This window comes from Rhinoderma darwinii, chromosome 1, assembly GCF_050947455.1.
Source record: "Rhinoderma darwinii isolate aRhiDar2 chromosome 1, aRhiDar2.hap1, whole genome shotgun sequence".
NCBI classification, from domain to species: Eukaryota; Metazoa; Chordata; class Amphibia; order Anura; family Rhinodermatidae; genus Rhinoderma; species Rhinoderma darwinii.
The window spans coordinates 453,868,135-453,940,223 of record NC_134687.1 but is presented as its reverse complement, the minus strand read 5'-3'; the positions used below and the strand labels follow the sequence as shown (position 1 = coordinate 453,940,223).

Sequence of the window (72,089 nt, the reverse complement as noted above, 5' to 3'; positions counted from 1 at the left end):
TGTTATTTATCCCGCACGGTGAATGCCGTAAAAAAAAATATTAATAAACCGTACCACAATAACAATTGTTTGGTCACTTCACCTCCCAAAAAATGGAATAAAAAGAGATCAAAAAGTCGCATGTACCGAAAAATGGTATTGATTGAAACTACAGTTCGTTACGCAAAAAATAAGTCCTCGCACGGCTTTATTGATTGAAAAATAAAAACGTTCTGGCTCTTAGAATAAGGTAACACAAAAAGTGAATGATTGTTTACAAAACGTATTTTATTGTGCAAACGCCATAAGACATAAAAAAAAACTATAAACATCTGGTATCGACGTGATCGTATCGCCCCGCAGAATAAAGTGAATATGTCATTTATAGCGCATGGTGCACGCTGTAAAAAAAAAAGTATACAAAAACAATAGTAGAATTGCTGTTTATTAGTCACCACGCCACCTAAAAATGGAATAAAAACTGATCAAAAAGCCGCATGCACCCCAAGAAAACTACAATGGATTCCTCAAGGGGTCTAGTTTCCAAATTGGGGTCACTTTTGGGGGGTTTCCAATGTTTTGGCACCACAAGACCTCTTCAAACCGGACATGGTGCCTAATAAAAAAGAGGGCTCAAAATCCGCTAGGAGCTCCTTTGCTTCGGAGGCCGGTGCTTCAGTCCATTATCGCCCGAGGGCCACATGTGGGATATTTCTCTAAACTGCAGAATCTGGGCAATACGTATTAAGTTGCGTTTCTCTGATAAATCCTTTTGTGTTATAAAAAAAATGGTATAAAAAGAATAAATTTCACCTCTACTTTGCTCTAAATTTCTGTGAAACACCTAAAGGGTTCATAAACTTTCTAAATGCTGTTGTGAATACTTTGAGGGGTCTAGTTTCTAAAATGGGGTGTTTGATAGGGGTTTCTAATATATGGGCCCCTCAAAGCAACTTCAGAAATGAACTGGAACCTAAAAAAATAAATAAATGAGGCAATACTTCGCTTCTTACATTATACTGATAATGAGCCGTGCCCACCCCGAGATTACCCCAGTTTTGACCGTTTGTATAAACGGAGACCCCTATTAGACCGTTTCAGTGCCCGGTTTTCCCAAGCATACACCCCCGAGAATTGTTTTTCTATTGATGAGTCCCTGGTACATTTTAAAGGGAGGGTTCAATTCCGCCAGTACCTGCCAAGTAAGAGGGCAAGGTATGGCGTGAAGATGTATAAGCTGTGCGAGAGTGCATCAGGGTATACCTATAAATTTAGGATATATGAAGGAAAGGCCACCCCCAAACCAGACTGCATCCTGGACTACAATAGGTACATGGGAGGGATGGACTTGTCAAATCAAGTCCTGAAGCCCTACAGCGCCATGCGGTGTGGTATAAGAAGCTGGCCGGGCACATCATACAGATGGCTTTGTACAATGCGTACGTGCTACGTCGATGTGCAGGCCAGAGGGGAACTTTCCTGGAATTTCAAGATCTAATCTTTAGGGACCAGGAAGGGGTGGCACCCAGTACTTCTGGAAGCGGGGCCACACGCAGCATCGTACCAGGGCAACACTTTCCAGGAGAAGTTCCCCAAACCGGTGGAAAGGGAAAGAGTCAAAAGAGGTGCAGAGTCTGCTATAAGAGGGGGATAAGGAAGAACACAATATACCAATGTGACACGTGTCCCGAAAAACCAGGGCTCTGTATAAAAGATTGTTTTAAAATGTATCATACATCCCTTGATTTTTAATTTACCCTGATGCACTCCGCACAGCTTACCCCCCTCATCTTTCCCTTCTGAGCCCTGCCGTATGCCCAGGCAGCTGATAACAGCCACATGTAGGGTATTGCCGTACCCAGGAGAACCCACATTACAATTTAAGGGGTGTATATCTCCGGTGGCGCATGCTGGGCACAATATATTGGACACTGAAATGGCATATATATATATTAAATTGCAAATCTCACTCTGCACCATCTGCTGCGCATTATCTTTTACACAGTACCTGTGGGGTCAAAATGCTCACTACACCTCTAGATGAATGTCTTAAGGGGTGTAGTTTTTAAAATGGGGTCACTTCTCGGGGGTTTCAACTGTACTGGTACCTCAGGGGCTTCTGCATACATGACTTAGCACCATAAAAGCTCCAGTAGGCCAAATGGTGGTCCTTTTCTTCTGAGCCCTCCCATGGGCCCAAACAGCAGTTTATCACCACAAATGGGGTATTGCCGCACTAAGGACAAATTGGGCAACAAAATGGGGTATGTTGTTCCTTGTGAAAATAAGAAATTTTGATCAAAAATGACATCTTATTGGAAAAAATATCATTTTTTTCATTTCACAGCCCAATTCAAATAGGTGCTGTGAAAAAACTGTGCGGTCAAAATGATAACAAAAACCATAAATGAATTCCTTGAGGGGTGTAGTTTCCAAAATGGGGTCACTTCTGGTGGGTTTCCATTGTTTTGATACCTCTGGGCCTCTGCAAATGCGACATGGCACCCGAAAACCAATCCAGCAAAATCTGGACTCCAACAAACACATAGCGCTCCTTTCCTTCTGAGCCCTCCCATGGGCCCAAACGGCAGTTTATCACCACAAATGGGGTATTGCCGCACTAAGGACAAATTGGGCAACAAAATGGGGTATGTTGTTCCCTGTGAAAATAAGAAATTTTGATCAAAAATGACATCTTATTGGAAAAAATATCATTTTTTTCATTTCACAGCCCAATTCAAATAGGTGCTGTGAAAAAACTGTGCGGTCAAAATGATAACAAAAAACATAAATGAATTCCTTGAGGGGTGTAATTTCCAAAATGGGGTCACTTCTGGTGGGTTTCCATTGTTTTGATACCTCAACACCTCTTCAAACCTGGCATGCTGCCTAAAATATATTCTAATAAAAAAGAGGCCTCAAAATGCACTAGGTGCTTCTTTGCTTCTAGGGCTTGTGTTTTAGTCCACGAGCGCAGTAGACACACATGTGGGACATTTCTAAAAACTGCAGAATCTGGACAATACATATTTTGTAGTATTTCTCTGGTAAAACCTTCTCTGTTACTAAAAAAAAATTGAATAAAATTGAAATTCAGCAGAAAAAAATGAAATTTGCAAATTTCATTTCCACTTTGCTTTAATTCCTGTGAAATGCCTGAAGGGTTAAAAAACTTTCTATATGCTGTTTTGAATACTTTGAGGGGTCTAGTTTTTAAAATGGGGTGTTTTATGGGGGTTTATAATACATAGGCCCCTCAAATCCACTTCAGAACTGAACTGGCACCTTCAAAAAAAGGCTTTTGAAATTTTCTAAAGAATATGCGAAATTGCTGTTTATGTTCTAAGCCTTGTAACGTCCAAGAAAAATAAAATAATGTTCAAAAAACGATGCCAATCTAAAGTAGACATATGGGAAATGTGAACTAGTAACTATTTTGGGTGGTATAACCGTCTGTTTTTCAAGCAGATGCATTTAAATTCTGAAAAATGCGATTTTTTGTAAATTTTCTCTAAATTTTGCAATTTTTCACAAATAAAGACTGAATATATCGACCAAATTTTACCACGAACATGAAGCCCAAAGTGTCACGAGAAAACAATCTCAGAATCGCTTGGATAGGTTTAAGCATTCCGACGTTATTACCACATAAAGTGAAATATGTCAGATTTGAAAAATGGGCTCTGAGCCTTAAGGCCCAAACTAGGCTGCGTCCTTAAGGGGTTAAAGAACCATCAAACACATCGCCAGGAGAAGCACAAACATCAGTGCTCACTAGTGGGTCTGTTTCGTGTGCCTTAACCTCAGTTGGGCTTTCAGAACTGGCACTGGTGATCTCAGTGCTAAAGGTTTCGGGAGGTCCAGTGCTAGTTATACCTCCTGTGTCTTCATTATCCACACCAGTGCTAGTTATTGCTCCTGTATCTTCATCATCCACAGGATTTGCTTCTGTAGATATATAGACATCCGCTGTATGCATTCTTTCCGGTCCTGAATTAAGTTCAGAATCTTTTCCCTCTTCCTGGTGCTCCCACGTCTTATGGGATAAGCTGCCCACACACTCCACATCACTCAACTCAGGACACTCTGGAGCTTTCTCTGGAGATCTGTAGCGATCAGAGCCTGGAGCAGCAGCATAATCCTTATAACACTGTGCTGGCCGAACACACCATGTTTGCGGCACCTCTTGCTCCGCTGTTGCCAGACACCAATACCAGTCCCAGTCCCAGAACTTATCATCCTTGGAGGCCAAACATCCCAGAACATCCATGGTCTCCTGGTGCAAGTCCCTAGCTCGCACAAGAACTTGTTCCTTCCTTGCCATAGTCAGAGCCCAATCCCAAGCCCAGCATTCAATATCTTCTGTAGACTTTGGTCCGAGACAGTCCATTGCCTCCTGGTAAACCACAATTGCTCTCCTCATTATAGACATCCTGGTGTGCAGACCTCTGTCCATCTCTCCTGCACTCTGTTGATCCCTCTTCTGACACCAGTTGTCATGGGGTTCGTTAAAAAAAAAAAAAAAAAAGCCGAACAGAAATGAAGCAGCTGAACGCTCACACGAGTGCTTCAGCTGCTTCGTTCTAGCGACTGGTGGGGATCTCCGTGCTCTGACGACCACCAATCCAAACTTCTGACATGTCATAGTGACATGTCAGAAGTTTGTAGAACGTTTAGCTACGCTTTAAAGAACCATCAAACCCAGGTGTCATGGGGTTCGTTAGGTTAATACACGATCAACAGAGCCAGTGAAGACAGGGCAACTCCAACAGGGTTTATTGTATCCAATGCTTACAGAACAAGTAGCCTTCAATGCAGGAACAGCACACAGTCCACAAAATCAGGCAATCACAGGAAACTCCTCAGAGCGCTGGCCTCAGCTTCAGCTCTCATTAAAGTCTACATCCAGGAGATCTCTGTAACGTCCGTGGTCGCTGACCACGAACTCCTTCCATCCAGTCGACGCCCTTCTCTCCAGAGATGTCTGCACATGCGGCTGTCCTGTTCCACAGTGACCAGCAGGGTGCGCTTGCGAGCTCAGTCCAGACTTGAGAAGCCAAAGTGCACGCATGTGGGAAATTTAGCTGATTGCTCCCAGAGCACCCTGGGCTATAAGAAGGTCCCAGCCCCATGCTTCCATGCCTGAGCGTTGTTTGTCATATCCTAGTTTGTCTTGCAAATGGTCTCCTAGTGTTTTCCAGTTCCAGTGTTCCTATTCCTGTATCCTGTATCCCACGCTATCCTGTTCCAGTGCCGTGTTGGGCTGTAGCCGTGCTGTGCTGTACCTATGCCTGTCCTGCTGCTCCACGCCTGATGTCTACCTGCTGCCTAGTCCCAGCCGAGCCTGCCTTGCCACTGTCCGAGCTGCCACAGGTACCTTATATGAACAGTGAACTGTGACCTGCACCCTGTTGGCCAGCTGCCATACAGCCAAGGCGGTACGGTCCAGTGGGTCCACGAACCCAACGTGACAGTACGCTCAGGCCATGGACCCCGCTGGTCGATCCAAGACCATGATGACGTTTCAAGAGATGCCGGCAGATATGCTAGACCTCCGGTCTCACCAGGACCAACTCCTCCAGGCCTTGAACATTCTTGCACGATGGCAGGGGGCACGAGCTGCCGTTCCTACTACTACACCTCCTGGCAGTACTGTTCCTCAGACTACACCTCCTGGCAGTGTTGATCCTCGTTTTTCTTTGCCACTTCCTGACCGCTATGATGGAGACGCAAGTACCTGACGTGGTTTTTTTTAACCAGTGCCAGATCCACTTCAGCCTTTATTCTAGGGCATTTTCGTCTGATGGAGCAAGGGTCGCTTTCATCATCTCCCTTCTTACTGGCAATGCCCTTGCATGGGCGAATCCTACCTGGGAGAGACAAGGACCTGAGACCCGTGACTTTCAGGAGTTCCTCTGGACTTTTCGCACAGTGTTTGAGGAGCCTGGACGAGTCTTGTCTACTGAGGCTTCATTGCTGAACCTACGCCAATGTGACATATCTCCGAGCGATTACGCCATCCACTTCCGCACCCTGGCGGGAGAACTGTTGTGGAACAATGAGGCTCTGGTGGCTGCATTCTGGCATGGACTGTCTCCTAAAATTAAAGACGAACTTGCCGCTCGGGACCTGCCGTCTACCCTGGATGACCTCATCCTCCTTGCTGCCCGGATTGATAGAAGGCTCCGAGAACGGCTCCAACAGGTTCGTCGGGAGGGAGGCCTTCCTAATCTGGCCCTTACCTTGCAGCATCCCCTGCCGCCCTCACATGCCGATCCTTCTCAGGAGTCTCTGAGGATGGACCAATGTAAGCTATCTACCCAGGAGAGACAACACAGATGCACTTCGGGACTCTGTCTTTATTGTGGCCTCGGAGGCCATCTGGTGCGTCTGTGTCCCCAAAAGCCCCAAAGCCTAGGGTTGGTAGGAGAGACAACCTTGGGTAAAAAGGGACTCCCGTCTAAATTGTCCATACCCGTGACCATAGTATCCGGTGATAAAACGCATCAGGTTTCTGCGTATCTGCACTCTGGATCTGCTGCTAATTTCATTTGTAGAGACCTGGTGGAACTGCTCCAATTGCCCACTACTCCTCTGGAGAGACCGTTGATGGTTGCATCAGTAAATGGACTACCTCTGCCATATCCAGTTATAGCTGTGACCAAGCCGCTGAGGCTCCAAGCAGGGGCTCTCCACTCCGAACTTGTAACGTTCTATGTCCTGTCCAAGGCTGTTAACCCAATGCTGCTGGGCCTGCATTGGCTCCGTCTACATGCCCCAGTCCTGGACTGGAACTCTGGAGAGGTTCTCCAGTGGGGGCCCGAGTGTCACAGCCGATGCCTGGTGCAGATTTGTTTGGTCCAGCCTCCTCTGCCTCAGTCATTGGCAGGATTGCCAGGTCATTATGCTGCATTTTCGGACGTCTTCAGCAAAAGGGAGGCGGAGACACTGCCCCCACACCAGGCATATGACTGTCCTATCGAACTGATCCCTGGTGCATCCCTTCCCCGTAGTACGATATATCCTCTCTCCTTGCCAGAGACTCTGTCCTTGTCCACCTATGTTAAGGAGAACTTGGAGAGGGGCTTCATACAGAAGTCTTCCTCCCCGGGAGGAGCCGAGCTCTTATTCGTCAAAAAAAAGGATGGCTCCCTGCGTCCTTGTATTGACTACCGGGGTCTCAACCAAATCACGGTGAAGAATAAATATCCGTTGCTGCTGATCTCTGAATTATTTGATCCTATACGTGGCGCCCAAATTTTTTCCAAACTAGACCTCCGTGGGGCTTACAACCTAATCCGGATTCGCCAGGGTGAGGAATGGAAGACTGCATTTAACACTTGTGATGGACACTATGAGTATCTAGTAATGCCCTTCGGCCTGTGTAATGCTCCCGCGGTCTTCCAGGAGTTTGTTAATGATATTTTCCGTGACCTCCTCTATGTTTGTGTTGTGGTCTGCCTTGATGACATCTTGATTTTTTCTCCAGATCCTGTGACTCATCAGAGACATGTCCATTATGTTTTGCTGCGGTTAAGAGAGAATCGTCTGTACGCTAAGTTGGAGAAGTGCGTGTTTGAAAAGGATGCTCTACCCATCCTCGGCTACATTGTTTTGAATAGAGGCCTCATAATGGATTCTGAAAAGGTAAAGTCCGTTCTGGAATGGCCACGCCCTCAAGGCTTGAGGGCCATACAACGCTTCCTGGGATTCGCCAATTTCTACAGACAGTTAATTCCAAACTTCTCCTCACTGACTTCTCCCATCTCTAACCTCACTAAGAAGGGCATGAACGCCAAGGCGTGGACTCCTGAGGCAGAGTCCGCATTCAATAGCCTGAAGAGTGCTTTCACATCAGCTTCTATCCTCCATCATCCAGATGTTTCTCTACAGTTCTCGCTGGAGGTGGACGCATCTTCTGTCGGTTGCTGGTGCACTCCTGTTCCAGAGAGGTTCCAAGGGCAAGTCAATGGTATGCGGATATTTCTCTAAGCTCTTCTCTTACGCAGAACGCAACTACTCGATTGGGGATCAGGAGTTACTGACAATCAAGTTGGCCCTGGAGGAGTGGAGACATCTACTAGAGGGCGCAGCTCATCCCATCCTGATTTTTACGGACCATAAGAACCTCACCTATCTCCAGACGGCCCAATGGCTGAATCCTCGTCAGGCCAGGTGGTCGCTGTTCTTTACCAGGTTCCAGATTGAGCTCCATTATCACCCGGACGACAAGAATGTGAGGGCCTATGCCTTGTCCAGGTCTTTCAAGACAGAGGACACCAGGGAGATGCCACAGAACATTATTGATCCGTCTTGCTTTGTCTCGGTCAATCCCCTGCAAGTTGGGGACATTCCTCCAGGGAGGACTTTTGTGCGCCTGGCTGACCGAGGGAGAATCCTCCGCTGGGGATACTCCTCTAGACTGGCAGGCTATGCGGGGACCCGTAAGACCCAAGATCTGATTGCCCGTCATTTCTGGTGACCCACGCTGCCCAAGGACATTTTGTACTTCGTTTCATCCTGCTCAGTGTGTGTAGCTAACAAGGTCGCTCACTCCAGACCTGCTGGCCTGCTCCAGCCTGTGCCCGATGCCCCCTGGCAGCATATAGCTATGGACTTTATTACTGACCTGCCTCTCTCTGCTGGATGCAGTGCTGTCTGGGTGGTGGTGGACCGGTTTTCGAAGATGGTCCACTTCGTTCCTCTGACCGGTCTTCCTTCTGCCCCTCTACTGGCGAAGCTGTTCATCCAACACATCTTCCGCCTGCACGGCTTACCGCAGTATATTGTGTCTGATAGGGGGGGTTCAGTTCACCTAGAAGTTCTGGAGAGCCCTCTGCGGACTCCTAGGTGTAAAGTTGGACTTTTCCTCGGCCTACCATCCTCAGTCCAATGGTCAGATCTCGGAGAACTACTTACGCCACTTCATCTACAAGCAGCATGATGACTGGGTGCAGTTGCTTCCGTGGGGTGAATTCTCGTACAACAATCACACCAGCGAGTCCACACAGAAGACACCGTTCTTCATTGTCTACGGCCAACACCCTCTCCCGATGCCTGATATGTCCGAGGTACCAGATGCTGACATAGCTTTTAGGGACTTTCTGAAGATCTGGCAGCAGACTCGATCCTCCATCCTGCTGGCGGTCGACCGCATGAAACGGAAGGCGGACACTAGGAGAAGAGAACCTCCTCAGTTTCTTCCTGGCACGAAGGTCTGGCTGTCCTCCAGGAATATTCGACTGAGGGTGCCGTCGTACAAATTTGCCCCCAGGTTCCTCGGACCCTTCGAGATCCTACAGCAGATCAACCCTGTCGCCTACAAGCTACGGCTGCCTCCTACCCTCAGGATCCCCAACTCCTTCCATGTCTCCCTCCTGGTTCTGAACTGCTTTACCAAGACTCCTAGCCCTGCGGTTGGTCCAGAAGGGAGGTCCTGGGAGCCAGAAGAGAATCTCAACGCTCCTACCCTCATTAAGATGTTTCTCTCTCGTTCTGGTCCCAAGAGGAGGGGGTGTAAGAGGGTGGATACTGTAACGTCCGTGGTCGCTGACCACGAACTCCTTCCATCCAGTTGACGCCCTTCTCTCCAGAGATGTCTGCACATGCGGCCGTCCTGTTCCGCAGTGAGCACCAGGTTGCGCTCGCGAGCTCAGTAATGTGGGAAATTGAGCTGATGTTCTCAGAGCACCCTGGGCTATAAGAAGGTCCCAGCCCCATGCTTCCATGCCTGAGCGTTGTTTGTCGTATCCTAGTTTGTCTTGCAAATGGTCTCCTAGTGTTTTCCAGTTCCAGTATTTCTGTATCCTGTATCCCGCGCTATCCTGTTCCAGTGCCGTGTTGTGCTGTAGCCATGCTGTGCTGTACCTATTCCTGTCCTGCTGCTCCATGATTGACATCTACCTGCTGCCTAGTCCCAGCCGAGCCTGCCTTGCTACTGTCCGAGCTGCCACAGGTACCTTATACGAACTGTGAACTGTGACCTGCACCCTGTTGGCCAGCTGCCATACAGCCAAGGCGATACGGCCCAGTGGGTCCACGAACCCAACGTGACAATCTCCATCCTCCCCAGGACAAGCCCTTATATACCCCTCAGGGGGAGGAACATCTTGGCAGTTTCTAGTCACCATGATTTGTCATAATGACTTTAGTTTGTATTTATACTTTCTGTATGCGAGTTGTGTCTTTTGTACTATTATGTGTATTGCCCAACTATTGTCTGCCACAGCCAGGATGAGGACACAGTGGGGGAGATAATTGGATCTGCTGGGTTTGCTGGTCTGCACTCTAGTTGAGTGATGGTTGTGTCTCCTGATGATCCCCTGTGGAGACTGGACAATGAGGACACTTTATGTCTTGTGGACTGCACCTCTGTCTCATCTGATTGTCCATAGGCTGGAGACAGGACCTGTGGTACCTGATTACAGAATCATTCCTCTCTGCTGAGGGCTCACAATAAACCACACACAATGCACCATCACACCAGGCCCTTACCCTGTTGCAAGATTTGGGTTGGATAATAAAGTTCAAAAAAATCAAATCCCCCCCCCCAATCAAAAAATGTTCCAAGGAGTACTCTTTCCTTCAATATTCCTTCTTACCGACGAAAAAGCAACTTCAGCACTTGGTGATACCCTTTCAGCAGGATTTGTACCTTGATCTCAGCTGATTGCCTAGAACATCTCCACCTCACAGAAACATACACAGATTCCACATGTTTATCTGACAAGTGTCTTAAACCTATTTTTCTTACTCTAATCTGGTTCGTTCTACCTGGGAAGGCCTCTCAAGGTCGTTTCTCTTCGGGGGAGGCGGGTATGATAAGATTGGCACCGGTCTGCCAGGACTGTTCTGTAGGCAAATCAAACAGCTCTAACAGAATTTAGCAGCATCAGCTGTAAAGCCTGGGACATACCAATTAGATCTTACCACGTCGATCCTTGCAGTCTTGGGGCATATGTGAGGTCATACACCATCAATGCAAGTGCCATCAAGAGTGCCTTGGGTGTTACCGGTTCATCTTCCCTTATCAGTCCACATTCTGTTAGAATCTGGTTCTCACGCCTTCCGCTCCCAGTTGGACTCTTCCTGTGAAGAACAAGCTTTTCATAGCCTAATCAGTAATTGATCTTAATCAGATAATTAACTTGAAGGAGAACATTAACAATGACAGATTTATGTTAAACGTTCACACTGGTCAGTAACTAAAACTTACAAACTGATTCTTCTTCTTTATATACATATCTATACATACACATATACACTGCACAGAATTCTCTGCTCTAAAATTTCCCTTTCACAACAAAAATAAACAAATACAAATGTTTTCGAATGGGAATATTCCGCTTCTGTACCTTTTATCTGACGCAGGACTCTAATAGTCCAATGCTAAGGCTGGTCTAGAACTTTACATAAAACTTAACTTCAGAATTTAATATTCCCACAACACTTCTTAAATACAGTTATTAAACAAACTAACTTTGGGACAACGTCTAGAGAACTGCTAACATCTTATCATTGTACAAACATCAGGTCAATACTTGGGATAACACTGTTCCCCTGTCACTTACACACAACGTCTGCAGTGGGGAAGATACCGGCCGGGCTTCAGGCCCCCCTGAGAACAGATCTACACACACGAGCACATTGTCATACACTTCTACCTCGGGTAGTTGTATGTTCTGCAGTCGCTGGGACTGTTAATCTGGCCGGGCTGCACTTTTTACAGGTACCTTTGCAGTTTTACCTATGTCACGCCGTGCGCACATCACGCCGGCTGCTACAAACCTAGTGGTGGCATTATTGTATTCAGAGACAAGCCAATTTACTGACACCTGACTGCATATACCCTTGTTGTCAGGTCTGTCTTCTCTCGCTCTCTCAATTGGCTTACCCGATGATCCAATAAAGTTCCTACTACCAATGGGCCCATAATTGTGGGCGATGCCAAAAGCGTACCTAGAGTCAGTGTAAATGTCGGCCGTCTTACCTTCTGCCAGGTTACAGCCTCAGCGAGCACCTCCAGCTCCGCTCCTTGAGATGAACAAGAAGGTGAGAGTGGTTTCTGGATGATTTACCTGGTGCCTCGTATCCTGTCATGTACATACTGTATAATAAAATATCTCTTTATTACAAATTTACATTAGAAACCCATGTCACATATATATATATATATATATATATATATATATATATAACATCTCAAAGGGGTGGCGTCTTCATCCTCTAAAATAAAACCAAATGTTATACACTTCTCCACACTCATCTGATAATCCAGAATACTTTGAGAATCTCACTTTTATCAGGTTCTGCAAATACTTGATAAATACAAAAACAAATAAAAATAAAACATTCCTAAAAACTTTACATCAAATTAACAATGTCCAGACAAGTTTTTTATTTTTTCTCTTCTCCCCCATCTAAATCTGTAAAGACTCATCTGTGAGTGACATCACCTCTGCCTCCTGTGTAACTTTGCTGGAGGGGGATGGTCTCTTACACAATACCTCATATTGGGTGGAGACTACAGCACAGCTTACCCAGTGCCATGTTTACTGTTCTAGAAAGATCTGGAACCATCTACACAGAAAAACCTCAAAATGTAGGTTACTCTCATACACATTTAATCTGGATTACTCATTGGGGTCTCTTACACATTTTTAGATCTCCTGAAACCAAATGAATTAACTCAAAACAAACCAAAATTGTACCTGATCAGTTCCTTCACCATTCCCCCCTTTGTGGACTCTGCGAAAGTAATGTAGCAGAGTTCAAAACTACATCTCAACATAACAAAGTCGGGCACTAGTTTAACCCCCTGTAATGTACAACAGCCTGAAACAAAAATGACTTTTTCCTGACAAATACATTTGATCTTTACAATGACATAACTCATGTGTGAAATCAAAAACAAAACAATTGTAGTTAGTTATTCAATAAAACAGAAAATATTATATCTGATAACATTAATTACTGCAAACCAATAAACTGTATATAAAAATAGGGAACGGTGGGGGCACATACATTTTCAAAACCCAGTGTCTCACAGTATCTGTAGTTTAATACATCTAAATGATCAAAACACATGAAATCTGATCACATCATAACACATAAATATCGTAACTTTTATAAACAACAGCGCATGCGCAAAGAGAAGAAATTTATTTAGGTTTGTAGACATTACTGATATATATATATCTAGCAGTGCATATTGTAATCCCTTTGTCCCATCAGCCCTGCAGACTGCACCCAGTCAGCCCCCCTCCTCCACCCAAACACAGCATAGTACACTACAGGGGGGAGGGAGGGGGGTGACACACTCACAGCTTCTAACAGCGTCTAGTCTCACAATCTTAACACTTTCAATGCCGGCAAAACAACATACGTATCTGCAATCATTCATCACACTATTGTATAGGAATTATCTACGTTCAAAACATCAACCACATAATTTGTAACAGTATCCAATCTGTCGGCCACCATCTCTATATTATGATGACGTGTTGTTTCATCAGTGAACTAGACTGGAACTTCTGTAACTAGAAAAAACACTACAAATGACAAAATTAACAAGGCGATTATTTCATACTGATTTGGTTGGGCCGGGCATGGCCACATCAGGGGTGGGTGGTGGGGGGCAGCATCTCCCATTGGAAACACAGTGCGCAGCTGTGAGGGGGGGGGGGGTTTCCCACCAACAATGAGGACACACTCAACATGAGGTACGGAAACCATTACCGGGCGTCGGCTGGTCCTGTTTTCTAATACATACAATACCTTTCTTATTCCTAACTTCCTCTTCTGCAAATCCCTCTAAAGCACTTTCCATCAATTTCTTCATTTTACTCACATACTGCTTCCCTTCTCTTCACTTCATTAAATCATATGCCTAACAGTCTATATTATACACGTAATTTATATAACAATTTTCGGTCAACGACTCCCAGGCCTCGCCGGAAATATTAAAATTCCTCAGTCTACAGCCTCCGATCCACCGAAATATAATTCTTATTTAGACTCTCCGGCTTCGCTGGAAATATTAAAATTTCACAGTCTAGCTCTCCGGTCATGTTATATAATTTCATTTAGACTCTCCGGCTTCGCTGGAAATATTAAAATCCCAGTCGATAACTCTCCGGTCTCTTATATAATTTCATTTAGACTCTCCGGCTTCGCTGGAAATATTAAAATCCCAGTCGATAACTCTCCGGTCTCTTATATAATCTTTTATTTAGACTCTAATTACCCAGAGGATGGTTAGTCGGGCGCGACTAAGGTCTCACAGGTTTTTTTACCCTCACAGCGGAAAATATCACCTCTGTCGCCTGAGATAATCCAGGAAATCAACAAAAGGGTTCTACAGATCGCCACAAGACTGTCCACTAACACAGATAAGACGAAGATTTATAAAATCAATTCGCTTACCGTGTTATTGCGGAGGTGATAAAATTCCTTCAGTGGGCAACTTTGAGTCCTCTGTTTCACCCTGTGATTGTCGGTTGTCCGGATTTTGATATTTCCTCGAGTGAGGCCCCACGTTGGGCGCCAAATGTCAGGTCCGTATTTCACACCGAATAACCACCTCTGTAAATTGAAAGCTGAAGGCATGCCTGGAGAGAAGTACACCACACAGATGTTTTGTACAGCTTCCCTCTCTGTCAGGAGGAAGACTGAAAAAAAACTTTTTATTCAGAACAAAGAAACACAGAAAGAGACACATGCCTCCTCCCCAGAGATGTGGGAGTGCCCACGCCCCCACCAGTTTCTCAGACTCACTCTTCTTGCATTCCAGGGGGCGGTGTCTTCCATAGGTGTGTCCGACATGAACAAAGAACTTGTTATATATATATCAGTATATTACACAAAGAACTGAAATGTATATACATATGTGTGAGGATAATATTTTTCAAACAATATACATGGTAATGATCCCTGACACTATCTACAAGAGAGGGGCTGTGTGGCACTATCTACAAGAGAGGGGCTGTGTGGCACTATCTACAAGAGAGGGGCTGTGTGTGGCGCTATCTACAGGGGGCTGTGTGGCCTCTTTAATTTATTTTCTGTTCATTTATTTTTATGTTAATTACATTATAGAACTATATTGCTTGTAAAATGTAGAAATGCTTTTATACTCGAGTTACATTAAAAAATTGTGAAAAAAAATTACACCTCATTGATTGGTAGGGAAAGAAAACATGGTGAGGGGGAAGGAGATGTCTGGAAATAAGTTGGGGGGGGGGTGGAGCCAATCTGAATCTTTGCCCCGGGTGCAGGAGAACCTAGCTACGCCTCTGCCTATCGCACACCTTATATACCCACCAAGCCAGCCCATGACACTTCACTTCTTTCATGGGCTACGTGCTGCCGATGTCGAAAGTAGGAGGTAGCCATAATAATGTGACTCGACTATATATATATATATATATATATATATATATATATATATATATATATATATATATATAAATAAAGCAAAAAAATAGAGGCAGCACTCTAAGTTTGTGAATAAAAAAGGTGTGTGTTTTATTCACCACAGCAATGTTTCGATCAACCTCAATGGGATCTTGCTCAAGAAATGTGTGACATATAGGGATGGGTATATATACCCTTGTAATACAGTGAATTACTCAATAATTAACAAATTTAAAATTAATGGAAATCACGTACAGAACATTTACCTAAAAAATTTACAATATATGCAGATAACATTTCAAACGTCAATTTCATTTGTGAGTGAGCGATTCCTGTGCAGTGTTATACAGTGTAAAAATACAGTGGCAATAAGTGAGATAAAACTGAGAAGAGACCTCATCTATGCATAATTAGCAGTGATGAATATTGATATTTAGAATGTAACTCACCACTTCGTGGACACACAATAAGCTCATGATTCCAACGCCATGATGATGTCTCCACAGCAATACTGCGTATGCGTGCGTGTAATGAGTGTTAAATGCCAGACGCTTGCATTGTGTATGCGTACAAGCAACTGGGGATTGTGTGTAAAACAGTCCGGCTTGAGGGAGGGTTTAGCAAGAGGTTATAGTGAGTTTACCAGATAAAATAGATAGGTATAAATAGCCAACCCAAGGGCCCACTATCTCAGATTAAGATAAATATTTTTAGACACTTCCTGCTGCCCGTACTGTAATCCCCAAACCTGTAGATTCCCCTTTGGTCAGCAAATGGATTTCTGGAATGAACAACTTATCCAGAATAGAATCACTAATGGCTGAAGATCATGATAGATCAGATCAGGTTTTGCATATATTGTTGCATTGGATATCCTTTAAAGCGGGTCCGCTATACCTGGCCAAGTTAATTTAATTTGCCTGGCTACAGGTGTTCGCTGACTCTTTCTTCTTCTATTTCAGTAGAGTTCCCCTTCTGACTCCCTCCCCCTTTTTTTCCTCTTATCTTCTCTTTTTCTTTTTATCTCTCTATTTTCTCCTTGATGGTATTTAGAATCTTTTATTGTTAAAGGAGTTGTCCGACTTCAGCAAATTAATGTTAGTGTTTGTATAATCAAAAGTTATGCAAACTTTCCTTTATACTTTTTGTATTAATTATTCATGGTTTTCAAGATCGCTGCTTGTTTTTATTCAGTAGGAACATTCATTGTTAATTTCCTGTGGATAAAATTCTGCCTATGGTCATGTGACGCACACATAGGTGCTGGAATAGTTTTAACTCCTTCAGGACACAGCCTGTTTTGTCCTTGTGGACACAGCCGATTTTTCAAAGCTGAGGTAATAACTTTAGGATGCTTTTACCTATCCAAGCGATTCTGCGATTGTTTTCTTGTGACATATTGTACTTTATGTACGTGAAAAAATTTGGTTGATAAATTCAGTATTTATTTGTGAGAAACACCAAAATCTAGAGAAAATTTGCAAAACTTAGAATTTTTCTAAATTTAAATGTATCTGCTTGTGAAATAGATAGTAATACCACAAAAAATAGTTACTAGTTAACATTTCCCATAGGTCTACTTTATGTTAGCATTGTTTTTTGCACATCCTTTTATTTTTGTAGGACGCTACAAGGCTTAGAACTTTAGCAGCAATATCACACATTTTCAAGAAAATTTCAAAAGCTACCTGTAAAGGATCTGCAAGACACAGCTTCTGTGTCGACGCCCGTGGTTAATCAGTCTGCATCTGCTCCTAGGTCTGATAGAGTGACTCGATCTGCTACCACTCAGGCTGGTAGGCTGAGGAGTGGGAGAACCTATCACAGCCTGGCCAGACGGCGCTAGCTCCCGCCCTCGGTCTATTTATATCTTCATTTCCTGCTCTTCCTTTGCCTGTGATTCTGTCTGGTTTCCTGGCTCTGCTGTTCCTGCTAGTACTATTGACCTCTGCTTCAAATTGACCCTGGCTTTACTGACTACTCTCCTGCTCTGCGTTTGGTACCTCGTACACTCCTGGTTTGACTCGGCTCGTTCACTACTCTTGTTGCTCACGGTGTTGCCGTGGGCAACTGTCCCACTTCCCTTAGCTTCTGTGTACCCTTGTCTGTTTGTCTGTCGTTCACTTATTGAGCGTAGGGACAGTCGCCCATTTGTACGCCGTCGCCTAGGACAGGCCGTGCAAGTAGGCAGGGACTGAGTGGCGGGTAGATTAGGGCTCCCCTGTCTGTCTCCCTACCCCGACATTACACTACCGTATTTTTTTATGGACCAGTTCTGAAGTGGCTTTGAGGGCCTTATATATTAGAAACCCCCATACATCACCCCATTTTAAAAACTACACCCCTCAAAGCATTCAAAGCAGTATTCAGACAGTTTCTTAACCCTTTAGGAGTTTCACAGGAATTAAAGCAAAGTAAAGGTAAAATTTACAAATTTCATTTTTTTTCTGAAATTCATTGGTAATAAAAAAAAATTGTACCACAGAAGGTTTTACCAGAGAAATGCAACTCAATAATTATTGCCCAGATTCTGCAGTTTTTAGAAATATCCCACATGTCGGCCTAGTGTGGTAATGGACTGAAGCACAGGCCTCAGAAGCAAAGGATCACCTAGTGGATCGTGAGGGCTCCTTTTTATTAGAATGTATTTTAGGCACCATGTCTGGTTTGAAGAGGTCTTGTGGTGCCAAAACAGCGGAAACCCCCAAAAGTGACCCTATTTGGGAAACTACACCCCTCAAGGAATTTATATAGATGTATCGTTAGCATTGTGACCCCACAGGTTTTCGGCTAAATTTAATGGAATTAGTCTGTGAAAATGCAAATCTACTTTTTTTTCTGAAAAAAATTAGAAATGTGTAATTTAAAAAAAAATTGTAATGCAATTTCTCCCGATTACGACAATACCCTATATGTGGTAATAAACTGCTGTTTAGACCCACAGCAGGTCTCAGAAGGGAAGGAGCACCATTTGGATTTTGGAGCGCAGATTTTGCTGGGTTGGTTTTTTATGCCATTTCACGTTTGCAACATCCTGGAGGGACCAAAACAATGGCAACCATGTCCATTTGCAAAACCCCTGAGGTACCAGAGTACAGTTGAAGCCCCCAAAAAGTGACCCCATTTTGGAAACTACACCTCTTGAGGCGGCTTAAGGGGTGTAGTGAGAATTTTGACCCCCACAGGTGTTTTTTCAATAGAAATGAAGATATAAATTAGATATAAATAATTAATATAATTTGTAATAGTTCAGACTTTTACGGACGCAGCGATACCAATTTTTTTAAATTAGTTTAGAGAAAAAAAAAATCGGAAAAGGTTCTGTTTGATTTTTTTTTATTATATTTTTTACCTTTTTTGCGGCATTTTTTTTTTCTTCCACATGCTGGGAAGTATTAAAAATTAAATAATAATTTTACATGTTTTCCTGTGTTGGCCACCAGAGAGAGCACTTCCCAGAATTACAGCAAGGTGAATAAGGGAAAGCAAGCTGACTCACAGCTGCTGTAAATGTGGGAGGGAATCTCACCACCCCTCCCTACAAGCCAGTATAAGGCCTTATTTACACGAACGTGTGAGTTTTGCGCGCGAAAAAAACGCTGCGTTTTTTGCGCGTTGCAGTTCCGTGTGTTATAAGTGTTTGGTGCGTGGCTGCGTGATTTTCACGCATATGCCATCCTTATGACACGCGGTTTTGAGGTTTAGAAAAAGAAATGGAGGTGGTTTTATTTTTCCCTTCATTTCTTGATCTACTGTTGCGCGAATAGCGCACAGCATACCAAAGTGCGTCTGTGTGCTGCGCGTAATTTTCACGAACCCATTGACTTGGGTAATTTACTTCAATGGGTGCGTGATGCGCAAAAAATGCTCAAGTATAGGACATGTCGTGAGTTTCACGCAGCGGACACACGCTGCGTGAAAAACACGGAATGTCTGAAGGGCTCCATTGACTTACATGCGCGTATCACGGACGTGAAACACGTTAGTGTAAATAAGGCCTAAGGTGTCTTCAAATTGCTAAGCAGTGTCCGGCTACCATTTTGGGAGTGAGTGTACAAATGGCAGTTGGCAGAAGCTATAGGACAAACCAAATGTCTAAGAATGATGAAAGTCAAGAGGGAAGCCCCTGTGGTTAATGACTTTTCAGTTGACCGGTTCACACGACGTGTATTTGCCAATTTTTTTTTGCGCATTTTACGTGCCAAAAACCGCATCAAAAAACGCTTGATTACACTTTTCATTTACATAATTGGTAAAGCACGCTGTTAGTACATACAACATGCTTTTTTACACACGTGTTTTCAAAAAACACTTTGTGTAAATAAAGAAGAGTCGAGTCAATTCCTTTGCACATAAAATGTGCCAAATGTTCCCATAGTCAATGGGAGTCCTAATTATGCGCCAAAATGCGCACAAAATGCGTAAAAAAACTTGCGAAAATAGCGTCAAATGCTTGATTAAGCTTCCCATTTACATCAATGGGAAAGCAAGCATTTTTAAAAAAAACATGTTGCGTAAAAAAGAAGCGTTGGATCAATTTTTTGGTGCATCTACAACGTAGTCCAATAGGTCCAGCAAAACAAAAAAAATAAAATGTTAGCAATATGAAAAATATAAATACTTATACTCACCTACAGCGACTTCGGTCTTCTCCCCACAATAAATACTAGAGGTCCCCACAAGCGCGTGCGCGCACGCACCATGCACACAACCCCCTCACAGCCCTACCATGCACGCACGCACGCACGCGCACACAAGCACACACACACACGCACATAGAGCGGGTGTGGGGTCGCAGGTGAGACAGACACACACCTTACCTGCAGTGTGACCGGTCTTCAAAACTGCACTGGCTTTTCCCCTACAAACCAGCTTCTATGCTGGGTCGATCTGAACTGTGCCTGTGCAGTACAGAGTGAGAAAGCAGAGGCAAAGGACATAATGGACGGGAGCCGTTCATTGTGTCCTATGCACTGTGGCTGCAATATTCCATCTGTGTATGTGTTGTTAAGAGACACATACACAGATGAAATAAAACATGGCAGCCCCCAGTAAAGTAAGAAAGTGTTAATACAAAAAAACATTGTGTGTGAAAAAATAAAATAGTCAATATATTTTATTAAATAAAAACTCATATTTACAAAAAAAAAATAATAATTCATGACACTTTTCCTTTAATGCCTCATGCACACGAACGTGTTTTTGCAGCCGCAATTCACCCGCAAATCTGCGGGTGAACTGCGGACCCATTCATTTCTATGGGCCCATGCACACGACCGTGGTGGACACAGACCACGCAGGGGCCGCAATTGCGGACTGAAAAAACTCAGTACATGTCTTATTACGGCCTGCAATTGCGGTCAGGTCCCATTGAAATAAATGCACGCCTTCTGTGTGCACTGTCCATGATTGCAGATGGCCCGCGGATGATACCTTGTGGCCGTCCGTGCACGTAACCACAGACTGGTGGTTCTGCAGAGAGCGCTCTCTCAGTCTGTGTGTGTTCTCACGGGAGGGAACACAGCGCAAGCCGTCCTGACACTATCCGTAGATGATTGGACAGTGTCAGAATGAAGACATCACGCCTCCTTGCCATTTAGTTAGAAACGCCCCATTGATCGTTCAGGGCTTATTTACATATCGGGCGCCAAATATAATGGCACAGATATGTAAATAACAGAGGAAGATAGGAACAAAATGTAAAGTGCCCCAGGGTTTGTGCAGCCCTGCCTATTACATGCTGCACTCAGCTGCACATGTATGGGGAGGTGAAAGGTTCTCTTTAACACACAAGCAGCACACCTTTGTCTCCTGGTCTAAATGTGTGCTACAATGTACGGCCTTATTCACACAGCCGTGTTCGGCCCGTGAGATACAGACCATACGTCAGCCGCATTTTCCTGACCGAACACAGTTCAGGGAGCCGGACTACTAGCATCATAGTTATGTATGATGCTGGGAGTCCCTGCCTCCCCACGGGAATACTGTCCTATACTGTAATCATGTTATCAATGCTGGACGGTAGTCCCTTGGGAAGGCAGTGACTTACAGCATCATGGTTGACTTTGATGCTAGGAGTACGTCTTCTTGAGCGGTCTTCAGTATGGAAAATGCGAACATACGGTCCGTCTCTCACAAACCAAACACGGCTGTGTGAATAAAGCCGATCAGTGTGGATAAGAGCCAACAGCCTGAAGTACATGCTGTACAACTCACAGAGGATTAGATAGACTGTCTACATTGTAGCAAAACCTCGCATATGATTATTATGGAAGAATATTTCCATTAATTAACAGCAAGCAATGGGGGCAATGTACTATGCATGGGCACCACTGGCCTAATTCAAGTATACTTGTGCTTTTAGGTTAGATCGCAGCATAAACTATGTGACAATGGCAGGAATTTCTAGGGCATAATGTAATTATATGAGGGTGAAGCTTACAAATTTATTCTGGTTTCTGGGGCCACAACACGCATTAAATAAAACATAGCCATAACCATTTTACAAAGCTGGCCTGATATAGGGTGAATCAGTGTATTGATCATCATGTCGCACTATGGACAGGAAGTCATTATGGGATGTGAAAGCTGGTTGCTATGCAACGCAGACAAAGTATCATGGAGGAGCAGCTGCTGAATGCAATTGGTTCTTGAGACTGCTCCATTCTTTCTAAGGCTTCAATGTATCCTCATATTCTCTACTGTTTTTCAATAAGATATAAAACACAGACCATTTTTCACATTTTAAGTAACCAAAGAGTTAATGGAGCAGCTATAACCAGACATTCACGGGATACTGGCCTTGTGAACAGCTGCAATTATGGTTACAGATTTCTGATTGTTCCCCTTTCACAAGACATCAGTCCTTAATATTGTCCCACAGAAGCTTTGCTAGTCCTCCACTGGGTGAGGTAACACTGCTTACTGTGTATCCTAAGTGTATGATGTTTCTGTGTGTCTGGCCAGGAGTCAGATCTCGGTCATATTTACCGGAAAAGGTGCCGGTTGTCCAAAGATACATGAAACCGCTATAGATTTTTTTTCCTCGACACCTGTCGCTGCAGAATTGTTTTGTTGCTGCTATAGTAGTATCTTGGGATGTAATGCTGTGTATTAGAATTGCTCCCTTAAAGCCTGCAATGTAAGACTTCATCCACTTTTCAATAGGACTCCCCCTCCCCATGCGATTTTATCCGCCAGACATATAAAATATTAATAAACAGCTACACGTAGTCTATTTTAATTTCTCTGCTGCTACACTGTATTATTGGTGCTACAAGTACAGTATCTTAGGTAATTGTTTCTTCTGCATTTCCCCAATATACAAGTAAGTTACAATATGTAAGAACTGCCTAAGCATTGATTTTGCCAGTGGTAAAAGCAATAATAAAAATGCGGGCTTAGGACGGAGTTTAGAGGCGCTGTAAGACACTTACTCAGTCCTCCGAATAGGACGTGCAATGGTGTCACCATAGCGGTCAACTGCTCTCCAATTCTAACTCCCCTTAGATACTTGTATATAAAGTGACACTGGCACAATAATAATTTATATAGCGCCTACAATTCAGAGGAAACATGCACCAACAAAATCAGACATTACAGAGTAACAAACAAAATAGGGTAGTACACATAAAGCTGCATGAGCCGGTCACCAGCCAGTATCCGTGGATGACAGACATGAATGTAGAGCACGGGTAGGGTGGTGGACATATATGAGGGAGTAGATGTAAGGAGGTGCAGCACTGTGGAGAGTAAGAAGGGTAAGAATTTGAAATAGTATTCTAAAGGGAATGGGTAACCAGTGCAGTGACTGGCAGAGGGTAGAGGCATTAGTGTAGCGGATGATCAGAAAGATGAGCCGGACTGCTGAATTAAGGATAGATTGGACAGGGGAGAGTCTAGTGAGTGGAAGACCGATCAGTAATGAGTTACAGTAGTCAAGACGAGAGAGAATCAGAGCGACAGTGGGAGTATTGGCTGTTTCCAGAGTAAGAAACGGGCGGATTCTAGAGAGGTTTTTGAGGTGAAAGTGACAGGAGAGTGAAAGTGATTGAATATAAGGTTTAACACAAAGCTCTTTAAAGCATCTAAACAGTTGAGACATCAGGGATCACTTTTAAAATATTTTGGTCTTCTATACATTGTAGTAGAGGCATATTTTTAACATATTGTATAGGGTCTATATACACTGTAAAAAGACGGTTGTAAGCGGACATAGTTCCATCAAGAAAGATTACTTCATTGTGCAGCTGGCATGATGTGTCACCAAAATGCTTTCCCACCTAACTTATGGCTTCATGGTAATCGTATGGCCTAGGAATAGGGGCCTGGTTGTAATCTCTGCAACCACTATAGCTATGACACTGAAACAAAGTTTTATTATTTTTTTTAAATCTACTCATGCAAATGGTAATTTCATACATGACCCGCATTATGGAAGCGCAGTAAGCTGGTGCTAATGGTGCCTAGTCCCTGCTGGATGCACTGCAGTATAGAGCAGACCAGGATGCATCTCCAAGTTGCTATGGTGATAGATTTGTTCAGACCTCTTTGTATGTGGCAACACACTCTCACTTCCGAGAAATACATACAGATGGAGAGGTTCCTTGCTGTCACTCTACATTGTCCTTCCTACAACCTGGTTTCATTGAGAAGATAAGTGTTAACCATTTGGAGCTGTATTCGTTTCTACATCTCTCTCCGAGAACACGAGTAGTGCTGATCGTGTAACCCTTTCACAGTTGGAGATTTGGGAGGGTAGATAAATGTTCCTATGCATCAGTTTAGTACATAGCATATCAGGGTATATGTAAGATGCGCGGAGTACATCAGGGTATATGTAAGCTGGGCGGAGTACATCAGGGTATATGTAAGCTGGGCGGAGTTCATCAGGGTATATGTTTGCTGGGCGGAGTACATCAGGGTATATGTAATGTGGGTGGAGTACATCAGGATATATGTAAGCTGGGCGGAGTACATCAGGGTATATGTAAGCTGGGCGGAGTACATCAGGGTATATGTAAGCTGGGCGGAGTACATCAGGGTATATGTAAACTGGGCGGAGTACATCAGGGTATATGTAAGCTGGGCGGAGTGCATCAGGGTATAGGTAAGCTGGGCGGAGTGCATCAGGATATATGTAAGCTGGGCGGAGTACATCAGGGTATATGTAAGCTGGGCGGAGTACATCAGGGTATATGTAAGCTGGGCGGAGTACATCAGGGTATATGTAAACTGGGCGGAGTACATCAGGGTATATGTAAGCTGGGCGGAGTACATCAGGGTATAGGTAAGCTGGGCGGAGTGCAACAGGTCATAATAGGATGCTGTAATAATGGGGTAAATTAATAATAAAATGTATTATCCATGGATAGTGACGTACGCTTTCAACCAATCCTTCATGCACAGGCTGGATATTTGGGTGCAGGAGTTGCACTTCCAAAGGGTGTCCGTGGTATTGTACAAAATATCCTCACTCCAGCATTGCCTAATCTTTGACTTCTTCACTAGCCCCATATGTAGCACAGACCCCAAAATGTCATAGTCTCCGCTGCATTTACAGGGTCTACCAGTGGGGGCTACAAATGAGGACGTGGTGTTTTAGGTGAAGAACTGCTGCACATATGAATTAGTCTGGGCCGTCGTTTTGCATTATTGCGTTCCAAGAGTCATAACTTTGTATTTTTCCGTTGACGAGCTGTGTGAGCGCTTGATTTTCATGGGACAAGCTGTAGTTTTTATTAGTATCATTTTGGGGTACATGTGATAATTTGATCAGTTTTTATTCCATTTTTTGTGAGGTGAAGAGACAAAAAAACAGAAATTATTAATTTTTAACGGAGTTCTCTGCAGTATGAACAACATGTTTACTTTATTCTGCGGTTCGATACGATTATGGCAATACCAAATTTATATGTTTTACTACTTTTACACAATAAAAACACTTTTTTCTAAATAAAATAATGTTTTAGTGTCGCCATGTCCTGAGAGCCATAATGGTTTTATTTTTTTGTCGATGGAGCCGTTTGAGGGCTTGTTTTTTGCGTGACACACTAGTTTTTATTGGTACCATGTTTGGGCACGTGCGACTTTTTGATCACTTTTTATTCAATTGTTTTGGAAACAACGTGACCAAAAAAGGAAATTCTGCCATTGCTTTTTATTGTATTTTTTTTACGGTGTTCACCGTGCGGGATAAATAATATGATTTTTTTTTTTTTTTAGGTCAGGCCGATACGAACGCGGCGATAACTATTAAGGTATGTTCACACGCACTAATTACGGACGTAATTCGGGCGTTTTTGCCCCGAATTACGTCCGAAAATAGCGCCTCAATAGCGCTGACAAACATCTGCCCATTGAAAGCAATGGGCAGACGTTTGTCTGTTCACACGAGGCGTAATTTACGCGCCGCTGTCAAATGATGGCGCGTAAATAGACGCCCGCGTCAAAGAAGTGACCTGTCACTTCTTTGGCCGTAATTGGAACCGTTATTCATTGACTCCAATGAATAGCAGCGCCAATTACGTCCGTAATGGACGCGGCGTTCAAGCGCCTGCACATGCCGTTACGTCTGAAATTACGGGGATGTTTTCAGGCTGAAACATCCCCGTAATTTCAGCCGTTACGGACGCCCTCGTGTGAACATACCCTTAGGTCTAGTTTTTTGTTTTTCTAATTATTAAAGGGCTTGATCAGGCGGAACAGGGCGATTATTGTTTTTATTACGTAAAACTTTTATTTATTTATCTAAAACTTTTTTTTTTTCACATACTAGAAGACTGGAAGATCTGCTCTTCTGATCCCCTGTACAATACACTGCACTACACAAGTACATACAGAAGTAGTGCAGTGTATTGTAACTGTCATTTTACAACTGACTGTTGAGCCTATTGCATCCTGCCTTGGGCAGGACCTAATAGGCTCCCGTAGCTGGCAACCGGGAAGCCGTTGCTAGGCCTCCTAGTTGCTATTGCAACCATCAGAACCCCGCGATTTTTTGCGGGGGACCAACGGGGTGCAGAGGGAGCCCCCTCCCTCTGTATCAATCACTTAAATGCCGCTGTTGCTATTGACAGCAGCATTTAAGGGGTTAAACAACGCCGATTGGAGAGAACAGTGAGATGTAGGCTGTATATTACAGCCGACACCCGATGAAGATGGAGCGTGCATAGCTCCTGTGCCCGCCTCATCCTCAGGGCGTTACTATACGCCCATTTGCGGGAAGGGGTTAATAAAAATGGTGTTTTTGTTTTTTACAGGTCTTTCTCTGATCTCACAGAAATGAGGAGATCAGAGAAAGTGACAGGAGCTTTCTCCTGTAGACGACAGACGGCTGTGATTAGTCAGTCTCTGAAGACTGACCAATCACAGCTATCGCCTGTATGGGGGCCTGCTGATTGGTCCCCAGGCCTGTAACAGAGACGGTTAGCTGTCAATGAGAGCTTCCGTCGCTGTGTTATCACTATGTGATTTCACATAGTGACCGGTTATTCCTGCTCCGCAATAGTACGGTGCAGGTCCGTTTCAATGAGCGGCGTGTGCCGTACTATTGCGGAGCAGGTACGCAACGGCTTAAGCACACGTGTCCAGAGACCGTTACACTTTAAATATAAGGTTATGTTCACACGGCAACGCCAATTACGGAGCGGTTTTTAGGTGAAAACAGCTCCTGAATTTCAGACGTTTTGACAAGTGCACGCGTTTTTTTGAGGCGTCTTTTACGGACGTAATTGGAGCTGGTTTTCATTAGAGTCATTGAAAAATGGCTCCAATTACGTCCTAAGTAGTGACATGCTCTTCTTTGAGGCGGGCGTCTTTTTACGCACCGTCTTTTGACAGCAGCGCGTAAAAAAAAAAAAAGCCTGTCTGCACAGAACACCGTAAGACCCATTGAATTCAATGGGCAGATGTTTGCAGACTGTTGGGAGCAGTTTTTTTCGGCCGTAAAACGCCTGAATTACGTCCGTAAATAGGGCGTGTGAACATACCCTAAGGGTTAATCCTCAGCCCCTACGAGCGCCCAAGAGCGTAAAAATTGTTGGGATTTTCTTTTATTTTGTTTATTCTCTACATGTAGTGTTCTTTTAACTCTTTAGATGTCTCTCTAGCTGACCTGGTTTTTCAAGCACATACAATGACTGGATTATTGGATTCCAGGCCCATTTATAAAATAAACATAAACCAACATGTTACAAAATAATTCATATACTCCTTGTGTGCTTATGTATGCAAACCTTTATTTCTACAATACTCAGTATACGGAGGATATAGAACAGTCTGCTTTCCTTTGGATTAATTACCACAATACTGAACAGAATATGTAACTTCATTAAACATTGGTAATGTATTTTGCCTGGAACACCGTTCCATCTAGCTTACAGGAAATGTGTGAATCCCACAAACGGGCAAAAATCAGAGGCCAACATTATGAAATGAATTTTAACAAAAATAAAAATGGTAAATTTCACTTGTATAAATCCTTAACGCTGTAAATTATACAAAAGAGAAACATTTAAATAGGCTACAAACCATTAGATTTACAATATTAAAGTGTATATGTATTAAGCAGTAGGCACTCACATGTTTAATATAAAAGAAAAAAAAACAGTTGCATTCTATAATGAAGTTAAAAGGAACGAGTCATCAGAAAATGACCTATTGTTTGAAATCAAGTTTTAATGGTAAACATCTTTAAGAATTTTTGGTGATTTTTTTTCTTAATTTCCCATGTCATTATGTATATTAAAAAATAATCCTGACATTTTTCAGTTTTCACCCCGGCCACTGAGCCTCACAATAGACTGACACTTCCTGTTCTGTAGAGATCACTTCTCAGCAGTCATCTCATTATCAGCACAGGCAGGATTACAATGGTAGGGAACACCTCTATATAAAGAACACAGGATCCACCATTGACAATAGGGGATGTGCACAGCTCCTCTCCGATCCCTTCCTGCACAAGTCACATAGCATGCCTAGAAAACTCTGCCATAGAAGTCAAAGGATCAGCTCCAGACTATTGTTTCCAAAGGTCTATGTGGCTGCTGTAAAGCATATCTCTAAATGCAGTTGACAGCAGCTCAGACAAGATGGCTGCTTCTATAATCACGTAAAAAAAATAATAATAATCTTTAATTGGAAAATAAAAAGAGACTAGAAAAAAAATGAGTATTAACTTCTAGTTTTAATTAGTAAAAACAAAACTATAGGTGATACATTCCCTTTAAATAGCTAAGAATACTGTAAAGAACTAGATCACTAAGTAAATATTATAATTTAGATTTGCCCTTTTTTCTTTGAACAGGTCTGCAATGATACTGTAGTAACTGTGGCTAAGTAATAACGGAGCATGTTAAAGATCCCTTCCAGCCTCCGGGAACAATTAAATCTATATATTATTCCAAATAAAAATAAAATAAAAAGTCAAATGAGTGAATCCTAGTTTATCTGCTGTATCAAATCCCCACATTACACGGTTTAACAAAAAGGATAAAATACTGAAAATGTATAAAAGCTTACATTCTGTGTTCAGAGGACTGTGCGCCTTAAAAATGTTTAGGTCTTAGGGTATGTGCACACGACCTCTTTTCAGACGTAATGGAGGAGTTTTACGCCTCGAATTACGCCTGAAAAAACGTTCCTAATACGCCTACAAATATCTGCCCATTGCTTTCAATGGGAATTACGATGTTCTGTTCCCACAAGCCTTTATTTTACGCTTCGCTGTCAAAAAACGGAGCGTAAAAAGAAGTAGCATGTCACTTCTTGAGGCGTTTTTTGGAGCCGAATTTCTATTGAACACTATGAAAAACGCCTCAACAAACGCCTCAAAAAACGTCTAAAAAGAAGCCTCAAAAGAAGCTCCAAATTTCATTCTCCGCTTCAAAAACGCCTGAAAATCAGAGGCTGTTTTCTCTGCCTCAAACTTCCAAACGGAATTTTGAGGCAGAAATTCCGCCTGAAAAATACTCCGTGTGAACATAGCCTTAGGGTAAAAAACGTCTGAAAATACGGCGCAGATTTTCCTTTCTGTGCACGCCGATTTTCGCAGCGTTTTTCGCCCGCGGCCATTGAGCGCCGCGGGCATAAAAGGCAGCGAAATACGCTTTCTCTGCCTCCCATTGAAGTCAATGGGAGGAAGTCAATGGGAGGTCAGAGGCGTAAACACCCAAAGATAGGGAGGCATTTTCGGGCCGTTTTTGACGAGTTTTGCAACGCGGTTTCCGCGTCAAAGAACTCAGTGTGAACACAGCCGTAGAGTGCAGGATAATTATGTAGGGAGCTTTGGTTCCTTTTTTCCTGCATCACTGCATTTCAATAGAATATCCCTACATAAAAGTAACGCAAAGCTCAGTGGGTCCAGTGCATGCTAACAATCAGATTGTATGTCAATAAGGGTATGTTCACACGCTTAACAAAAAACGTCTGAAAATACGGAGCTGATTTCAGAGAAAACAGCCTCTGATTTTCAGGCGTTTTTGAAGCGGAGAATGAAATTTGGAGCTTCTTTTGAGGCTTCTTTTTAGACGTTTTTTGAGGCGTTTGTTGAGGCGTTTTTCATAGTGTTCAATAGAAATTCGGCTCCAAAAAACGCCTCAAGAAGTGACATGCTACTTCTTTTTACAGAGCATCTTTTTACGCTCAGTTTTCTGAAACAGAGGCGTAAAAAGACGCCCGTATGAACTAAATGCTGTTTTTCCCATTGATTTCAATGGGCAGATGTTTGTAGGTGTTCAGCTTCAGTTTTTTCAGTCGTTTTTCGAGACGTAAACGCCCTAAATACGCCTGAAAACACTGCGTGTGAACATACCCTTAGAATATAATATAAAAGTTCTGCCTTGTGATCGCTTATATTTAAAGTGTATGGAATGCATGAGTTACAGCTCATACACGTGACCATATTAGGCCTCGCAAGGAGCCGTATATTTAGGAGAGATCAGAGATCGGGAAAGGCATTCATCGGCACTATTTATACAGCCCATAGACAGTTGTAATATGGCTCTGTGTATGAGCCATTGATGAAGATAAAATCCAATTTCCTATAGGGATCCTACCATACAACTCGTTTTTAATTAGAACAAAAACACATTGTTTTGGTTGAGCACCTTGCAAATATCATGGCCTTTTAAACGTGTGATACATTCTAGGTATAACAGCATATTTTATATATATATATATATATATATATATATATATATATATATATATGTATATATATATAGCATCATGGAGAGCAGGATAACATTACAAACATCACCGAACGCAACAGACAAAATACTTTGCAGCCTGACCTCCCGTACTGTAACGTATATAATGGCCATTGCAACATAACACTGAGAACAAAGTAGAAAATACACCGTGCGTTCACGTAGTCATACTGACCAGAGGGCAAGCTGATCTACAATCTGGATCACTGAGATATAGAGCATTAAACACAGTGGTTTTTGTTTTTTTCTAATTATTGTCCCTTTAACTCCCTCAATGCCACATGGAAAAATCTTTACTGCTTTTTGCTGACAGAGTTGTAGACTACCTGAAGGGGAATTCCTGAAAACCCCTAAATGGGGTTAAATAGTCTACTACCTTTCCTTACAAAATATCCTGAGATCGTTATGTCCGTAAGAAAAAATATCAACCTGCATGGTCTGATACAACCTCTACTCCTCCACCTCCAAAATCAAACAAAGGTTCCCCTTCCCCACTTCCATTTGCCAAATCTTCCAAGATTTTAGCAGGGTCCCGAAGGAAGATCACCAGAACTGTAATATTGTCACTAGATCCTCCTTCTTTAGCTGCTGCCACCAGCCTTTCAGCAACATGTTGTCCATCTCCACCATTCTCCTGAAGATGACCTAAAACAAGGCTAGGAACCTCAGATGACGACACTACATCATAAAAACCATCACAAGCCAAGACAAGGAAGTCTTCTGAGCCACTAAGGGTATGCGAGGACACATCCCCTTCTCCAGACACGTATGGTTTTTGGTCAATATCACCTGGAAACAGAAGAAATTTCTTATAAGTATTCGACAATAAACCGTAGCCAGGCCGCATACCGAGATAAATGAAACGTTTGCGGTAAATTAAAAAAAACACAAAAAAAATAAATACATAGTTAGTACTAGGAATGCACGATGCACCAAAATCTCGATACCATTCCGATGCTGTGCATGGGTAAACGGTTCAATACTGTCAATTTATGTATTTCAATACTAAGCTGTGCAGCCGCAATGTTCTCTTCCTTCAGTGACCACCCCTGCTCGTCATTAGTGCTGGCTGCGTGACAGAAGTGGGGAGGAACGCTCCTCCCTCCTTTCTCTACTGCCACCAATGAGAATCTGAGTATGTGAGAAGGGACAGGGAGGGAGGAGAATGTAGCGATTTCTGATAACATTCCAGTGTCTGTCACTCGCGCCACCAGTGTGGCATCAGGACCGCGCAGCAGTGTAGAGTGACAGTCCAGCCCCCGGCAGGAATTAGTTAGCCTGAAATAAAGGCACAAGAGTAGGCACTACTATTTTTTTTACAGCCAGCATTGAGGAACATTGGGGTTAACGTGACCCACATTAACCAAAATGTTACCGTTATGAGGAAAATTATGGCATCATTTATAAATGTGAGGCACATGGTGTTATCAATTCAGTACCTTCATGTGCCTCACATTAATAGTAATTAACCCCATCATGTACCTCACGCATTAACCCAATGTTGCCCATTATGACTGTGAGCAAGGTACTTAATGGGATAACTTACTATAATGATTATAATGGGCAACATTGGGCTTAATTATTATTAGGCCTTATTCACATAGCTGTGTTCGGTCCGCGAGATACGAGCCGTACGCCAGCTGCATTTCCCAGACCGAACACATTTTAGGGAGCCGTGCTCCTGGCATCATATGTAGGATGCTAAGTGTCCCTGCCTCCCCGCAGGAATACCGTCCTATACTGTAATCACGTTTTCAATACGGGATAGTCGTCACGTGGGAAAGCAGTGACTCACGGCATCATGGATGACTATGATGCCAGGAGTACGGCTCCCTGATCTGTGAGAAGTCTGGGAAATGCGTTCAACATACGGTCGGTAGCTCATGGACCGAACACGGCCATTGTGAATAAGGTCTTAATGTGAGGCACATGGAGGTTCAAAATGTATAACATGTGCCTCATAAAAAAAGACTTTATATTTTTGTGTTTTTTATTGTAGGCAAAGTATGGTTTTGTTATTAAGAATCGCAATACTACGCGTAGTATTGAAGTCCAAATTCTGGTATCGAGACAACCCTAGTTAGTAAATAAAAAAAGATACATATGTCCATCAAGTTCAACCAAGGGATGCATTATATGGCTGTATTATGACATTTATGCACTCTGTGGGGCACCTACCACTCCTTTAGTCAGAGATCCCATTTAATACTGTATTGCTTTAGTAGAATTGCATACAGATCTTGTCCCAAATTTGAGGAAATAGCTGCTGGAATTGACCTGTACTGTGAGGAATGTAAAAACGGTTCTCTAATATGGGTATGTTCACATAATTTATCTGAAGCCAGATATTACATTGCAGCGAACAGAATTATTTTAAAAACCCCTTTCACACATTACAGCCCAAATACATGTTTTTATAATGTGTGGCCCTCATGCACTTCAAATGGGAGAAACTGCAGTATAAAAAAAAACGCGGCAAAAAAAAATCCAAAATGGCCTCCTATTGATTTCAATGGGAAGTGGAGGCGTTTTTTTCCTGCGAGCAAAAATAAGACCAGAACTCTGTGTGAACATACCCTTTTATTAACGCGGTTAACTTTGTTTTAGAACAGTTTCACAATTGTTTGCATTCTATATGACTTTGTAAAAACAAACCAACAACAACACACATTGACAAACCTATTCTATTAAAAAATTATACTATTTAAGGCCTCATGCACACGAAAGTGCAGTATTTACGGTCAGTAAATACTGCACAGACGGGCCGCAGAATGTCCTCCGCATTTGCGGACTGTGCTCACAGTGATAAGTATAGGAGCACGGTCTGTAAATGTGGACATGTCCTATTATTTGCGGGTCATTTATACGGCCCGGACACACACCCGTAAATACGGGAAGGTGTCAGTGGACGACAAAAATTAAATGAGTCAGTATTTTATCTGCAGTTACGGATCCGTAATTGCGGATAAACACTCCGGTTGTGTGCAGGGGACCTTACCGTGATCACAAATATAACTAATCGAAATAAGGCGCAAGGAGGTAATTTCTTTAATGGATTTAGATTATAAATTTAAAATAATTACTCACCAATTGCTCTGGACACAGCAAGAGTCCCATTAACTCGCCAGCACCCCATAAAAGTAACACAGCCCCCCATGGATTCTATTCTGTCACGCTCATCCTGTAAAAAGAGTTGTCCTTGAAGTGAATAAGCAGTATCTAATATATATATATATATATATATATATATATATATATATATATATATATTATTTTTTTTTTTCTATAAAGGCAACATGAAAAGACTAATGCAGGTTGATGTGGAGAGCACAGCCCACCTCTCTCTCGGGTTTGTGGGGCTCCATGAGAATCACTGTATTCCCTTGTCGTACAAGAAGAGCTTGAGAGTCACCCAACCAAGCCACATGTAACCGTTCACCCTCCAATAGTGCACACACACCAGTCGTACCGCTGCGTAGTCTCTGTAGAAATAAACATATGCTTTTAATGGCAGGAGAAAATAAAAGATAGAGCACCATATATCTGACAAGTGGAGTAACATCATTCAACTACACCAGAATAGTACGATAGGTGAGCAAAATGCAATAAAAATGCACGCATCAAAAAAAATCTCCTTCATTTTCTTTTAAGCCTAGATACATTAAACAGCTACCCATGTAGATGTCTAAGTGATGTATTTGAAGCACTACAGTGATAACAGCAGGGAATATAAATAGCAGGCAAGCATCACCCATGTGATATCAGCTTAAAGAAGTTACAAGAGATTTAAAAAACAAAAAAACAACCTTTTTTTAAAAACACTACCACGCTTGTCCATGGGTTGTACCTAATATTTACTTAGATGACAGTGGCAAGAAAAAGGTAAGAAAGAAAAAAATATATATCTTTTTTTTTTTTTTTCCTCAAATGATTTATTAGGCTACAAATTATTTTTTGGGTCCAGGAAGTAGCAAAATTATTAACAGACAAGCTTAGTAGATAGACAATCCTGGCCAAAAGTTTTGGGACGAATACAAATTTTGGTTTTCACAAAGTTTGTTGTTTCAGTTTTTGTAGTGGCAATTTGCATTAATTCTAGATTGTTCTGAAGAGTGATTAGATGAATTGCAATTAACTGCAAAGTCATTCCTTGCCATGAAAATTAACAATCACAAAAACCCCATTTCCACCTTGCCACAAAATGGCTCAGGAGAAAGTGTTAACAAGGACAAGACAGCTGATATCACTCTGTCATGCGGATTGAGTTATAAGAGCAGACTGGTTGCTTTAAAAAGGGGGATGGTGTTTAAAATTATTGTCTTCTTCTGTTAATGATGATTACCTCCAAGGAAACAATGCAGTCATCATTGCTTTGCATCAAAAGGGCTATACAGGCAAGGATATTGCTGCTTGTAAGATTGTCCCTAGATCCCACTTATCGGATCATCAAGAACTTCAAGGAGAGGTTCAATTGCTGTGAGAAGTGGCTTCAGGGCACCCCAGAAAGTGCCAGGACCGTGTCCTAAAGAGGACTCCGCTACGGGATCAGTTCAACACCAGTGCAGAATTTGCTCTGGAATGGCAGCAGGCAGGTGTCCGTACATATGCACCGACAGTGAGGCAAAGGTTTTGGAGGCTGAATGGGAGACAAGGACGATGTGGATCCAGCGGAGCTGTAGATAAAACGGAACTTGTTCCAAGTTTAATGGGCAATTTTCTTTAAAAAGATTCAGGAGCAATCCAGACGATGTCCTGAGGTGCTTAGGAGAGATGTGCGGGATTTTAAGGAGCCTACGCGTTTCAAACGCTTCCTGCGTTCTTAATCATGGCTGTATTCATTTTGGAGGCTGGCCTGGTTTCAAGATGGGCAGCAAAGAAGCCACTTCTCTCCAAGAAAAACATCAAGGACAGACTGACATTCCGCAGGAAGTACAGGGATTGGACTGCAGAGGACTGGGGTAAAGTTATTTTCTCTGATGAAGCCCCCTTCAGACTGTTTGGGACATCTGGAGGAAAGATTGTCTGGAGAAAAAAAAAGGTGAGCGCTATCATGAGTCCTGTGTCATGCCAACAGTAAAGTATCCTGAGACCATTCATGTGTGGGGCTACTTTTCATCCAAGGGAGTGGGCTCACTCACAATTTTGCCTGAGACCACGTCGATGAATAAAGAAAGGTATCTAAACCTCCTCCAAGAGCAACTTCTCCCAATGATCCAGGAGCAATTTGGTGATGAACAATGCTTTTTCCAGCATGATTGAGCATAAAGTCACAAGACAAAAGTGATGACTAAGTGGCTCGTTGAACAAAACATTGACATTTTGGGTCCATGGGCCGGAAACTCCACCGGTTCTAAATGGTAGTGAGATCTGGGGTCAATCCTCATAAAGTGGATCGACAAACAAAAACACAGATATTGTGATAAACTCCAAGCACTGATTAGGCCAGAATGGGTCGCCATCAGTCAGGATTTGGTCCAGAAGCGGATATCCAGTTTGCCAGGGCGAATTGCAGAAGTCTTGAAAAAGAAGGGTCAACACTGTAAATATTGAGTCTTTGCATAAAGTGTGTGTATAAAAGGAAAGACTCAAAATTCAGAACGATAGGCATGCTTTACTCAACATTCTGAGGTCTCCTAACATCTGTGGGTTTCATAGAAGTGACAAAAACAAAACCAAAAAACCTTGTGTGGATTTCTCATTTCAACACCTTTCAGAAGAAACTCACGTGTTTACCTCTCTTCTTGCTCTTTTAAGGAACATAGCATCTGTACGCCCAAAGGCTTCCTTTAAGGCCCTGGCAGGATCGAACATCAATGCCTCATGACGAGCCACCATGACATGAACGTGGGTAGCAGCGTAATTAGCAGCATCTAACCCACCGTGCCCATCAAAAACAGCAAAATATGATCTCTCCACACCATCCTGAAAACAAGAAATTTGAAAGGAGAATGAAACTTAAAGTACAGTCTATTCACAGTAATCAACGGACATTTCTGTTGATTTTTCAATTACTAGGAAGAAATTATTCAGAAAGGGACCCTCAAGAATCAGTTATTTAAAAAAATATTAAAAAAACAGTATGCATAAATGGGTTCAGGTGTGTTGAATGTCACTTCTACAATCCGAAAAAGGACGTGGGAGAAGAGCCCTAGTGGTCAGCTGCTCATCTCCAAATAGTGTTGCCAAGCTCTTGACAATTTAAGTGGCAATTTAAAGGGATATTCCCATTTTAGTGTTTTACATTATATCCATCTAAAAAAAAAAAGTTACCACTGAATTTATTTTTCAAAACAATGGTTCTACAGAATGAGTAAGTGAGAAATTGATTGTTTTAACCCTGCCGAGTCATTATTTTGTGAGATTAAGAAATTCCATTTCTGTTCTTCAGGTATAAGGACAGCTTAAAGAGGCTCTGTCACCAGATTATAAGTGCCCTATCTCCTACATAATGTGATCGGCGCTGGAATGTAGATAACAGCAGTGGTTTTTATTTTGAAAAACAATCATTTTTGAGCAAGTTATGAGCAATTTTAGATTTAGTTTCTTAAAGGGAATGTGTTGCCAGCAAAACATGTATTTTTTTTTTTAGTTAAACATTTAGTATGTAGGTGATTAAACATTGTTCACATTTTTTTATTTTTTTCACGAGTCAGGAAATATTATAAATTAGATTCTAATTTATAATATTTCCCAGTGCTGGTCACTAGATGGAGCTATTCCCAAAATTGCAGCATTGCATGTGGTAAAGCAACCACATTGCTTTTTGCTGCAAAATTGGGAAAAAAGCACTCGCTCTAGTGAGCTCTCAGCATCCCCCACTGCTTTATCCTGGCTAGTGCCGGGAGAAACGAGGGGATTGAACGGTCTAACCTCCTACACTGTGTGTCGCCATTTTTTGAGCTAACACACAGTGTAGTAGGTTTACATACAGTAGTAAACACACACAAACACGAACATACATAGAAATCTCTTACCTGCTCCTGCCGCCGCGGCTCCCTCCGGCCCGTCCGCTCCGTCTGCTGCTGCTGGTCCAAGTGCACAAGTCCGAAAGCCGCGACCGGAAGTAGTAATCTTACTGTCCGGCCGCGACTTCCGGTCCACAGGAAAATGGCGCCGGACGGCGCGCATTTAAAATTGGACTGTGTGGGAGCGGCGCATGCGCCGTTCCCACACAGACGGCGTACACAGAAGTGGATGGGACGGGCCCCGTTCGCAGTCCCTATGGGACTGTGGCTGCCGTATTCCATGTCTGTATGTGTCGTTAATCGATACATACAGAAATGGGAAAAAAAAATGGCAGCCCCCATAGGGAAGAAAAAGTGAAAAAATAGAAAAAAGTAACACACAAACACACAAATAAATAAAAACGTTTTTAATAAAACACTAACATAAAAAAAATAATTTTGGTGACACTGTTCCTTTAATGCCCAACTGGGCGTGTTTTTACTTTTGACCAAGTGGGTGTTGTAAAGAAGTGTATGATGCTGACCAATCAGTGACATACACTTCCCATTGTTCCAGCCCAGCTTCTTTCACTGCACAATCTCACTGTGAGGTGGATCATGCTGGGCTGGAACAATGAGAAGTGCAGGACACTGATTGGTCAGCCTCATACACTTCTTTACAACACCCACTTGGTCAAAAGTAAAAACACGCCAAGTTGGGCATTAAGAAACTAAATCTAAAATTGCTCATAACTTGCTCAAAAATGATCGCTTTTCAAAATAAAAACCACTGCTGTTATCTACATTCCAGCGCCGATCAGATTATGTAGGAGATAGGGAACTTACAATCTTGCCTCTTTAAGCAGGTCTCCAATGTGAGAGACCTGTATACAACAGATCACTGCTTCCCAGTGAACATGGCTTTGCGGGGGAAAAAGGGGGAATTGGGGTTAACTGCACTTGACCCTGTATTTTCAAGCTTGACTGAAGGTGTGCTTCAACATATACTGTAGGTTGGATTGTACTTAACTCCTTAATACCAAAGATATTTTAAACCTTAATGACCGAGCAATTTTTTACGTTTTTCCATCGTCGCATTCAAAGATCCATAACTTCTTATTTTTGTGTCGACATAGGTGTATAAGGGCTTTTTTTTTTTTTTTTTTGCGGGACAAGTATTTTATAATAGCACCATTTTGGGGTACATATAATTTATTGATTAACTTTTTAATAACTCTGTTTAGTGGGGTACTGGAAAAAAAAACAGAAATGTCGCCATTTTTTTTGCGTCTTAATTTTACACTATTTACCGTGTGGTATAAATAACTTTATTCAGCGGGTCGTTACGATTGCGCCGATACCAAATTTATATGGATTTGTTTAAGTTTTCCTACTTTTACACACTAAAAACACATTTTTTTCAAAATTATTTGTTTTTGTGTCCCCATATTTTAAGAGTCATAACTTTTTTATTTTTTGACCGATGAGGGCTTTTTTTGCGGGACAACTTGTAGTTTTTATTGGTCCCATTTTGGAGTAGATGCGACTGTTTGATCACTTTTTATCACATTCGTTTGAAGGCAGGATGAACAGAAAACAGCAATTCTGGCATTGTTTATTATTATATTTTTTACGGCGTTCATCGTGCGGGTTAAATAATGTAATCGTTTTATAGTTGGGTTCGTTACGGATGTGGCAATACCAAATATGAGTAACTTTTTTTCATAATAAAGTATTTTGGGTTTTAATTTTTTTGACTTGGGACATTTAAAACTTTATTTAATTTTTGTAACTTTATTTTTAGTCCCACTAGGGGACTTTACTGTGCAAACTTTGATCGCTATAAGGGTATGTTCACACGGCCTATTTTCAGACGTAATTCGGGCGTTTTACGCCTCGAATTACGGATGAAGAGACAGCTCCATTACGCCTGCAAACATCTGCCCATTGCTTGCAATGGGTTTTACGATGTTCTGTTCCCACGAGATGTAATTTTACGCGTCACTGTCAAAAGACGCCCGCGACAAAGAAGTGCATGTCACTTCTTTGGACGTTTTTGGAGTCGTTTTTCATGGACTCCATTGAAAAACAGCTCCAATTACGTCCATAATGGACGCCGCGAAAAATGCGAGTACTTGCAAAAAACTTATGAAATTCAGGAGCATACCCTAAGGGTATGTTCACACACAAACTCAAAAACGTCTGAAAATACGGAGCGGTTTTCAAGGGAAAACAGCTCCTGATTTTCAGATGTTTTTTAAGCTACTCGCGAATTTCGCGCCTTTTTTTATGCCCGTGTTTGGAGCGGTTTTCAATAGTCTATGAAAAACAGCTCCAAAAACGTCCCAAGAAGTGACATGCAGTTCTTTATCGCGGCCGTTTTTTTAAGCAGCCGTTTTTCATAGCAGCCGCGTAAAAAAAACGGCCCATCGGAACAGAATGCCGTTTTTCCCATTGAAATCAATGGGCAGATGTTTGGAGGCGTTCTGCTTCCGATCTTTCGGGCGTTTACGGCTCGAAAAACGGCCGAAAATAGGCAGTGTGAACATACCCTTTTAATACACTGCAACACTTCTGTATTGCAGTGTATTATTGCCGGTCAGTGTAAAACTGACAGGCACTTGCTAGGTCATGCCTCTGGCATGGTCTATCAGGCAATTACTAAAGGTAGACCTGGGGGCCTTTGTTAGGCGCCCAGGCTACCATAGAACCCATCGGCACCCCGCGATGCACGCGTGGATGCCAGTGGGGTGAGAGGGAGCCCCCCTCCCTCTAAAATCAGTCAGATGCGGCGCTCGCTATTGAGCGCCGCATCTGAGGGGTTAACTATGATCGGTGACCACCGCTAGTGTTCTCCGATCGTTGCCCTGAAGCCCGAGGCGGTGAGCAACAGCCCTGGCTTCAGCAGCACCCCGCCCGATGCGGGGAAAGTTCTTCTGAAGCGCCGACGTGAAAAGGCGGCGCTTCAGAAGAACTACCCTGAACGGCCAACGTAAAAACACTATACGCCGGTCGTTAAGGGGTTAACAAAACCGCTGACAAGTAAAACCTAAATACATGTAATGTAAATACATTGTTGTATTCATACAGGAACTAAAACCTGTGAGTGCAAGCTATACCCTGTCAGTTATCCCAACATTGATTAATAGGACTAGAAAGCCGGTTTTTATACCGTAAAGCCAAAAAGCTGGTTGAACTCCAAGAGCGAGACATGGCGATCTTCCATTTTTCTTCGCGTGTTGCGTATCGCATGACTAGAGACATACAAGTTGCGTTTAGTGGTTGGTGCGGAAGGTAACTGTATCTGCCACTGACTGCTGATCTCTTGAAGACCGGTAAGGCTGCGTTGAAGTAACGTGTCAAAGCAGAGAACTGCAGAAGGAAATAAAATATATGGCAGTTTTTTTTTACAATTTCTTTGAGTTTATGTGAAAATTCAATAAAAAGAGAAGTCAAAACATACAAATGTGACACTCATTCGGCACAAGATAAATAGTTAGGCACGCAGGCCACATCTGAAACAAGCGAGTGTGATAATATAAGTACAGGAATGAACTTTATACAAAACAAGGAATTCCACAATAGTCAAAGTATGAAAAGAAGCCAAAAAGGATGACATCTGCCTTTGAGAGAATACATCAAGGTATTGATGTATCTAATTGATCTTCCTAAAATCTAACCGTGGTTGCCATGTCTTCAGGTATCTATCATGGCGTCCGAGTTCCCAACCGAGCAACTCTTCCATTCTACAAATGGAGGCGAATTTTGCGAACCATTCTTGTGCAGTAGGTGGGTTTGTAGATCTCCAGTGGAGTGGTATAATCAATTTTGCTGCAGTAAGAATGTGAGTGATGTTTTTTGGGGGTGAAGTCCCCCAGAAGGTTCCCAAAGAATCACCAGAAGAGCATTTCAAGAAAGATTATTTCTAGAGACCGTATGTGTAGTTTTAGCTACTTCCTGCCAGATATATACAGTAGAAGTCTTTGAAAGGACGAAACATTGAATGCTTATTTTCAAATCACATGTAAAGCTTTAAAAGAGTGCAGAGAATGGTTAGTCAGGGTATCATTTTTTACAACCTATGTTTGGACTTATAGCCGAGGTGCCTATAAATTTTCTATTGCCATTTTTGGATTACTTTCTACAAGAGTTCTTATTTTTAGGCCACAACATTTTTTATTATTATATAACAATTTTATATTATTTACAAACATGCAATATGGACTTGGCAGATCAAGGACATATACATGTATATACCAAAGCGCACGTCAACAAGGTGGCGAGTGCCAGCTGATGACCATCTTAAAAAAAGCCCAAAATGAACCTCTTTAGAAGACGTTGGCTACCCATCCAATACATTACCGGCCGAAATGGACTGACTTTCACCTAACGTGCATTGCCAGCATTACACATTTTGCCATGTGCCAATCTCTCTAACCATCTGTGTACGCTGCAGAATCAGGAACTTTGACTTTACTCTCAAACAGCCGCTTCTTCCTAGAAGTAGCTAATACATTGACGTGGATGTGTTCACTCAGGGGGTCAATAAATCAACAAAATCTGCATCATTTGGGAATGCTATTCTTCAATATTATTTAGTAAAGACAGACTTGGCGATAAAACATTAAAAAAAATGATGTGCTTTTCCCAAGCTAGACGCATTCTTCACCAACAGGGGGAGCTAATACGCCACTCAATACAAAATAACTGGTTTTATTAGTGGCAGTGTGCACAAAGAGGAAGTTAAAGCCACAAGACAGGAAATAGTTTACATGAAGTGACTTTCAAAATAACAAAAGAAAAAAAATGTAAGTTTTGCATGTTTATATGTTAACACAAAACATTTTTGACCGAAGTATCCCTTTAATTGAAAAGAGAACACAGGGCTTCCGGTTCCGGCGCTGGGATGTGAGGACGGAGCTGCATGAGCTCCTGAAGCCCTGATCCCCTAACCCATCTACGCCACACACCCGCAGGATATAAACACCCAGGCATTAGGAGGAGAGGTGGGGGACAAGAACCGGGAGGTTTATGGAGAGATATCTCCTCCGGAGCGGCAGCAGAGAGATCTCCTGTCCGGCCGAGCACAGCACACGAGGTGAGGGGCCATCCAAGATGGCGGCGCCGCTGCAGCCACCACTTTCACAGAGCCGGTCTCAGAGCCCAGAAATTCAGAGGGAAATGCTATCGCCGTCGGTAATGACTGACTCACAGATTGATTATCGGAAGCTGGCAATTGAGGTAGCTACCCAACTGGCCCCCGACATCAGAGAATCCTTAATAGCCACAGTCACAACAACGCTCCAAAAACTCCAAAATGAGGTGACATCTCATGGCAATCGACTAGATGAATTGGAGCAGCGGGTTGGTCTCATGGAGGATGAATCAGCAGGGGCACATACCTGCATTAGAGACCTAATGCGAGATAACACAAAACTCAGAGACCGCTTAGAAGATCTTGAGAATCGGTCCAGAAGAAACAATTTAAGGATAGTGGGACTGCCTGAGCATATTAGACCGCAGCTCCTCCAGGGCATCTGCGAGACGGAGTTACCAGAAGCGCTAGGTCTGACCAGATCTTGCAGAGTGGAAAGGGCACACAGAGTGGGCCCCCCTGGTCCGAGCGCCAACGCCAAAGGAGAGCCGCAAAGCAGACCGCGCCAGGTGATCATGCGGTACTTGGATTACAATGACAAAGAGGAACTTTTGCGCACTTTCAGGAACCGCAATACCCCTTTGCATATAAGGGGGGCAAAAGTCATCCTGTTTGCAGATTATTCGGCAGAAGTCACAAGGCGGCGGAGAGCATTTGGAGGGGTTTGCACCTCCCTCTACAAACGCAAAATTAAATTTCAGCTACAGTATCCGGCCACTTTGAGGATCATGCAGACGGATGGCGCCACCAAGGTATTCCACAATCCTGAGGAGGCGGCATTATATGTAGACAAGATCCCTGGACTTCGGGGCCCTAGACAATCGGGAGAGGAGACGGCGAGTCAAGATACAGGAGGTGAAGGTCCCCGTACACCAGTTTCTTCATCGAGGGACTGTACATGGTCAGATATCGCCCGCAATTCCACTTCCTCACCCAAGCAACAACGGGCAGAATCGTCGAAGAGGCCACATCGACAACGCTCAGAAAACCGGCTTGCAACCATCCCGGACTGATAAGTATCGCATAGAGGCTCCATGAGCGCATTTGATTGTGCCTTATATATTAATGTGGCAATTGGTTCTGGTGGGATATTATGCCGACAAAATTCCTGCTATAATAGGCATAAGCACTTGTACCCGTGTTGTATAGGAAGCCCAACTTATTTTTTGATACTTTAAAAATTAAAATGTGAAGTTCCAATATATCACGAAAAGATGGCGGGAAGGGGAGGGGGGGAGGGGTCACAGACCAGAAAAAAGTGAAGTTATGTATGCCAATTTAAAGTTTGTCTCACAGGAAATGCTGGTGACATTCCTGGATGGGCATTTTGTTGTTAAAGGTTGTGCCAATTTTCTGGCACCGAATGTAAATGTTGTTATTGTAATGTTGGGAGCAATCTGGAGCAGACGCCGCCGGGCGGCTACCAAGGCAGCAAAGCACGCTTGCCTAGAATTAGATATTTATGACCAGTCAATTGTGAACCTTTTCGGAACGCCCACTTTATGCAGCTGACCTCGTGGAATGTAAAGGGGCTTAGGTCCCCTAACAAGAGAATGATGGTACTCCGTCACTTAAAAAAACTCCATACGGACATCGCTCTTCTTCAGGAGACACATTTGGAGGAGAGCGACTTCCACCGCATGAAAAAGTTGTGGGTGGGCCAAGTATACGGCTCTTCAGCTTGTGGCCGTAAAGCGGGGGTACTTATTTTAATAAATAGAAACCTGGTACACGAGGTAATTCATACTGATGCAGATAAGGAAGGGCGACTGCTCCATATTACTCTAAGCACACCATGTGGGGTATTAAGCATTTATAATGTGTATGGACCTAATAGTGATAATATTGAGTTTTTCAATGGTTTGGAAAGGGCCCTTATGTCAGATAATGTCCAGCACAAAATAGTGGGAGGTGACTTTAATTCAGTTTCTGATCACAAGGAGGATAGACGCACACACAGTTCACAAAGCACGGGATCCATTCCAACAGGGGCTCCCAGAAAACAGGACCGAGTGTTGGGACCTCTGATGGAAAGAATACACTTAATAGATCCCTGGAGAAGGGGTAACCCGGATGCCCGGGAATTTACACATTACTCCCACGCTCAACAGTCCTGGTCCAGGATTGACTACCTCTTAATATCCCCAACACTACAACCGAGGCTGAGAGCCGCTGAGATAGGGGACCTAGTGATCTCAGATCACGCCCCGGTACGAGTAGATTTTCAGGAAATATATCCCAGAGGATCAGACTTCATATGGAGATTCCCGGCTCATTTAGCAACTGATGACACCTTTGTGAGACAGCTAAGAGGGTGGTGGTTAGAATACACGTCGACGAATTCAGAACACAGAGATGACCCCTCACTGTACTGGGATACGGCCAAGGCAGTGCTGAGGGGAAGGATAATGGCGTATACTGCCAGCAAAAAACGGGAAATAACACAAAAATTTAATGCTTCTAGTGCTGCACTGAGGGCAACCTATACAGCATATTTGGCACACCCTACATTAGATGCCAGACAGGCCTGGATTCAGGCAAAACACTCTTTTGACGAGTGGGCAGCTCAGAAAGAAACAATATATACTCGAGACTTTGAAGCTACTTTACATAAGTTCGGAAGTAAGGCGGGTAAACTTTTGGCCAATATGGCTCGAGGAAAGCGCTCAGTGCAGCACATAGCGAAATTAAGGGATCATAATGGGCGAGAAACATGCGATCCAACTAGTATTAATTCCATCTTGGCTAAATTTTATGAGGAGCTGTACTCTGATACATCTTCCCTTCCGCTGACAGACACACTGTTAGACAAGGTCACTTTACCGGTCATCTCCGCAGAACAGTTGCAACTTCTAAATGCCAGGGTCACAAGGGGGGAGGTGGATGAGGCAATAAGAAACCTTAAAAATAGTAAGGCGCCTGGTCCAGATGGACTGACCGGCGAATTTTTTAAAGTAATGCGGGAACAGATTACGGAGACTTTGGTCTCCTTGTTTAACAATGCTCTGGGAGAGGAGGGGTTACCACCATCAGCAGACACATCTTATGTGAAATTATTGCTTAAACCTGGAAAGGACCCCCTACTACCAGGATCATACAGACCCATATCGCTCATAAACGTGGACGCTAAACTCCTTTCCAAAATCATAGCTGATAGGTTAGCGAATATAATGCCGTTCCTCATAGCCCCAGAACAAGTAGGTTTTATTAAAGGTAGGTCGGCGGTCACCAACATCAGGACGGTTCTGGCAGTGCTAGATAGAGTACAGCATAACCCATTTCCGGGGGAACATTCGGCTTTACTTTTACTTGACGCGGAGAAAGCTTTTGAGAATGTCCGTTGGAATTGGTTGGATGCTGTCCTGGATAAGATGGAAATAACGGGGGCATTCAGGATATTATTACACCACATATACAAAGACCCTAAGGCTAGAATCTCCACACCAGGCTTTCTGTCTAAACCATTCCGTCTATGTAAAGGTACAAGACAGGGGTGCCCGCTATCGCCACTGCTGTTCAATCTGGCTTTGGAGCCGCTGGCACGTTATCTGGCGTCATCCAATTTATATACGGGCATAAGGGTGGGGGAGATGGAGGTCAAGGAAACGTTGTTTGCAGATGACATCTTGTTATTTCTCGCAGACCCCCTTAAAGATGTTCCGCGTATCTTCCAGGCATTGAACGACTTTGGGAGCTACTCAGGGTACAAAGTTAACACGTTAAAATGCCAGTTATTAGATTTGGGAACGCAGGACCCAACATATAGGCGGTCCCTAGCCTCCCTGGATGTTGAGATGGCTAAGTCAAACATTACTTATCTGGGTATTAAAGTGGGTCGGGCACCCAACTCGCTGTATGATCTAAATTATCCCCCCCTTATACAAGATATCCAAGCAGATCTTCTGAGATGGCACAGTCTACCTCTATCACTGATGGGAAGGAGCTGTTTGGTCAAAATGTCAGGATTTGCGAAATTACTCTACCCGCTCCAGACTATCCCACTTCTGGTCAAGCACTCAGATATCAATACACTCAACTCATCATTTACCAAATTCATATGGGGGGGGAAGAAACCAAGAATAGCGCTCACGAAACTCATGATGAGGAAGGCGGAAGGAGGGGTCAATTTCCCTAACATTCGGGGTTATAACCTGGCCTGCTTGAGTAGACATCTGCTAGATTGGAAACACAACACAGAGTTCCACTCCAATACTAGACTGGAGAGACAGCTAGCAAAACCTTGGGATCTCATGGCTCTGGTACACACAACGTTCACTTGTCTCCCAAAGATCGTCAAGAAATCATCTCTGTTACGAGATACCATCATTGCCTGGAAGGTATTGCGCAAACACTATAACCTCTCTTATCGCATTTCAAAACATATGCCCTTATGGCAGCACCCAGAGTTTGCAGCAGGAAGATCTAACAAGCTAATGTCAGAATGGAGGGAGAAAGGGGTAGCGACTCTGGGGGATATGTTCCACGCGCAGGATAAGAGGTGGTTAACCTTGCAGGAGCTCCAGAATAAATATGTTTTTGTTCGGCATCAGCACTTACAAATAGTTAATCACTGTAAAACTAAACTAGCGGATGTAGCGGATGAGGTCCCCCCCAACCTGTTTGATTCATGGTTCACGGACAATCACAGACACTCCATTTCCCAATTATATAGTACACTCAGACCAACACTAGTGAAGATGTCCCCGGGGCAGGCCTTTGGGAGATGGGAAAAACTGTTTAATTTACCAGGCATTGAAAAGCATATTGAAAAAGGGCTGGTGGATTTCAGGGCACACGTGCACAACGAAAACTGGAGGGAAACTCATCTGAAGATCATTCACCAAGCAATATATGCATTTACCCTGGCCCCCTCCGCCTCACAACCAGATAGGAAAACGTCATGCCCTAGATGTAATATCTCAAAGACAGACATGTATCATGGCCTTTGGGCGTGTGCACATATTCAGCCATTCTGGGGGGAGATAACATCCTTATTGCAGCAGGTGGGCAGGTTCCATGGGAATTTAGGGCCAATGGAGGTCTTATTCCATATACAACATGATGGAGAATTAGAAGAGACAGAAACGACACATTTAGCTCCCATGGCCCATGCCACACTGATAGTGGCAAAGAGGTGCATACTCCAAAACTGGCTGGTAGCTGAAGTACCGACTCAGAACATGGTGGTCCAGGGGTTGAGGAAACTGTTTTATCTAGACCGCATTGGTATATTACAGAATAAAGACACGCAGAGCAAAAAATTCTTTGAGAAATGGAAGCTTTTCCTCACAAAATATTTCACCAGTGAAGAACGAAGGGACATCATAGATCCGTTTACGGGAACGTCATGGTACTTGATTGAAGATCTTAAGGGCACTTTAGGGGCACTGAAAATATCACGGGAGTAAAGCATATATATCCACTGGGATTTCTTTATTCTTGCGGACTAGCTGCCTGAGTTGGTGAACTGCTTCACGAAGCTCCAATTGTTATGTATGCTCCAATTTCTTATTTGTTCTGTGTATTGTTTAGTTATGTAAGTTAGGCAGATATGCAAAGTTATGTAACAATGTTTACAGGAATACCCGACAGGTGGGGTTAAAGGAAGGGAAGGATAGAGGAGATAGAGGAGATGAAGGAGGGCTGATAGCCCATGGGGAATAACTTCCAAGATCAAACCTAGTTTGCTGGGAAGCATTCACTATCACATGTTCATTTATACATTTTTTGTAATGTTTATTATTATGGCAATGCATTACTGTATGATTTGTGTTTTTTTTGTGTGGTGAAAAAATTCAATAAAAATATGTTTAAAAAAAAAAAGAAAAGAGAACACAACAAGAAGTCCTGAACAACGTTCCCTGCAGAAATAAACTAATCTAAGCAGCATTTTATAGTGAAAGTAGACAGAAACTGCAATGCTGTAAAATAAAACGGCACAGCTTCCTGCTTGATCGCTCACTAAATAAGGAAGCGTATACGGAGCCTTCACTACTGGGGAGTGTTCTAGCTGCTTTCACAGAATATTTGTAGAACTTGGGACTCTACATCTTTACATTAAATGTAATGAGAGCCCAGATCATATCCATGTATCATAATTAAATCTAGTGAAAATGTAATAGATCTGTATCGGTCACCGTACTTACGATCTTCAGTCTGTACATCATCTTCTGGTCCTTCCACCACATCGTGCTTTCCCTCAATAAATGAGTCCAAGTCCGCCTGCAGAGTCTGCTGTACAGCAGCTCGAACTAAACAGGCAGCGAGCCAAGGAGGTCCGCCCCTGCAAAAACACATAAAACAAGAAGATGTAGCCTTATAATTGGAGAATAAAAGCGTAACAAAACGCAAGACTAAAGCTGGCCATACACTAGAGATTTGGTAGTCCGAAAAGGACAATTTAGACCATTTTCTAAAATATTGCCTATTTAAACAACATATCTTTACAAATCCACAAGAACCATATAGACCATAAATGTCTGCCATCCATATGCCGGAAAACATCTTAGTCAAGGATTCCAATAACGGTCCGACGAGGTGCAGGGGGTAGATTTGTTACCCCTGTGTTAGGAAAAAAAAAAAAAGGACCCCTTAAATGTGACAGAAAACACTTGTCCTCTTTGATTGGTAAGAGATGATCACATGAAGAGTCCCTGTACCCCCCCCCCCTCCCCTTGGGGGGGGGGTCACTGAAGGCTATGCAGGAGGGGAGATGACAGGCTGTGATCTTTCTTCCTAATGTCATTTGCAGCTCTCCCCTTCCACCCATCGAGGCAGAGACACAAAACCAGATTTCATCCGGCTCCCGACTTCAAACTAGTGCTGCGCCCAAAATATTACACCTAAAGCTTTTAGCCGGATATGAAGCTGCTTTAGCCCTTATATTCGAAAGTCAAGACGTATTCGATACATCCTTGGCAGTGAAAGCATTAACAGGGGTTTATTAATAGAAGTGGTAAAGCATAGGGTAAAAATGTTTAGATAACTTAGGTTCCCTCTTAGCTTGCACAAATAGTTGTCTTGGCATGGTGCCAGAAGTCATTTAAGGCCCTGTCCACACAGCACGTATTTAAAGAGGCTCTGTCACCAGATTTTGCAACCCCTATCTGCTATTGCAGCAGATCGGCGCTGCAATTTAGATAAGAGTAACGTTTTTATTTTTTAAAAACGAGCATTTTTGGCCAAGTTATGACCATTTTTGTATTTATGCAAATGAGGCTTGCTAAAGTCCAACTGGGCGTGTATTATGTGTGTTACATCGGGGCGTGTTTACTTCTTTTACTAGCTGGGCGTTCTGACGAGAAGTATCATCCACTTCTCTACCCAACGCCCAGCTTCTGGCAGTGCAGACACAGCCGTGTTCTCGAGAGATCACGCTGTGTCGTCACTTACTTCCTGCCCCAGGTCCTGCATCGTGTCGGACCAGCGAGGATACATCGGCACCAGAGGCTACAGTTGTTTCTGCAGCAGCATCGGCGTTTGCAGGTAAGTCGATGTAGCTACTTATCTGCAAACGCTGATGCTGCTGCAGAATCAACTGTAGCCTCTGGTGCCAATGTGGCCGACACGATGCAGGACCTGGGGCAGGAAGTGACGTCACAGCGTGATCTCTCGAGAACACGCTGTGTGTCTGCACTGCCAGAAGCTGGGTGTTAACGAACAGAAGTGGATGATGCTGATTTGTCAGCATCATACACTCCCATTCCTAACGCCCAGCTAGTAAAAGTAGTAAAAACGCCCCGATGTACACACATAATACACGCCCAGTTGTACTTTTGCAAGCCTCATTTGCATAAATACAAAAATGGTCATAACTTGGGCCAAAAATGCTCGTTTTTTAAAAATAAAAACGTTACTGTAATCTACATTGCAGCGCCGATCTGCTGCAATAGGAGATAGGGGTTGCAAAATCTGGTGACAGAGCCTCTTTAAGACATTTTTCCACGCACAAAACGCACCGAAAAAAGTGTAAAAAAACCATATGGGTCAAGCTTGCCATTGACATCAATGGGAAAGCGCGCAGTTAGTGCATACGACACGGTTTATTATGCGTGCGCTGAAAATGCGCCGAATATGCGCCTTATTCCCAGTCAATGGAGGTCCTAATTACACGCAAAAAACCGTGCCAAAAGCGCGCACAAAACGCATCAACAGGTCTGTAGTTTAAAAAAGTGCTTTACAAAAACGCTGGTGTTTTTGAAAGGTTTACATGTTTGTTTTTTTTAGCGCCGTGTGAACAAGGCCTTATTCTCCTGCCTGGCTACGTATGTTTGATATATAGTTATGTAGCCTAATGTCCCTGTGTAACTGGCTATTTCCAGACTATTAGGCCCCATGCACACGACCGTAATAATCGTGCGTAATTGTGGACGTAATCACGACCAGTGATTATGGGCACGGCCGTGTGCATGAGGCCTTAGTCAGTGCAGGTGGTATCTCATGTAGAGCTCAGCTAGTCTTTATCCATTATCTCTAAAGGGCTTTGGGAAAGGTTTTCTTCCTTTTCTCTGGAGGAAACCGTTCCCATTTTGCACAACTCCCACATATATGACCGTGTGTACAAGTCCTTGTACTGTAAGGGCTTGTCCACACATAACTGATTTGCTGCAAAAAAATAGTGCAGATTTTTGCTGCAGATTTTTGTTTTATTTATTATTTTTTTTCAAGGGCTGTGATATGATGATATTTCTTCTTCCTGTGACGTCATTTCCACCCCTTGTAAGAAATTCTGCAGCATTTCCGCATCAAATTATGCAGTACATCAGAAATACGCAGGAAATCAGTCCACTTTCCACAGCAATCATGGACATGCTGCAGAAATGACCTTTTACGCAGCGTGTGGATGACATTTATTGAATCTCACCCACTTTGCTGCTTCTGTATTCCGCTGCATAAATTTCTTTACGTGTGGGCAAGCCCTAAGGCCGAACGCACACGTTGTGTATTATGTGCGGGTTTGCCGCGCGTATTCGAGTGCGGAAAAAAAAACATAGCATACAACAGTAAGAGCAAAGTCTGAGAGATTCCAGGTAATCTTAACGTCCACACTGCGCTATTTTTCAGGACGTAAATTGAGGAGGTGCATGTTTTCAAAACCACAGCATGTCAATTTATCTTGCGATTCCGCTTGCAAATTCTATCCCTGTAGTTCTAAAGAAATACGTAGCAAAACCTGCAGCATGAAAACTGAGTTATTTACGCAGAAAACTTAAAAACGCAATAAAAAAAAAAAATTCCTGCGAATTTCTTGCGGTTTGCTGAGATTCTGCTGCCTATTTTCCAAATCAAAATACGCTACGAGTGCATTAAAAAGTCCTATTTGTAGCAGGACTGTCCAACTCTGCATAAAAAAAGTTAATTGATATTAATAAAACATAATACCATCTAATATATTAAACGTGTGATCTATAAAAGTCATTAAGAGAAAATATATTCTTCTGGTTTCCATCCAAGCAGTACTTGGGATAGGATGACGAGACCATCAGCTTGGAAGCATAAACATAAATGCTCAGGTTCCTGGTTACATAGTTACATAGTTACATAGTTACATAGTTACATAGTTAGTACGGCTGAAAAAAGACACATGTCCATCAAGTTCAACCAAGGGAAGGGAAAAGGGAAGGAAAAATTTCTACACATAGGAGCTAATATTTTTTTGTTCTAGGAAATTATCTAACCCTTTTTTAAAGCCATCTACTGTCCCTGCTGTGACCAGCTCCTGGTCGGCTATTCCATAAATTCACAGTTCTCACTGTAAAGAAGCCTTGTCGCCTCTGCAGCTTGAACCTTTTTTTCTCCAGACGGAGGGAGTGCCCCCTTGTTTTTTGAGGGGGTTTTACAAGGAACAGGATTTCACCATATTTTTTGTATGTGCCATTAATATATTTATATAAGTTAATCATGTCCCCCCTTAGTCGTCTTTTTTCAAGGCTAAATAGGTTTAATTCTTTCAATCTTTCCTCATAACTTAAATTCTCCATGCCCCTTATTAGCTTCGTTGCTCTTCTTTGTATTTTTTCCAACTCCAGGGCATCCTTTCTATGAACTGGAGCCCAGAACTGGTTACCAGAACATTTCCTGTAAGGTTCAAGACAGGAAACGCTGCCAGAAAGAGGAAGCCCAGCAGGAAATGCTGTCATAGAAGGAAGTCTGCGGAGGCAGACACGATTGTGACACGGTGGGAGCTTGCCAATAACAACAGTGACGAGGATAAACACCACAGTAAATGAACACCAGGAAAATGATAATGCCCATAAAATAGGAAACATTTGTGCAGCGAAAAGAAAAGAAACCACAATTTACAGACTACGCAGAAGCTTGCAACTCAAGCGGTCATGACATGATTTACCGTTAGACTGATATAATATGCATCCTGCCTGTTAAATGTATAACTTGCTTTGGGATGCATTATCCACATGGGTTTCCTACAACAATGCCCTTTGAGTTGCGTTGCTCTACAGCTAAGGGCTTGTTCACATCTGCGTCGGGCTTCCGTCACACCTGTCCGTCGGAGGAACCAATGAACGGAAAACCATAGCTTCCGTTTGCATTACCATTGATTTGAATGGTAAGGCTTCCGCTGCAGTTGGTTTCCGCGGAAACAATAGCTTAGTCGACTACGCTATTGTTTACCGGAAAAAAAAAACGTAAACCTATTGCAATGGAAGCCTTACCATTGAAATCGATGGTAATGCAAACGGAAGCTATGGTTTTCCGTTTGGCTTTCCGTTCATCGGTTCCTCCGACTGAAAGGTCTAACGTGATGTGAACAGGCCCTAAAAGGGTTGATGAATTTGGGTTGTGGTTACATGTCATTTTTCCAATTACACTTCAGTCATATCGATTCATGATACTTCCCGGTAGGCATCTAGGTCAAGGTATGAGAAAAACAGCAATTTTGGGATGGTTTTAAATTCACATGCCATACACAGAAGCTACCTTTGCTTACAGTGAATCTATCGCAAGGATCCTTAAACCTTAATATGCCTTTAACGTTGGTAGTCTTGTGAGGCCTATGGCCCCCTTTTTAGGAAAAATCTTTTTCAGTTAGTGACGAGCATATAAGGCTCTGTTCACATCTGTTGTACAATGTATAATGGGTTCCGGCATTTTGATTTGCAAGAATGGCACTGTATGCTATGAGTAGTCTTAAAGGACAAGGAAACCATAGCTGCCTTCTTTAACCCCTTAACGCTCCATGACCTACTATTAGGTCATGCTAACTGTAGCGTTCGCGCTCAGTGACCTAATAGTAGGTCATGGAGTAAACACGGCGCCGTTCGCGCGGGGCGCGTTCATGAGCTGTGATAGCTGCTGTTTCCGACAGCAGACTATCACTGCTCAATGTGCCGGAACCGATCGCGGAGCTCCCCCGCCGATTAACCCCTCAGAAGCCGCGTTCAATAGCGATCGCGGCTTCTTAGGGGTTAATCCGCCATCGCCGGCCTGCTACTCGATAGCGGCCGGCGATGGTGACTATGGCAACCGGACACCAAACAATGGCGTCCGGCTATGCCATAGACGGAAGCCTAGTGGGTCCTGACAACGTCAGGACCCACTATGCTTGCTGTCAGTGAGTAGCTGACAGCTCTAATACACTGCACTACGCATGTAGTGCAGTGTATTAGAATAGCGATCAGGGCCTCCTGCCCTCATGTCCCCTAGTGGGACAAAGTAAAAAAGTAAAAAAAAAGTTCAAAAAAGATGTGTAAAAATAAGAAAATAAAAGTTTTAAAAGTAATAAAAGTAAAAGTCCCACTTTTTCCCTTATCAGTCATTTATTATTAATAAAAATATATAAACAAACAAATAAACTATACATAATTGGTATCGCCGCGTCCGTAACGGCCTGAACTACAAAATTATTTTGTTATTTATCCCGCGCGGTGAACGCCGTAAAAAAAAATATTAATAAACCGTCCCAGAATCACAATTGTTTGGTCACTTCACCTCCCAAAAAATGGAATAAAAAGAGATCAAAAAGTCGCATGTACCGAAAAATGGTAATGATTGAAACTACAGTTCGTTACGCAAAAAATAAGTCCTCGCACGGCTTTATTGATTGAAAAATAAAAACGTTCTGGCTCTAAGAATAAGGTAACACCAAAAGTGAATGATTGTTTACAAAACGTATTTTATTGTGCAAACGCCATAAGACATAAAAAAAACCTATAAACATCTGGTATCACCGTAATCGTATCGCCGCGCAGAATAAAGTGAATATGACATTTATAGCGCACGGTGAACGCTGTAAAAAAAAAAGTATACAAAAACAATAGTAGAATTGCTGTTTATTAGTCACCACGCCACCTAAAAATGGAATAAAAACTGATCCAAAAGCCGCATGCACCCCAAGAAAACTACAATGGATTCCTCAAGGGGTCTAGTTTCCAAATTGGGGTCACTTTTGGGGGGTTTCCAATGTTTTGGCACCACAAGACCTCTTCAAACCGGACATGGTGCCTAATAAAAAAGAGGGCTCAAAATCCGCTAGGTGCACCTTTGCTTCGGAGGCCGGTGCTTCAGTCCATTACCGCCCGAGGGCCACATGTGGGATATTTCTCAAAACTGCAGAATCTGGGCAATACGTATTAAGTTGCGTTTCTCTGATAAATCCTTTTGTGTTATAAAAAAAATGGTATAAAAAGAGTAAATTTCACCTCTACTTTGCTCTAAATTTCTGTGAAACACCTAAAGGGTTCATAAACTTCTAAATGCTGTTGTGAATACTTTGAGGGGTCTAGTTTCTAAAATGGGGTGTTTGATGGGGGTTTCTAATATATGGGCCCCTCAAAGCAACTTCAGAACTGAACTGGAACCTAAAAAAATAAATAAATGAGGCAATACTTCGCTTCTTACATTATACTGATAATGAGCCGTGCCCACCCCAAGATGACCCCAGTTTTGACCGTTTGTATAAATGGAGACCCCTATTAGACCGTTCCAGTGCCCGGTTTTGCCAAGCATACACCCCCGAGAAGTGTTTTTCTATTGATGAGTCCCTGGTACATTTTAAAGGGAGGGTTCAATTCCGCCAGTACCTGGCAGGTAAGAGGGCAAGGTATGGCGTGAAGATGTATAAGCTGTGCGAGAGTGCATCAGGGTATACCTACAGATTTAGGATATATGAAGGAAAGGCCACCCCAAAACCAGACTTCATCCTGGACTACAATAGGTACATGGGAGGGGTGGACTTGTCAAATCAAGTCCTGAAGCCCTACAGCGCCATGCGGTGTGGTAGAAGAAGCTGGCCGGGCACATCATACAGATGGCTTTGTACAATGTGTACGTGCTACGTCGATGTGCAGGCCAGACGGGAACTTTCCTGGAATTTCAAGATCTAATCTTTAGGGACCAGGAAGGGGGGGCACCCAGTACTTCTGGAAGCGGGGCCACATGCATCGTACCAGGGCAACACTTTCCAGGAGAAGTTCCCCAAACCGGTGGAAAGGGAAAGAGTCAAAAGAGGTGCAGAGTCTGCTATAAGAGGGGGATAAGGTAGAACACAATATACCAATGTGACACGTGTCCCGAAAAACCAGGGCTCTGTATAAAAGATTGTTTTAAAATGTATCATACATCCCTTGATTTTTAATTTACCCTGATGCACTCCGCACAGCTTACCCCCCTCATCTTTCCCTTCTGAGCCCTGCCGTATGCCCAGGCAGCTGATAACAGCCACATGTAGGGTATTGCCGTACCCAGGAGAACCCACATTACAATTTAAGGGGTGTATATCTCCGGTGGCGCATGCTGGGCACAATATATTGGACACTGAAATGGCATATATATATATATAAAATTGCAAATCTCACACTGCACCATCTGCTGCGCATTATCTTTTACACAGTACCTGTGGGGTCAAAATGCTCACTACACCTCTAGATGAATGTCTTAAGGGGTGTAGTTTTTAAAATGGGGTCACTTCTCGGGGGTTTCAACTCTACTGGTACCTCAGGGGCTTCTGCATACATGACTTAGCACCAGAAAAGCTCCAGTAGGCCAAATGGTGGTCCTTTTCTTCTGAGCCCTCCCATGGGCCCAAACGGCAGTTTATCACCACAAATGGGCTATTGCTGCACTAAGGACAAATTGGGCAACAAAATGGGGTATGTTGTTCCTTGTGAAAATAAGACATTTTGATCAAAAATGACATCTTATTGGAAAAAATATAATTTTTTTCATTTCACAGCCCAATTCAAATAGGTGCTGTGAAAAAACCGTGCGGTCAAAATAATAACAAAAACCATAAATTAATTCCTTGAGGGGTGTAGTTTCCAAAATGGGGTCACTTCTGGTGGGTTCCCATTGCTTTGATACCTCTGGGCCTCTGTAAATGCGACATGGCACCCGAAAACCAATCCAGCAAAATCTGGACTCCAACAAACACATAGCGCTCCTTTCCGTCTGAGCCCTCCCATGGGCCCAAACGGCAGTTTATCACCACAAATGGGGTATTGCCGCACTAAGGACAAATTGGGCAACAAAATGGGGTATGTTGTTCCCTGTGAAAATAAGAAATTTTGATCAAAAATGACATCTTATTAGAAAAAATATCATTTTTTTCATTTCACAGCCCAATTCAAATAGGTGCTGTGAAAAAACTGTGCGGTCAAAATGATAACAAAATCCATAAATGAATTCCTTGAGGGGTGTAGTTTCCAAAATGGGGTCACTTCTGGTGGGTTTCCATTGCTTTGATACCTCTGGGGCTCTGCAAATGCGACATGCACCCGAAAACCAATCCAGCAAAATTTGGACTCCAACAAACACATAGCGCTCCTTTCCTTTTGAGCCCTCCCATGGGCCCAAACGGCAGTTTATCACCACAAATGGGGTATTGCCGCACTAAGGACAAATTGGGCAACAAAATGGGGTATGTTGTTCGCTGTGAAAATAAGAAATTTTGATCAAAAATGACATCTTATTGGAAAAAATATCATTTTTTTCATTTCACAGCCCAATTCAAATAGGTGCTGTGAAAAAACTGTGCGGTCAAAATGATAACAAAAACCATAAATGAATTCCTTGAGGGGTGTAATTTCCAAAATGGGGTCACTTCTGGTGGGTTTCCATTGTTTTGATACCTCAACACTTCTTCAAACCTGGCATGCTGCCTAAAATATATTCTAATAAAAAAGAGGCCTCAAAATGCACTAGGTGCTTCTTTGCTTCTAGGGCTTGTGTTTTAGTCCACGAGCGCAGTAGGGCCACATGTGGGACATTTCTAAAAACTGCAGAATCTGGACAATACATATTTAGTTGTGTTTCTCTGGTAAAACCTTCTCTGTTACTAAAAAAAAATGGAAAAAAATGGAAATTCAGCAGAAAAAATGAAATTTGCAAATTTCATTTCCAATTTGCTTTAATTCCTGTGAAATGCCTGAAGGGTTAAAAAACTTTCTAACTGCTGTTTTGAATACTTTGAGGGGTCTAGTTTTTAAAATGGGGTGTTTTATGGGAGTTTATCATACATAGGCCCCTCAAATCCACTTCAGAACTGAACTGGCACCTTCAAAAAAAGGCTTTTGAAATTTTCTTAAGAATATGAGAAATTGCTGTTTATGTTCTAAGCCTTGTAACGTCCAAGAAAAATAAAATAATGTTCAAAAAACGATGCCAATCTAAAGTAGACATATGGGAAATGTGAACTAGTAACTATTTTGGGTGGTATAACCGTCTGTTTTTCAAGCAGATGCATTTAAATTCTGAAAAATGCTATTTTTTGTAAATTTTCTCTACATTTTGCAATTTTTCACAAATAAAGACTGAATATATCGAACAAATTTTACCACGAACATGAAGCCCAAAGTGTCACGAGAAAACAATCTCAGAATCGCTTGGATAGGTTTAAGCATTCTGACGTTATTACCACATAAAGTGAAATATGTCAGATTTGAAAAATGGGCTCTGAGCCTTAAGGCCCAAACTAGGCTGCGTCCTTAAGGGGTTAAGGAACAGCGGCACATCTGTCAATGGGTTACAGCTCGTACGGTTCAAAAAAGACATGTCCATCAAGTTCAACCAAGGAATGGGAAAGGTAAGGGAAAAATGTCAACACATAGATAATTTCCTAGAACAAAAAAATATTAGCTCCTAAGCCTTTTTTAAAGCCATCTACTGTCCATGCTGTGACCAGCTCCTGGTCGGCTATTCCATAGATTCACAGTTCTCACAGTAAAGAAGGCTTGTCGCCTCTGCAGGTTGAACCTTTTTTTCTCCAGACGGAGGGAGTGCCCCCTTGTTTTTTGAGGGGGTTTTACATGGAACAGGATTTCACCATATTTTTTGTATGTGCCATTCATATATTTATATAAATTAATCATGTCCCCCCTTAGTCGTCTTTTTTTCAAGGCTAAATAGGTTTAGTTCTTTTAATCTTTCCTCATAATTTAGATTCTCCATGCCCCTTATTAGCTTTGTTGCTCTTCTTTGTATTTTTTCCAACTCCAGGGCATCCTTTCTATGAACTGGAGCCCAGAACTGGACTGCATATTCTAGATGAGGCCTCACTAATGCTTTGTAAAGTGGTAATATTACATCCCTGTCCCGCGAGTCCATGCCTCTTTTAATACACGACAATATCCTGCTGGCCTTTGAAGCAGCTGATTGACACTGCATGCTGTTATTTAGTTTATGATTTACAAGTACACTCAGATCCTTCTCAACAAGTGACTCCCCCAGTGTAGCTCCCCCTAGGCCATATGATGCATGCACTTTGTTCGTACCCAGGTGCATAACTTTACATTTATCCACATTAACCCCTTACCGACATATGGAACGGGCTCACAGAGTGAACCCGCTCCATACGATGCCGGTGACGACTGTATGTTACAGCCGACACTTCAGAGTAACTAGCAGCATCCCGCTCTTTTAACTCGTTAAATGCTGCGGTCAATAGCGACCGCAGCATTTAAATCGTTAGAAAGAGGGGGGCAACCCCCCCTAACAGCTCATCGCGCCCCCCGCAACACAATCGCGGGGTGGGGGGGCGATGGTTGCTATGGCTGCCTGGGGGACTAATGAAGGCCCCCAGGTCCGCCATCTTTGTGCACCTATTAAGCCCTACCTCCGGCAGAGCTTAATAGATGCCTGTCAGAATCACGATATACTGCAATACATTAGTATTGCAGTATATCGTGCAAGCGATCTAACGATCGCTGGGTGAAGTTCCCTAGGGGGACTAATAAGAAAAGTAAAGATGAGTTAAATAAAGTTTATGAAATTTTTTTTTTTAAAGAATGAAGTTAAAAAAAAAACCTTTTCCCATCTTCCCCCTAGAGAATAGTAAAAATAAATAAATGAATAAACATAATTGGTATCGCCACGTCCGTAAAAGTCGGAACTATTACAATATATAATTATTTAACCCGCACGGTGAACGCCGTAAAAAAAAAACATTTGTAAACGCCAGAATCTATTTTTTGGTCACCTAATCTCCCACAAAAAATAAAAATAAAAAGTGATCAAAACGTCGCATGTACACCAAAATGGTATTAAAAACTACAGCTTATCCCGCAAAAAATAAGCCCTCATACCACTTAATCGACGGAAAAATAAAAAACGTATGGCTCTCGGAATTTGGCGACACAAAATACATTTTCTTTTTTACACTTTGGTTTTCACTTGTAAAAGTAGTAAAATATAGAAAAAACTATATATATTTGGTATCGCCGTAATCGTATTGACCCAAAGAATAAAGTTAACATGTTGTTTTAATTGCAGTGAATTCCGTAAAAATGGCGGAATCGCTGTTTTTTTTCATTTTCTACCCCACAAATAATTTGGTGCTGCGAAAAACTACAATTCGTCCCGCAAAACTCAAGCCCTCATAGGACTATATAGACGGAAAAATAAAGAAGTTATGGCTTTTGGAAGGTGGGGAGGGAAAAACGAAAATGAAAATCTGAAAAAGGGCTGCGGCGGGAAGGGGTTAAACATAATTTGCCAAGTGGATGCCCAAACACTTTGTGTGTCCAAATCAGCTTGCAATTTACGAACATCTTCCATAGACTGAACAATACTACATAGCTTGGTGTCATCTGGAATTAATAGCATTATTTCTGTTTTTGCAGTTTGTGGAAGACCCGACTAGAGGTGAAGCTCTGCTGGATCTGGTCATTTCTAATAATGCAGATCTTGTTGGGAATGTCAATGTTCGTGAAAACCTCGGTAACAGTGATCATAATATAGTTACATTTTACTTATACTGCAAAAAACAAAAGCAGGCTGGGAGGGCAAAAACATTTAATTTTAAGAAAGCCAATTTCCCCAGGATGAGGGCGGCAATTCAGGATATAGACTGGGAAGAACTAATGTCAAATAATAGTACAAATGATAAATGGGAGATTTTCAAATCTACTTTGGGTTATTATAGTGCAAAATTTATTCCTACAGGTAACAAGTATAAACGACTCAAATTAAACCCCACATGGCTTACACCTTCTGTGAAAGGGGCAATACATGACAAAAAAAGGGCATTTAAAAAATACAAATCTGAGGGTACAGCTGTAGCCTTTGTAAAATATAAAGAGCTTAATAAAATCTGTAAAAAAGTAATAAAATCAGCAAAAATACAAAATGAAAGGCAGGTGGCCAAGGATAGTAAAACAAATCCCCAAAAATTCTTCAAGTACATAAATGCTAAAAAGCCAAGGTCTGAACATGTAGGACCCCTAGATAGTGGTAATGGGGAGTTGGTCACAGGGGATCAAGAGAAGGCAGAGTTACTAAATGGGTTCTTTAGCTCTGTATATACAGAAGAAAGATGGGTTACACCCTAGAGTGCTTAAAGAGCTTAGTTCAGTTATTTCTGTCCCCCTCTTCATAATATTTAGAGATTCTCTAGTGACTGGTATAGTGCCAAGAGACTGGTGAGGGGCAAATGTGGTGCCCATTTTCAAAAAGGGCTGTAGGTCTTCCCCGGGTTATTATAGCCCAGTTAGCTTAACATCAATCGTTGTAAAAATGTTTGAGGGGCTATATACAGAATTATGTGATAAAAAAAATAGTATTATAAGTGACAGCTCGCACGGTTTTATTAAGGACAGAAGTTGTAAAACCAACCTGATCTGTTTTTATGAAGAGGTGAGCAGAAGCCTAGACAGAGGGGCCGCTGTGGATATAGTGTTTTTGGACTTTGCAAAGGCATTTGACACTGTCCCTCATAGACGTCTAATGGGTAAATTAAGGACTATAGGTTTAGAAAATATAGTTTGTAATTGGATTGAGAATTGGCTCAAGGACCGTATCCAGAGAGTTGTGGTCAATGATTCCTACTCTGAATGGTCCCCAGTTATAAGTGGTGTACCCCAGGGTTCAGTGCTCGGACCACTATTATTCAGCTTATTTATTAATGATATAGAGGAAGGGATTAATAGCACTATTTCTATTTTTGCAGATGACACCAAGCTATGTAATATAGTTCAGACTATGGAAGATGTTCGTGAATTACAAGCTGATTTGAATGCACGGAGTATTTGAGCGTCCACTTGGCAAATGAGGTTTAATGTAGATAAATGTAAAGTTATGCACCTGGGTACGAACAACCTGCATGCATCATATGTTCTAGGGGGAGCTATACTGGGGGAGTCACTTGTTGAGAAGGATCTCAAAGACTTGGAGTGACATTTCTCAGAAGATAAATAACCTTTTGATGTCTGCCACTCTGCAAGGCCTCATGAACACGACCATAGTTTGAGATCTGTATCAGACGGATCCCAAAACCAGCGTTCACAGACTGCTATGGGCACATATTGTAGTTCCACACGTCTCCAATTTTACTTGGGGAGACAGTTTTTTTTTTTCTCAAGGATTAAGTAAAAATAAAAATCATTGCATGCTCAAGTAAATGTTGTGTAAGGCCCTGTTCATACAGAAAAAATCTGCCTCAGAATTTCTTCAGGAACTATGAGGCAGATTTTGAGCTACCTGCGCTTTCTTTCCCGACGAAGGTTTTTTCTGCCTCCCATCGATTTCAATGGAAGGTCAAAGGCGGAAACCGCGGCAAGAAACAACATGCCCCCTCCCCCCCCCCCCGCGAGCGGCCGAAAACTGCCCGGGAAAAAAAACAAAAACAAACGCCTCTTTGGCTGTTTTTTGGAGCAGATTCTGACTTTCCGCTGCAAAATCTACACAGAGTTTTTTTGGTGCCAACAGACCCTAACAATGTATTGACACGGTGAATGCATGAGTTTTTACTGCGACTTGCAAAATCGCAGTAAACACGCATGTGTTTTTCTATGCTTTTTCAGCCGCACGCCAAAAACCGCACTGTGTGATACACCCTTACGAAGGTATTCTCCCCTAAAAGCCTTCTGTAATATAGACCTGTAGGGACTATGTGCACCACTGTACATCGTCCATGCCCATGGCATTCCCTAGTGTATAAGGCCTAGCATTGAGAACCAACAGCTGGCACAAAGTGCAACAGAGAAAGGGTTAATATGACTTTTTACAAGACAATGCAACGTTTTTATGTCCAAGGGTAAATGTTAGTCTGTCACCAAAACTACTTGGTGCTGTAATAGATTACATACTGCTAAACTTTTTTTTATTATTACTTTTTTTATGATTATTATTTTGGCCATTTGTCTCCTATCTATAAAATGAAAATTCATACATAAAATCTAAATATTGATTTGTGTTGGAGGTCTGTGGTTGCCAAAGGGTTACATGGGAAGTAGAAATAGCAGCGTATGGCTGGTATGTCAGGTATGCGTTCTGGGCCTGTCGTGACATCTCCACTCTCCTGAACACTAAAACCTGCTGACTAGTCACAAACAGGACACATGACTTGAACAGGATTTGAATATTTTTCTTACTATGTGACCTGGGTTCCACGTGATTTTACATGAAGGGTTTATCGTACTTCGTGATCATGGTAGATCGCAGTATTATATTGCGGGCTATCACCACTAATGCTAACCTATGGGGGAGGGGGTCGTATGAAATCACAGGGAACATGGTTGCAAATAATTTCAGGTTAATATTAGCGGCGATTACAAGCAATATCACACTGCAATCGCAAAGTGCGCTAATCACGATGGATTTAATCGCCGTGCAGACCTGGCCTCAGCAATATTAACCTCTTAACGATGAAGGACGGATATATCCGACCTGTGCAGCTGCTGGTTCGCGAAGGAGGACAGATATATCCGTCCTGACCTTAAACGGTCACCGTGTGTAAACACACGGTGACAAGTCCCTGGCAACAGCCGAGTGTCACAGGGAGCCGTCGAGAGACCAATGACAGTGGTTCCCGTACAGCGATAGCTGTGATTGGTCAGTCAAATCTGACTGACCAATCGCAGCATGCAAAGGCTCGGAGGCAGGGCAAACAGCTCCGCTCTCCTCATTCTTGTCAGATCGTTGAGGAGAACGGAGCAGACTTTTTTATAATCTTCTTTTCAGAGGAGTTATTACTCCTGATGGTTGAGCAGACCAATTTATGGACTGCTCAATTTATCGCCGGTCACCCCACATCCTATTACGCCAAAAATAGTGTGTGGTGCCCAGTAGTTGTGGCAGACATTTTAAAATTTTGGGGCCTCCTATTGAACATGGGTTTAGTTAATAAACCCACGATTAGGTCCTATTGGACATCTGATGTCCTGTACCACACCCCTATGTACAGAGAGGTAATGACGAGGCAGCGCTTTGAGACCATACTGCGCTTCCTTCATTTTGTTGATAACATGCTTTGCCCACCCTGCAGTGACCCCAGCCATGACCGGCTTTTTAAAATTAGGCCACTTTTAAATGTTTGAAATGGGAAGTTTGCGGAGACATATACCCCCGAAAAAAATATTGCCGTGGATGAGTCACTGGTTCTTTTCAAAGGCCGCATACAATTCATTGCAATAGGAGTGTATGAAGGGAAAGACTCCCAAATTGTCCCTCCAGAATGCCCCCCTTCACTTAACAGCAATGGAAAATTTGTCTGGGACCTTTTGCACCCTCTTTTGGATAAGGGGTACAATTGGTATGTGGATAATTTCTACACTAGTGTAGCTCTTCAGGTGCCTGTCTGCAAAAAATAACTGTGGCCTGCGGCACCAGACGCCGAAATCAAGGAGGCCGGCCAAAGTCCCTAGTCAACCAAAAACTAAAAGCTGGGGAAATCAGGGGACTTTGTAATGAGGACTTGCTGCTTGTAAAATTCCGTGACAAGAGGGATGTCCTGATGCTCACATCTATTCACCCGGGCAGCAGCAGCCACATTCCTGTACGCGGGACAAGTCGTACCGTCTGTAAGCCTGTTTGCATACAAGATTACAATAAATTCATGGGTGGGGTGGACCTTGCAGACCAGATGCTGTAGCCCTACAATGCTGTCCGGAAATCCCGGATATGGTACAAAAAAACTGGCCGTTCACCTCATCAAAGTGCTACTATATAACTCGTTTGTCATTTTTAGAAAGGCGGGGAACCAAGGATACTATCTTCACTATCAAGAAAAAGTGATTAAAAATCTTACATTTGGAGACCAGACCCAGGGGAGGGGAGGCATCATCTAGTCAAGCCAGCAAAATTGGGACAACATTTCCCATCCGAAGTGCCCCCTACTGCCAAAAAAGCCGACCCGAAAATAAATGTGGCTTATGTGCTAGGAACGGAATACGGAGGGAAAGCAGTTATCAGTGTGACACCTGCCCAGAGAATCCAGGGCTCTACATTAGGGAATGTTTCCGTGTGTACCATACATCCCCAAATTAATAATTTGATTAAAAAAAAAATTCTAACCCTTTTATTAATTTTCGTTACCATTTTATTATCCAATCCATTGATTTTTTTTTTTCCCCACTTTACTTTTTATTATACTATAGCACACATATAAATGGGAATGCAAGAAAAACTCAAAAAAAATAAAATACTCACTACACCCCTAGATGAATACCTCAGGGAATGTAGTTTTCAAAATGGGGTCACTTTTGGGGGTGTTACATCGTTCTGCCAGCTCAAATCCTTTGTAAAGGAGTGGGACCTATAAGTCATTCAAGCTAAAAGTATGTCCTCAAAACCATAGAGGGGTTCCTGTCATTTTGTGCCCCACTATGCAGCCAGGCAATGGATTACGTCCTAAGTGGGGGCATTTTTGAACACAGGAGAAACAGGGTGATAGATTTTGGGGTGTATTTTTTCATTTTCATGTTGGCTTTACAAAGAAATCTGTCTTTAATATGATACATTTATGAAAATACTTTCAACACCCCTTATTAAATACCTTAAGGGGTGTCGTTTTCAAAATGGGGTCATTTATGAGGGTTTCCATCATTCTGACACCTATGAGACTCTAAAAAATTGGCTTGGTGCAGGAAAACAAAATGTATTTCAAAATATATAAAATTATTAAATTGCTCAAAAATGTTTTGGTTTTTTTCAAAACTGCTACCAAAATAGAGTAAAGAGATGGAAATATATATTTATTTAAAAAAATTGTACAGTATGTACATGTGACGTATTGCAGTTCAAAATAGGGAAATGTTAATTTTTACAAAATGTCATCAATTTTTTAATTAATTTACGCAAATCGGTCCATCTTTAACAAGTAAAATAAAGTACGTGACTAAGAAAACAATGTCAGAATTACTTGGATATGCAAAACTATTACAGAGTTGTTCTCTGATAAAGTCAAAATCTGGCTTGGTCATTAACTGACAAACGGGCCCGGTCATTAAGGCGTTAAAGGGACATTACTAGTTATCTGCAATAATGAGGGAAATATTTTCCACTATTGCAAATCCTGTTCATGAGCACTGCGACATATATATCTTCTCACAGGGATGGGCAATATACTGTAAACAATAGTAGCCCTTCCAACTAATCCAGGAACCAGTTTTACCTTTCTAGTGGCCAGGCAATGAAAACTTTTATAGGCAATGGTCTAGATTTCATGGGCTATTTGGCTCCAGGGTTTTGTGTAACCTTGTTTTCTCACGATAGCTGGTCACATTTTACAACCATTATGTTTCAGAAGTGATAAAAACGTAGAACAAGACTTAAAGGGTCTAAATGAAACTTTAAAAAAAAAAACTTTTGACAAGTCATAATGACATATCAGAAGTTTTAATCAGTGGGAGTCCGAACGCTGAGACCCCCCCCCCCCTATCGGTAAAACAAAGTGGCAGAAGAGCTCGTGTGAGCGCTGTGCTCTTTCGTTTCTGATCGGCTTTCCTGTCAATCACTGTGTTGTACCGCCCACTGGACTCCTAAGCCCAGAACGAGCAGAGGTTTAGATCCATAAAGCACAAGTTAGGCTATGTTCACACGCTTAACAAAAAACGGCTGAAAATAAGGAGCTGTTTTCAAGGGAAAACCGCCACTGATTTTCAGCAACTAGCGTTTTTTACTGCCGTTTTTTCTATTGAGTCAATGAAAAACGGCTCAAGAAGTGACATGCACTTTTTACGGGGTATTTTTCTATGCATCGTTATTTGAAAATGAGACGTATAATAACGCTCCGTCGGTACAGACGCTTTATTTCCCATTTAAATCAATGGGCAGATGTTTGTAGGCGTTCTGCTTCAGACTTCTTCTGCCATTTTGTTCCGTTTACGGCCCGAAAAACGGCTGAAAATAGCCCGTGTACACATACCCTTATTTAGTTTTGTTACAAAACTATTTATCAATCCGCTCAGCTCCTCCGGCTCTATAACATGCTGCCCCCGGACCAGACTGCACGTTCTACAAGTTCGATTTAAATACTGAATACTTCCCTCCATTTTGTTCTGTATGTTGCATTTAATAGGGGGCTGGCTGTATAAGGCTTTTTCTATTTTCTCCTAAGGCCCTGTTCACACTGAGTTTTTTTATGAGTTTTTTGACGCGGAAACCGCGCCAAAAAACTCCTCAAAAACCGCCCGAAAATGCCTCCCATTGATTTCAATGGGAGTTAGACGAGTTTTTTTACCGCGAGTAAAAAAAACGTGTCGCGGCAAAAAGAAGCGTCATGACCCATCTTGAGGTGGTTTCCGCCTCAAAAACCCCATTTCAATCTGTCAGAAAGAGGAAAAAAAACACCTCGACGAGTGTTTGACGAGTTTTTGTCAAACCACTGTGCAAAAACCGTCTGGCGCAGTTTTTGCAGGAGGAATTTTCCTCCTGCAAAAAAACTCTGTGTGTCTCTCTGACAGCACTAAAATACTGTTCCCATACAAAACACTTAAAGATCTAAATAAGAATATTCTTAAGGATCTGATAACTTCTATGGGAACAAGTGTCCATAATACGCCATCCGGGGCACACTGTGCATTTGGAAATACACCGGTACGTAAATACACCACTGCCATATACGTCATGTATTTTATGCACCAACACAGAGATAAAATACACTTGTCTGAATAAGGCTTTACTATTTGAATTATTCTTTTTTTCCCTGACTGTCTGTATCCCATAGTCCGGTGTTATGACAAGGCCAGTGTCATTTTGTCCATGACACTACCGCGTTGTCCAATGGCTCCTGTGGGAATGTTACGTCACTGAAACTAAGTCATGATACACTATGGAGGGACAACAGGGACAGAAGAGAAATTCTACTGGAAACAGCCCAAGCCACGAAAAACTCCTTTAGGGTATGTTCACACGAGGGCGTCCGATACGGCTGAAATTACGGGGATGTTTCAGCCTGAAAACATCCCCGTAATTTCAGCCGTACCGGCATGTGCAGGCGCTTGAACGCCGCGTCCATTACGGACGTAATTAGCGCTGCTATTCATTGGAGTCAATGAATAACGGCTCCAATTACGGCCAAAGAAGTGACAGGTCACTTCTTTGACGCGGGCGTCTATTTACGCGCCGTCTTTTGACAGCGGCGCGTAATTTACGCCTCGTGTGAACAGACAAACGTCTGCCCATTGCTTTCAATGGGCAGATGTTTGTCAGCGCTATTGAGGCGCTATTTTCGGGTGTAATTCGGGGCAAAAACGCCCGATTTACGTCCGTAAATAGGCCGTGTGAACATACCCTTAAAGAGAACCTGTCCGCTCTCCTGACATGTCTGTTTAAGTTAATACTTGCATTCCCTATGATAGAACAATGCTGGAACATATCTTTTTAGTAACGCTCACCTGTGCCATTCCTCTATTATTCCTCCTGGAAATGTATGAATAAATTGACAAGCGGGTGTTACCATTCCTCACACAGTTCGCACGGTCAGCGCTGATTGGACAGCTTGCGTACCCCAGAACCACCCAGTTGTCAATTTATTCACACATTTCCAGCTGGAATAACCAAGTAAAGTTCTAAAATATATGCTCCAGAATTGATATAGTGGCGAATGCAGGTATTTATCAAAACAGACATTTGGGACAGCAAGAATATCGCAGTCTGCAGCAATAATTGGTAATGGTCATCGTGATATTGTGAGGTGTACTTAGACAAGTGAACAATGGTTGTAATGAAATTGTATAAACTCCTAATGCATTGCAGTGACGGGCTAGGCAATGTCCCAAAGAAACACCCTCCCTCTCTTAGGCCTTATTTACACGAGCGTAGTTCACGTCCGTGATAGGCGCGTGAAAATCACGCGCCTTGCACGGCCCTATGTAACTCAATGGGGCCGTTCAGAAAGTCCGTGATTTTCACGCAGCGTATGTCCGCTGCGTAAAACTCACGACATGTCCTATACTTGGCAGTTTTTCGCGCATCACGCACCCATTGAAGTCAATGGGTGCGTGAAAATGGCGCACGCCATACGGAAGCACTTCCGTGTGCCGGGCGTGATTCGCGCTACAGTTGTTAAATAAGTGAAGGTAAAAATAAAAGCACCGCCTTTTCTTTTTCTAAACATAAAAACAGAGTGTTATAACGATGCCATATATGCGAAAATCACGCAGTCACACACCACATACTGATGACACATGGAACTGCAACACAAAAAACGCTGCGTTTTTTGCGCACGCAAAACGCACACGTTCGTGTGAATAAGGCCTTAGTGCGAAGGCAACTCCATAATAGATATGTATACAGAGAAAAAGTGGAGTACGAAGCCTCATATATAAAAGTATAACAAATTTTTAGTAATCACAAAAAGAAGACAAACACTTAAAAAGATACATAATGAATAGAAAGACTATAATGTTACATGGTATAACAGGAAAACAGACCATCCATATGTTTGCAGCAATAAGGTAATGCACTGTGGTCCTTACAATGAGGATATATGGAATGGGTGGTGTATACACAGCATCCAGGCTTCTATACCACTGACATGGGTAAGGTTTCCTTCATCTTTTTGATATTCAGGTTTTCCCTAACTTCTCCCAGGACTACGGTGTCCACAACCTGATGGGTTTTTACATGAGGGGTCAGCCATCTATACGATAATATACCACCCATTCCATATATCCTCATTGTAAGGCCTTATTCAGACGAACGGGAAATATGTCCGTGCAACGCGCGTGATTTTCACGCGCGTCGCACTAACCTATATTAGTCTATGGGGCCGTGCAGAAATGCGTGATTTTAACTCAGCGTGAGTCCGCTGAAAAAAAACTCACGACATGTCCGTTCTTTGGGCGTTTTTCGCGCATCATGCACCCATTGAAGTCAATGGGTGCGTGAAAACCATGCATGCTGCACGGAAGCACTTCCGTGCGAACAGCGCGATTCGCGCAACAGCTGTCAAAAGGATGAATGAAAACAGAAAAGCACCACGTGCTTTTCTGTTTACAAACATCCAAACGGAGCGTCATAATGATGGCGACTGCGCGAAAAGCACGCAGCCGCGCATCATATGCCGATGCCCCACGGAGCTGTTAAGTGCCTTTTGCGCAGGCAAAATGCCACGTTTTTTGCTTGCGCAAAAAGCACACGCTCGTGTGAATCCGGGCTAAGGACCACAGTGCATTACCTTATTGCTGCAAACATATGGATGGTCTGTTTTCCTGTTATACCATGTAACATTATAGTCTTTCTATTTGTTATGTATCTTTTTAAATGTTTGTCTTATTTTTGTGATTAATAAAAATGTGTTATACTTTTATATATACGGCTTCGTACTTTTTCTCTGCATATTTAAATGGTTGTATTGAGTTTACACTATGTCTAGATACCAAAACAATAAGCGATAAGTCATTATGGGAACGGAGGTTGTTGCAGCGATCTTTTCCTACGATCATTTGGCTAAGTCTACGCGGCGACTTTGGACAACGACATAGGTTGCACAACCAAAGACGTGTCGCAGCTAATGAAAGTGAATGTGGCCCGCATTGCGTCCTGCAGGTAGACGTGATCGCGACACGACAGTCGCAAGAAATCCAAACCTGCGGGTGGCAAAGCAGCCACACTGACTTACAGGCAGGGCGACACATCGATCTTTGGGCAAAGTCGCCATGTAGTCCAAGTCTAATGACAGAATAGAGCGATCGCCCACAACCAGCAGTAATACATGTGATTATTTACACCTACAACCGGTCATTTACGTCAGATAGACTGGAAAACTATCAGCAAGGAGAACTCACAGAGCAGCCAGCAGATGGATAGTGTGACCTGCTGGGACTTATAGTGCCACAACAGGCCCAGCTGGATTTTTCACACAGAACCACAATGGAACTCCGATTGATGATCTTTCAGCACAGCTCCCAGCTCCCCCCGCAGCTGCGCCCTCACCTTCCCCCCACCAGCCTCAGCACAGATTCAGACAGCTCCCCCTCGGCCTCGTCACGGCTCACGCTCCGGTTCTGTGGCCTCGGCTGCCCCGCAAGGTCTCGCAGCACCGCAGACAGCCAGTTCTGAGCCGCCGTTCCCTCCTCTTCTCCCGCCGCCGCCATACCGCTGGGTAGCAGCTAGTTCCACTTCACTGGCCGGACCGCCTGACGTCGGGACATCACGTGACATGCAAAGTCACGTGGTGCGGGATCCTAAATTGAAGGCTGTAGTTCGTGGTGGTGGCGGCTGTTCTGAGGGTGGACAGGTGTGACAACAGTGATGTCATTACTCACCAAATGGTCCCTTCACAGTGCGTTTTAGTTTAGCCAGAAGCAGGATTGGAGAAAGCAATGCCTAATATTCAATGCATAGAAAGGTCCATCTTTTAAACCGTTTTTTTAATTGTTCCAATGCATCTACAATGAAGAAACTCTGCAAATAGTCTTTATTTAAATTCTCCTATCTTCTTCGGTCTACTACTCCTATGCAGATTTAGTAACCATGGTAACAGACTACGAGCAAAATCTGTGTGTCATTTTGCCACCCCTTCCTCCCCTACTACTTGCTTACCTATCAAATGTAGTTTAGTAAGAATTTAGGGAACAAATAGAAGGAGTATAATATCAGGATCTGACTACACAAGTTTTGTTTGTAGTCTGCTACCATGGAAACAGGTCTGCATAGAACCTGTAAACACAAATTGATAGATTTTAAATGAACTATTTGCAAGGTTTCTTCACT

At 42.7% G+C, this 72,089-nt stretch overlaps 1 protein-coding gene across 1 annotated transcript; it reads right to left on the bottom strand.

The window, feature by feature from the left end:
• Positions 1-27,615: 27,615 nt before the first annotated feature.
• Positions 27,616-71,757, bottom strand: PPM1F (protein phosphatase, Mg2+/Mn2+ dependent 1F). The gene is made up of 7 exons (XM_075832342.1): positions 71,310-71,757; positions 48,848-48,984; positions 40,719-40,918; positions 36,336-36,524; positions 33,941-34,084; positions 33,690-33,783; positions 27,616-31,391 (listed from the first exon to the last, which is right to left on the bottom strand). Exons 1-7 carry the CDS (start codon positions 71,468-71,470, stop codon positions 31,027-31,029), a joined length of 1,290 nt encoding a protein of 429 aa, XP_075688457.1. The 5' UTR covers positions 71,471-71,757; the 3' UTR covers positions 27,616-31,026.
• Positions 71,758-72,089: the final 332 nt, after the last annotated feature.

What these genes read in the sequence shown, in the direction of transcription:
- PPM1F (XM_075832342.1), bottom strand. Translation starts at nt 71,470, where the DNA reads ATGGCGGCGGCGGGAGAAGAGGAGGGAACGGCGGCTCAGAACTGGCTG. An exon ending in TGATGTACAGACTGAAGATC is followed by an intron (nt 40,919 to 48,847) that starts GTAAGTACGGTG and finishes TTCCTTCTGCAG; the next exon opens with TTCTCTGCTTTGACACGTTA. An exon ending in TTAAAAGAGCAAGAAGAGAG is followed by an intron (nt 34,085 to 36,335) that starts GTAAACACGTGA and finishes TTATTTCTACAG; the next exon opens with AGACTACGCAGCGGTACGAC.